Source organism: Nycticebus coucang, chromosome 6 (genome assembly GCF_027406575.1).
Source record: "Nycticebus coucang isolate mNycCou1 chromosome 6, mNycCou1.pri, whole genome shotgun sequence".
Lineage (NCBI taxonomy): Eukaryota > Metazoa > Chordata > Mammalia > Primates > Lorisidae > Nycticebus > Nycticebus coucang.
Genome location: NC_069785.1, coordinates 10,310,903 through 10,382,991, shown reverse-complemented (window position 1 = coordinate 10,382,991; position 72,089 = coordinate 10,310,903).

The window sequence follows — 72,089 nt, the reverse complement described above, 5'->3', positions numbered from 1 at the left end:
CTTCAGACTGGGGAGGCTCCTTCAGCAAAAAGCCAGGGACTTTGAAATGCCACATCCCTTGTTCATTTTTGTTCAAAAATTGACACACTTCTGCAACTTTTGACTGGTTTTGGTTACTTTCTAATTTCTTTATGTAATCATCTTTGTGTACATGGCATATGTGTGCGTTTTTGAGGTTTTAGTAATTGTTTTTTGTAGGAGGGTGAGTTAATGCACGTCATTTGGCTGTCCTCAGAGGCCCAAACTTTCCAGTTCACTTTTGACAATCTAATTCAGTTCTGCCCATGTTTGATTTTAGATTTATCATCTTAATCTACTTTTAATATTGTTTACTTACTCTATTTTTTCTAGAATTCTTTTTGTTTAATACTTTATTGCTTTTTCTTTTCTATTCGCTCATAGTTACAAACTTTATACTTTAAAAAGTTACTCTTTAAACTGCATTCTTGATTTATCAAGATATATAATTAATTATATTATCTTCTGGAAAACCCAATGATGGGGATATGTATATATAAATATATCTTTGTATGTAAATACTTTATATACTATAAACATATGTAAATATATTTATAAGCATACAAATATAAATGTGTGATATATAATTATAGGCTCTATGTAGTAAATAAATTGATATAACATATAAATATATAAATGTATAAATTTGTATTTTTATATATTTAGAAACATAAATATATGAATATGTACACATACATGTACATATATTTTTCCCTACAATCATTGTTAATATGTTTTTATACAGTCAATACTTTCCTATTTTTTCTTACGTATTTTTTTTTTGCATTTCTTTGTGATTTCTTCTGGGAACATTTTCCTTCTGCCTGGAGAAAATCCTGTACATTTTCCTATTTTTTGGTGGGATATTGTTCTGGCAATTCCTTACTGCCTGTTTCTTCTCCCATGCCTTCAGAAAGCAAAGAAATGGTATGTATTTATACATTTTTCCTTATTCACAAATGAGTGGCTTTCTAAAAAAAAGAAAAACTTACATTTTTATTGCCAGTTTATGTTTTTTCAAGATTTTTAAAAATGCATATTCTTCAAAATCATTATTTTTAATAGAAGCACAACATTTAATAATGTGCTTTTATCATAAATTTTTAAAACCAGTTCTTTTTGTCAGATTATTTATAAGTTTAATTGAAACAAAATATAGTGAAAGAAAAATTTTTTTATGAAACTTTATGATAACACTTAAGTTTTCCTTAAATAAATTGTAATAAACTTCTAGCAATATAATTTGGGCTTAAACATTTTTTAGATTTTAAATTGTATTTCAAAAGGCAGAAAGTGACGTGAGCCATAGAAGATGTGTGAGAGGATTTTGATGCATAAAAAGAGACCACGTTTTATTTTACTTTATCTTTTCAATTACAAGTGATTGAGTTTAAGTATTTTAGCCATATGAATTTTTATATTTTTTAAGCATGAATTTCCTCCTCATATATTTGGGCTATTTTCCTACTGAGAACTCATATTTCTTATTGTTTTGGAATGTATTTGTTTCTGTATTCAAGATAACTATTTTTTCAGTTTTAGATGTAGCCAATCTTTTCTTTAGTTTGTTACATTTCTTTTGCTTGTACTTTTTTCTTTTTTTCTTTTATTTATCTATTTTTTTTATTAAATCATAGCTGTGTACATTAGTATGATCATGGGGCACCATACACTTGGTTCATAGACCGTTTGACACATTTTCATCACATTAGTTAACATAGCTTTCCTGGCATTTTCTGAGTTATTTTGCTAAGACCTTTACATTCCACATTTACTAAGATTCACATATACCCTTGTAAGATGCACTGCAGGTGTAATCCCATTAATCCCCCTCCCTCCACCTACCTCCCCCCTCCCTCCCCTCCCTTTCCCCCTTCTCCCTATTCTTAGGTTGTAACTGGGTTATAGCTTTCATGTGAAGGTCCTACATTAGTTTCATAATAAGGGTGAGTACATTTCTAACATTCTTGAGACACTTTACTAAGAAGAATATGTTCCAGCTCTATCCATGTAAACATGAAAGAGGTAAAGTCTCCATCTTTCTTTAAGGCTGCATAATATTCCATATTAAAGATATTTGCAGGTTATGTCTCCGGCAAAGGTTTAATAACCAGAATCCACAGAGAACTCAAACGCATTAGCAAGAAAAGAACAAGGGATCCCATCGCAGGCTGGGCAAGGGACTTGAAGAGAAATGTCTCTGAAGAAGACAGGCTCACGGCCTTCAGACATATGAAAAAATGCTCATCATCTTTAATCGTCAGAGAAATACAAATCAAAACTACTTTGAGATATCATCTAACTCCAGTGAGACTAGCCTATATCACAAAATCCCAAGACCAGAGATGTTGGCGCGCATGTGGAGAAAAGGGAACTACTTTTGCAGTGCTGGTGGGAATGCAAATTAATGCATTCCTTTTGGAAAGAGATATGGAGAACACTTAGAGATCTAAAAATAGATCTGCCATTCAATCCTGTAATTCCTCTACTGGGCATATACCTAGAAGACCAAAAATCACATCATAACAAAGATATTTGTATCAGAATATTTATTGCAGCCCTATTCATAATTGTTAAGTCATGGAAAAAGCCCAAGTGCCCATCGATCCACGAATGGATTAATAAATTGTGGTATATGGGGCGGCGCCTGTGCCTCAGTCGGTAAGGTGCCGGCCCCATATACCGAGGGTGGTGGGTTCAAACCCGGCCCTGGCCAAACTGCAACCAAAAAATAGCCAGACGTTGTGGCGGGCGCCTGTAGTCCCAGCTATTCGGGAGGCTGAGGCAAGAGAATCTCTTAAGCCCAGGAGCTGGAGGTTGCTGTGAGCTGTGTGAGGCCACGGCACTCTACCAAGGGCCATAAAGTGAGACTCTGTCTCTACAAAAAAAAAAAAATAAATTGTGGTATATATACACTATGGAATATTGTACTTTTTTCTGTAGGTAAAATCTCACATTTGAAACAGTAAAGCCTGTCGAATTTTTTATTCACGTGTATTTCCCTTTGCTTTTTTGTGCTTGGAACATAAATATTAGTAAATGTAAATATTCAGATATATTATTCTAAGTTTACATATTTTAATTTTTTAAATCGCTGACTTCTAAATTTGTTTAAACTTAATTTTGTTCCTCTTCCCTGCCATCTTTGCATAACTAAATTTTTCTCATTTGGGAGTCTTAACTCATCAAAGAGATTTCCTTCACCTGTCCCTCTGTTTCTCCAGGCTCTTTCTATCTGCCCTACAAATTCTTTTCTATCTTTAAACACGGAAATGTTCTGTATTATTTGTCTGTTTATTTACATTCTTGGTCTCCTCTCACTAGAATATAAATTCATAAAGGCAAGGATATTTTAGGCTTTACATGCGTTGTATTATTTTGGCTGTGTAATTATCCTGCACACAGCAGAAATGCAAATTTATTTGTTAAATGAATAATTCCTTATGCCAATTTTTACGGCTTTAAAGCTTTTTGGTTAGATGGGACCATCAAATCCTTTTGTTTTTCAAAATTCTTTAATATGAGATTATAATTTGAGACGACTTACATATGATAATCAACCACTGTCAATTTACCAAAATAATGGTAATTTATTCAAATTACCAAATCATCTTTAAAAATTAAATAAAAATACATATTTAAAGTGAGACTTAGAGATACATCTTGAAAAAAAGGGCTTACAGGAATTTTATAGGTACTTACCAGGACAAGAGATGGAAAAAATATTAAGTGTCAACAGTATTCTAAAACAAATGACCACAATGAAATTCTTTAATCTGTTTATTCAATTCCTTTATTATTTCTTGTCCTGCTGGATTTTGGTTGAACACTATGCATTCATAATATCTGCTCCTTGACTTAAAAGAATTCTGAGAATACCGATACATTCCTTGGTAGTGTCACTGTGATCTATCCTACACACCAGTAATAGTCAAGCTGGGAGTCAAATCAAGGATTCAGTATCATTCACAATAGCTACAAAGAAAAATATATCTATGTTCCAGGAACTCTCTGTAAGGTTTTATTATTTTTCAGTGGGATATAAATATTGATATTTCATTATGTTTTAATATACATTTTAAAGTATTGATGAAACTTAGAAATGCTGTTTGTATTAATTCCTTTGCAAACATATATGCCTGGGTTTTATTCACCTATTTTTAGGGTTATTTATGTTTTTCTTGTTGTTTTATATAAGCTACTATATAACAAGAAATTGTCTTTTTGTCTGTCTTAAATATCTCAAAGTTTTTGTTTTATTTTTAAACTTTTGCATAGGTAGGTATATATTAGAATAAATATGTATGGTTTACAAGATAGAAGGGTCTGAAAATTCTTTGAAGTTCCTATTCTTTATAGAATGTTCTTCTTACAGGGGAAAATTTGATCAAAACTTTATTAACTAGAATGTGTTTAATCTCAGTGGAAAATGTTGGCTCTTCTTGATTCTAATGTTTTGGTCACCGTAATCAATTAAATGAGCCATTTATTCTTAACATCACTTGCATGGTTATCTCAAGGTTGTTCTCAAATAAATGTGCAAGAAATCGGGTCTTCAGTAAAAACACACAGCTTCAGAGCCTTGACAGAAAGGCTGACTATATTTAATATTCTTAATTCTTCTGCAGTTAAAAGAATCTTGCATATTAGAGACCTCAGGCAAGCTCATCTCACCATGAGTAGATATCTAAGGCTGTCCTTAATCAAGGAGGTGAAAGATCTCTGAAAAAGAACTATGAAACACTAAGAAAAGAAATTACAGAGGATACAAACAAATGGAAAAACATACGATCCTCATGGATTGGTAGAATCAATATTGTTTAAATGTCCATACTACCCAAAATGATTTACAGATTTAATGTAATACCCATCAAAATACTCTATGTTTTGTTTGTAACCAGAAAAAAGCCTGAATAACCTAGGCAATCTTAAGCAAAAGGATAATAACTGGAGGCATTACATTGCCAGACATCAAACTATACTACAAGGGTATAGGAATCAAAATAGCATGATATTGGCACAAAAATAGAGACCTAGACCAATGGGAAAGAATAGAAAACTCAGATAAAAATCCCAACATAAGCAAAAGCTGCTTCAGAAGAGAAAGAATCAGCTGAAAGATCACTGGGTACATGAAAAATCAAAGTGAAAGGCCACCCCCAAAAGAAACGGATAACTCCATAGCAATGAAAACCAACAAAAACAAGAATATTAAAATAACTGATGAAGAATTTTGAATATGGATTGTGAGGAAGCTTAGTGTCATACAAGAAAAAATGGAAACCCAATACAAAGAAACCACAAAAACAATGAAGGAAATGAATAAAAACATTCAACAAAGAAATTGAATTATTTAATAAAATCAAGCAGAGCTTCTGGAAATGAAAAATTCATATGAGGACATGCGCAGTGGAAAGCCTTAAGAATAGCCTAGATCAGGAAGGAAAAGGAATCTCAGAGCTTGAAGACATCTTTGACTTTGATAAGTCAGTGAAAGAGAAGGAACAGAAAAATGAGAGGAACAAAGTCCACAGACAGAGGACATATATGGCTTTAAGAGGCCGAACCTAAGAATCACGGGCATCCCTGAGGGTGAAGAAGAAAATATGCAAGGGCTCCAAATATACATATTTGGAGGAATATGTGAGGAAAATGTTCCAAGTCTTGCTAGAAATCTGCACATCCAGGTGCTGGAAGCACCATGGACTCCTGGGAGGTTTGTCCATGATATTTTATATATCTGAATATATACATGATAAGATGAAAATTGATGTCTTAAAAGATCTGAGAAGAGGAGAAGCGTAACGAGACTTAACTAGATGGTCATTGCTATAGGGCATGTACATGTGAGAGCAGATTAGACAGAAGCAGAAGGGCAGTGGAGGATGTGCACACGTTGGAGAGACATTCTGGGGAAACAGCACCCTCTGTGGGATGCAGTAAATGGGTGTGTGAGATGAAGCTAAGACCTCAAACTTAGGTGTCTTAGGACACAGGAACCAAGGGAAGCTAGTTCATGGAGCTTATAAAGATGCTAATTAAGAAGTGAATCAGGCCGATTTCTTCAAGTGTTTTCCCTGCATTCTCTTATAGTATTTTTATACTTTCGTGTCTTAAGTTTAAATCTTTTATCTGGTGATAATCAATTTTTGTTATTGGTGAAAGGTCTGGGTCCAGTTTCAGTCTTCTACAAGTTGCTAGCCAGTTCACCCAGCACCATTTGTTAAATAGGGAGTATTTTCCCCACGGAATATTTTTGATAGGCTTGTCAAAGATTAAATGACGATAAGTAGCTGGGTTCATCTTTTGGTTCTCTATTCTATTCCATAAATCTACTGTACTGTTTTTGTGCCAGTACCATGCTGTTTTGATCACTACAGATTCATAGTGTAGCCTGAAGTCTGGTAACATGATAACTCCTGATTTATTTTTATTTCTGAGTGATGTATTAGCTATTCAAGATTTTTTCTGATTCCATACAAAACGAAGCACTATTTTTTCAAGCTCTTTAAAGTATGACAGTGAAGCTTTAATAGGGATTGTATTAAAATTGTATATTTCTTTGGCAGTATGGACATCTTAACAATGTTGAATCTTCCCAGCCAAGAGCATGGTATGTTTTTCCATTTGTTAACATCTTCAGCTATTTCTTTTCTCAGCATTTCATATTTTATGAGGAGGACCACCCTGGGCAATTAAAGCAACACCAAAAATACATTACTGGGATTTGATCAAACTAAAAAGCTTTTGCACAGCCAAGAGCACAGTAAATAAAGCAAACAGACAACCTTCAGAATGGGAGAAGATTTTTGCAGGTTATGCTTCCGACAAAGGTCTGATAACTAGAATCCACCAAGAACTCAAACCAATCAATAAGAAAAGAACAAATAACCCCATTTCTATGTGGTCAAGAGACTTGAACAGAAACTTCTCTGAAGAGAAGGTGAATGGCCTATAAACACATGAAAAAAATGCTCATCATCTTTAATCATCAGAGAAAGCAAATCAAAACCACTTTGAGATATCATCTAACTCCAGTAAGATTAACCCACATCACAAAATCCCCAGACTACAGATGTTGACGTGGATGCCGAGAGAAGAGAACACTTCTACACTGCTGGTGGGAATGCAAGCTAATATGATCTTTTTGGAAAGACGTTTAGAGCATACTCAAGGAACTAAAAGTAGACCTACCGTTCAATCCTGCAATTCCTCCACTAGGTATATACCCAGATGATCAAAAATCATTTTACAACAAAGACATTTGCACCAGAATGTTTATTGCAGCCCAATTCATAATTGCCAAGACATGGAAACAGCTGAGTACCCATCATCCTGTGAATGGATTAACAAATTGTGGTGTATGTACACCATGGAATACTATGCAACCATAAAAAGATGGAGACTTTACATCTTTTATGTTTACCTGGATGGATCCAGAACATATTCTTCTTAGTAAATTATCTCAAGAATGGGAAAAAAAGTATCCAACATACTCAAAACTACTATGAAATCAATATATAATCACCTACGTATTCATACAAATGGTAAAACATAACTATAGTCCAGAAAGTAGAAGGGAGGAGAAGAGAGAGGGGGAGGAAGGAGGTATTTGGGGGGACCTCACCTAATGTGCATGATGCAATGGTATATTTCAAAACTATTAAGAAATGAGTATAGTTGTGATGGGTGTGTTAATCAGTGCAATGTAAGCATTTTGCAATGTATGTCAAATCTGTACACTGAACCTCATAAATGCACTAATGTACACAGTCATGATTTAATAAAAACAAAAAAAATTAAAAATTTTTTAAAAAGAAAAAAGTGAATCAGTTCAATTTGAAGGTAAGTAGCAACAGCCAACAAAATGAACAGAAGGCAAGTGGAAATTTCTTACCCACACTCCAGTTATAGCAGAGCCTAGAGGTAAATTTAGTTAAATTTTTGAAAATAGAGGAGTATAAAGACAAGGTTTGGGGGATGTACACAGTTATCATTGAGGGAGTTCAGTAATTTAGAAAAATTACATTATAGACCGAGTACATGTAGACAGTGTACCAGACACTAGAAATAATTTAATACAAACTAGGAATCATTTTATGACTTTTTATAATTCAGGGTCTCCTTAAAAAGAGGTAGATACACATTCGTGCAATATGATGTGGTCTATTGGACTTCTAGGGCTGCCATAACAAGACACTACAGACTGGTGGCTTCAACAACAGAAATTTATTTTCTCCCCAATTCTCTAGGTCAGGACTCCACGTCAAGCTGTTAGTAGGCTTGGTTTTTCTTGAGGCCTCTCAGCCACTTTCTGACTGTGCCCTCCCATGGCTTTTCCTCGGTAGGTGACCATCCCTGGTAACTCTTCTTCTTATGAAGACGTCAGTGACATTTAACTAGGCTCCACACAGGGTGGGGAGCCTGCGGCCTCGGGGGGCTGCGTGTGGCCTTTTGACTGAATCAAGGCTTTAGTCAAGAGACTGCACTATGGGAATTAGAGAGCCACGTGTGGCCGTGAGGCTGCAGGTTCCCCATCGACTTCAACATATTAATTCGGGGGAACACCATTCAGTTCATAGCACATGGGAGGCATGTGCAAATCACAATGGAATGGAATCCCAGAGACTAAGTTTGTCTGAATAAAATGTGGTAAGGAGTCGCAGGAGAGGTAATATTTAATCTAGTCAGTCTTCAGCAAAATTACGTAAAACACTCTGAAGAACATGAAAGACCATGTGGGTGCAAAATGTCCCAATCTGTTATCTGAGGAAACTAAAGTAGCTCCTGTATCAACTGCCTTCAGCTTTCATTAATTATGATATTTTCACAATTTAAATTAAAAACTGTCATTTCTTGTCTTAAAATGCTTTTTTCTAAGTATTTCCACAGCACCTAGGACAATAATCATTCCCGTCTCCTAAAGCCCTGCATTGATTAGGCTCTCCCTACCTCTCAGAACTCGTTTCTCTCTCTTGTCAGAGCAAACGGACCTCAGTCTCATCATCTGTTTGCCATTTTCCTTTTGGGCTTAGGCGATTCTCTTGCCTCAGCCTCCCAAGTAGCTGGGACCACCGGCGCCCACCACAACGCCCAGCTTCCTGCTTGCTTTTCCCCCTGTTTGCAATGCTTTTCCTTGTCCTGTACCCAGTTAACGTTGACTCATCCTCTGAACTCAGCTCACATTTCCTCTTTGGAGATGGTTTTCCTTCCTTCCTAACTACATCAAAGAAATCCACTCTTAAGGTAAGCTTTGGGTGCTTCTCTTCTGTAGAATAACTATTTGTACAGTGGGGAATTTTCATCAGCTGATTTTTTTTTAATACTTCCTCAGTTAAGTATGTAAGCACCATACTTAGAAACCATGCCAAGTTTTGCTCACAATTGTAACCACAGTGACTAACACAGCATGTAATTAATGCTCTTTTAATATTTGTTAAATTATGATTTGGGGTTCTAAAATGTTGTAAGGAATATTGATCCACAGTGAGCACTGATAATATTTCTCACTGTGCAGTCTAAACAGAATGATTCATATAATGGCATTGTCCTCCTTCAGAAATACATTTATTCTAAGTGACATAGTGTAATAATTGCAAAGAGTTAAAGCCATAAAAATGACCCATAAACTCATTTTAACCACTTAAATAGTCCATACTCTCTTTAAGTATGTCCATTGTCATATATATCTTCCATAGCTCTAATAATGGGGTACATAAACCTTGAATTTCAAGCTTTTCACTTTTTGTGTTGCAAAACGTTTCCTGTATTGAAAAAAGATCATAATCTTTTACATTAGGCTGATGTGCAATAATTACCCCGATGTTTGGGATATGCCACATGCTTGGGACGTTTCTTATTTTTTAATAGACTTTATTTTTAAAGCAATTTTAGGTTCACAGCAAAATTTAATGGAAATTACAGAGTTTTCATGTTCCCCTTGACCCCACACATACACGGTCCCCTCCACTGTCCACATCCTGCACCAGAGCGGTATATTTGCTACAATTAGTGACCTTACTTTGACATGTCATTACTATCCAAATTCTGGAGTTTTCATTAGGTTTCATTTTTGATGTTTTATATTGGATGGATTTGGATAAACATATAATGACAAGTCTCCCCCATTATAATATACAAGGTAGTATTATATATTATTTCCCTCATTATACTATAATACAAGGTAGTATTATATTATATATTATTTCTCTGTCCTAAAACTCCTCTGTGCCCATTTATTCATCCCTCAGCCTCCTTCCCAACCTTGGAAAACACTTTTGTTTTTACTCTTGCCATAGGTTTGTCTTTTGCAAAATGTCCTATAGTTAGAATCATTTGCAGATAGCCTGTTCTTTCACTTAGAATATGTATTAAAGTTTCTTCCGTAAATTTTCATGACTTGATAGTTCACTTCTTTTTAGTTCTGAATAATATGTCATTGTCTGGCCACTTTATCCATTCACCTGCTGACATATATCTTGGCAGGTTGCTGCTAAGTAGGCAATTATGAGTAAAGCTGCTGTCAATATGCACGCACAGGTGTTTGCGTCGATATTGTTTAACTCATTTGGGTAAATACCAATGGGTAGGATTTCTGCACTGCAGAAAGAGCAGGGTAAGAGCATTTAGTTTTGTTAGAAACTGTCAAACTGTTTTCCAAAGTGGCTGCACCCAGCAACTAATGGGAGTTCCTGCTCTAGGAGTTATCTTCGTTTTCACTTGGAGTTATCTCTTTCTGTTTTTTTGTTTTTCCTGTTTATATACAGTAGTATACAACTTTTTTCTTTGTTTGAATTATTTTCTCAGAACAAATTTCTGGGGTAGTTTGAAGAGATGAGACAAAGCAAATCTTTTTACAGTGCCCTTGGTCTACAATACCAAGTAAATGTCAACTTTTTGTCATCTACACCCTGATAGGCAAGTCTGAGACTGATCTTCCACACCCTCTCCATTTACATCTTTCCCTGTCATTTAAAAATAACTACATTAAAGAGGGTCTCAGGTCTTATTTATCTGTACTTCACAATCATACAGATGTCTATAATTGAATCTCTATTCCACAAATTCATATCCTATTACTCATAAAGTTCAGAGTTTTTTTTAACACTGGCTAAAAATTGAAAGAATAAATAGTAGTGTGCATATTTCACTTGGAGTACATTATAAGGTCATATCATTTTTATTAGTAACCAAAAATTAGTTAATCTTCTATTGTGAACCTTCAGGTCAGATAAGTTTTGGAATTAAAAGGTGAATAAAATAGTGAGTTCCTCCCCTAATTCTGTTATTATTGTTCATATTATTTTCATTATTACAAGAAGAGATGGCAGATATTCCTAGTTCTAGATGTGGAGACATCAAATTCTCTTGAATAGTCAACCATTTAACCACTTGAATGGTTCATTCTGGTTATGCATATAAAGTAAATGGATACCAACTAATCGGGGTGAGGTGATAGTGCAGACCGAAATTTCAGCTCTTTAGGCCTATTGAGTTTCATCTCACACCTATGGAAGACCCAAGAAATGGAGTTTAGAGATTGCAATATGCAAATTTGCCTAGAGGCTCAAGGTTTTTGTATTAAGTTAGAGTATTATCAATACCCTTTCCTCTTTGCAATTCAATGTTGTTATAAAATCTGTGTACTGAAGGGGGCCTGACTGTGGGAAAGTAGTGTAATAAAATAATGCTAGAAGTCCTGAAGACCAGGGATAATATAGTGTGTTTATTCTGATGATACAGAATCAGCATAAGGTGTCTTATGAAGAGTTGCTTCTAAACACAGGCTATGGAGTGGTGCTAGGTATCCTTTCTACACAGAGCCACTGGTCTACAACAGCTATACAACACTATTGTAAGGGGAAAGGATTTTAAAGATCTGTGATCTTGGGAGGCAGGCTTATTGTTTCATAAGCTAGCTATAACCTACCTTTATAGTTTGGAATAATATAGAAGATACCCCTATATCTTAAGAAACTATTACATTGTCAGACTGTGCAGTACAGAACTGGGGTCTTTGTCAAATAAACAAGGCTTTTTACCTCTCTATGAGGTAGCATATGGGTTGACCACTGTAGACATAAGCACTCTCACAATTGGATTAGCAAGGAAACGAAGGCCCTTCGTCAAAGGAGATTTGGTGTGGGAAGGAAGGTGAGTTTCCTGTGACTTCATGGATGGATTTTGTGACCTAACTCTAAAACTCAAGCTGCTAAAGAGGACATAGCAATTTTATATTACTATAATCTTTAAAAGTGGTTGCCATAAGGGGACAGAAGCTGGGCATGCTGTCAGCAATGAGGAGTGTAATGGAATATTGTCTACCTAGTTGCTAATACTTCTGATAATGAAGTTTTTAAGACGGAAGGAATTTTACATTTGTTCAATAGGTACAAAGTTTCAGTTCTGAAAGATACGTTCTAGAAATCTGCACCATAACTTTATGATTATAGTAAATGGTGTATCGTACACTTACAAGTTTTCTAAGAGGGTAGATAAGATCTTAGACTAAATGTTCTTACCACAGAATAAAATACAAACTCTGAAGGACTTTCAAATCACTCCCCCACAGCCCCAACTCTGATTTCATATTACCTGTAAGTGTGGACAAATAGTGTGGTATTTTTCTCCTAGTTGGAGCTGATGACTTAATTATACAGCTGCTAAATATTTCTCCAATATGTATTTTTGTAGAATGAATTTTCAACTCAGGCATGTATATGATATAATTACAAGAATTTCAATTAATCCATCATTATGCATTATGTTATAATCATGTACACTCACTGATTTCATTTTTATTACAATATAGTAATTATTTTGTGCAGTGTCAAGATGATTTTGCTTTCTCATGGTGACATATATTTCTTTGTAGAAAAAAATAAAAATTGAAATTTAACTAGAAAATTGCCAGGACACTTTGAGAATAACCAATAACATTTTTCCTCCCACAATTCCCTTCTTTTCAGCACCAGGAGGATAAAAATATGGCTACATTTACATCATTTTTAGCAGCAGCATAAAAAAAGGGTTTTTTTGTCTCTTCTATTTTAATCTTTTAATGATATATATGTTTTCTGTATGATAGTCCATTGTTTCAAAATTTATTATATGTGAAAATGTTTAGCTACTTCCTCAAGTGCTAAAGTGAGTGCTTCACAAATGGTTGTGAATTTGTTATTATATTGCCCTGAATATTTACTTTAGGCTTAGCAAAACAGACAAATTAATTTGTCTCAATTTATTTTCAACCCAGTAACAACTCATTGAGCCTCTGTTCTATCATGGAGGTGGCAGTTGTTGAATACAAAGTCTAGTAAGATAGGACCTTTGTGTGTATGGTGGTCAAGGGTTATTTTAATCTAAGTTTTTAAGGTAAATTCTAAATTCCATAAGATTTAATTAGAAGTTTCATTATTTTTAAAGGGATCCTAAATTGTTTACTCCTGTTTGTATAGCCTTAGGGTGTGAAAACTCTTCTCCCCCAGATGGTTTAACATAGTCCTTAATCACGGTAGGTGATTACTGAGAGGTATTACAGCAGTGCACAGGGGAAATGAAAAAGAAAAAACTCTTTTTAACATCAAGTCCTAAAGAATCAGGAATAAGGGTAGAAGACAGCACTTGCTGGGTATCTCTGTGGTGGGCATTGTTATAGAGACTGTACACAACTTCTCTGTATTCAGGAGAGCCACTGTCCTGTTGAAGTTCTTACTTTCCTATGTTATACTCTCCTTGTGGGCTTAACAGGAAGCTGCCATCACATGGTTAGGTCCTAGTCACCCACCTGTGAGCACCATCAGTAATAACCATTTTTAACCTTATAAATGCTAATCCCATAATTGCATTACCCTTCCATCTAAATGTCCCTTTGAAGGTCTATACAAAGTTCTAATTTTCAAATACGTAATTAGAGATACCTAAATATGTAATTAATTTGCAGTAAATGCCATTTTATGTTACATATGTATGCACCTATTAGAAAAATATTTCATGCCAGTAGTGGAAATATTTGACTACTATTTTTAAGGAAGTAGCACAAATATTCTACTTTGTTCTTTCAAACTTTTGAAAATATTGTTTAGTTTATAGAAAACTTTACTCAAAATTAGATTAATTTGTGATCACTCCTATCTTAATGTGAAGATTAAAAGATGGCTCAATTTATATTTTATTTTAACTAGTATGGAAAAGAAGTCTATAATTGACCTATAATTTATTCCTCTTAAGCCCTCTCAATTCTTATTTTTAATGATTCTGTTGAGATCAAATAACATAGAATTATGTTATTGCTTCATTTCAGTTGACAGTATTTCCAGACAGAAGATATTAAGCTATTTCTTTTACTTCTTGGGCACATAATGTTACCTTTTAAAATAGGTCTTGATACAGATTTTTAAAATGAAGACATCATAAACTATAGAGACAAACAAAAACCCCACCAGGTCAATGGCCTTTATAAGTGGATACATTTTAATTTGCTTCATGGTTAACATTAATCCTTCAGTTCTAAAATGAAGTTATTATAAGTCAACATATATTTCAATATTGTCCTCAGGAAATGTTGCCTTTAGTTGAAATCTTATAACACCATTTCAATGTTCGCTGTAACAGGACAGCCTCTATTTAAGCTACCAGTTTCGTCTCCCGAAACCCTCTCTTCTTTTTCATCTGCTCCGGCCACCTTCTGCATTTGCATTTCATTTCTTGTAAAATTTGATCTCTTATCTCTATGACTTTGAACATAGTTTCATCATTCAAGTACTCTCTTCACTATCTTCTTACCAGGTGAACTCTTATAATTAATTTTTTTTTCCTCTCAGTGAGAACTTTCCAGGTCCCCTAGAACCTAGAACATACCCTAGAATCTCCTGTTTTATGTTCCCATATTTATCTTTCTTAATATTAAAAAATATATTTTGGTTTGCTTAGTATGTAAGTTCCCTTAAGGATTTATTTCCTGTGACAACTCTCTCACAAGGTTGAATACACTTGCACTGAGGATGAATATCCTACACTGTATCCTGCCATTAATTGACATTCTTGTGTAAAGGAAAGTTTTGATTCTTTAGAACAATTCCAAATATTCAATATTTGAAAATTTCCCTCTATAGAGAATGTCTCACTTTATAGTTTCAGTTCCAAGATTCTTCAGTTCCAAGATTCATCTTTTCTTTGAAGATCACTCACTAATTACAATCTTGGAACCACATATTTAATAATCTGCCAAAATGTGTAATAAAATTAAACCCAGATCCATTGATGTTTTCAATAAAAGGTAAAACTCTAATTTTAAAAGGATTGTGGAGAGAGGAATGGTTGGACCTTGTTCATAGCCCACTCATGGAAGAAGAGTTGAATTGTCATTTTTCCCTTCAGGATTTCCCACTAATTACCTTAGTGCTTGAGAGCTGGGGGAACTTTATTTTTTTTACTATACATAGTTGTTTTCCATGACATCTATTTCTGAGAAATGTACCATATTTTCATAAAAATAAATTCACTCTGTATCTGAATTATGTATGCAAGAGATCACTTTTGGAAGTAAGAACTTCTGTAAAAGCATAATATATGAAATAGACTAAGAGAAAATGCACTTATTGAAATGTGTGTGTGGGATTGATGGTGGGTGTGAAGTCCCTGAAGCTCATCTACAGAGCAACTACGTTAATAAACACATCTAGGAGAGAGTTAGCTGACAAGTAGCCAAGAAATGATTCATTTCAGACACGGATGTCATCACTGACCCATCTCGTGACTAAGGCAGATGTTTCTAATATATCATATTTTTACCTTCTGGCCTTTGATTAATTCCACAATAGGTATAATACTTCATGTAGCCACTTCCATTCATGGAGAACTGACCCATAAAGAAAAATCTATTTTCCATCTCTGATTAGTATAAACGCCCACATTTTACATTATGTGAACCAATGCTGAGCTGATGTACTCAAAATCACACATGTTAGGAGGTAGTAGAATTAAAAATCTCTCGGTTGTCCTCAGTTCCCTTATAATGAATTTTGTACACTCCCATGCTCTTGGGAAGTTTTTCTCAAATGTTATTGTTTTAGGGAGATAGTGTTATTTGCTTTGCAAAATGTGATTTTTTGCATCTTTTAAGGTGTTCTTGTGTGTGTACACAAACACACATATATATCTTGAACATTGATGAACTGGTCAGCTTACAGAAAATATAATTTCATACAATAAGATTAGATTTTTTTCTCCAATTTTATAAAGAAAATATATATTAATTTTAGTACATCTTGGTAGCATAATGTCCTTATTTAATTATGGTTAAGAAAATATGTTTAGAAATTATAACCTAATCCTATTTGCACTCATCTGATAAATTTTCATAAGTGAAAAATCCTTTATAAGTGTGTTGTTCTAGGGTGAATTTGTTGAGTTTATTAGAATCTTAATAATAGGGAGAGGTATATGACAGTAGGGTCAGAACTAGGAGGGAATGTGGGCGAAAATGTTTGTTTTTGTGAAGGTCTAAACTTTAAAGTCTTGAAAGCTTTTTATTTTACAACTGATTCTGAGCTGGAACAATACATTTTTCTATTTCATTTTCTTAAAGGCTTTGGCAAAAATTTAAAGACTTATAGTTCTCACTGAACTTTACCTTGATCTTTAATGGAATGCCCTAATGTGAATAATGTTAGGAACATAAATATGTTGACAGCTTAATGCTCTGACATTCTATTTTCATTGTCTGCTTTTATTTTCTTCTTTCTCACTGATGCTTGGGCATAATTATAAGTACTGCCTTAGAAAGGCATTATTCAAAACTCACAAAAGGCTATTTTGTATCAAGGAATTAAAAAGCCATTCACTTTTGAAAATCAGTAACAGACTTGGATTTTAAAATGATTTTCCCAAAGCCACCATCACATTTAAAAGAAGGGTTTCTACAGGGCATGTTTGGGAAATTGTCACATAAAACATCTATAGAATCACCAGGTTTTATCTATTTGCTAATGCATTTGGTAATATAAGAATTTAGTACAGACTTTATTTGAAGGTACACAAGGAATGAAAGATGTAGATGTTGAGCTTTCATAAGGGAATAGTACAACATTAATGATTTGATGGATAGCTTGACTATCAGCTCTTGAAATAATTACATTTTGTAAATGGAATTCATAAAGAACTCATCAGTAATTCTGTAATGTAGCAAAGCATACAGAAAAGCTAATATAGTAAGCTTGGGCATATAAACTTATTTTCTGCAGTGTTATACAAAAATACACTATTCTGCTTGGAAAATTATAATGCATATATTACACAATCAGTTCACCCTCTTTATAAAGACTTTCATAGCAACCATGCATTTTATATCTCCAGTTCCCTGGCTTTATTTGCATTCAAATAAATACTGTAAGATTTTTATGAATTCCCAATTGCATTACTCTCCTTCTAAAGCAGTTTTGTAAAATGACTTTTATTACAGAAGAGCTACGTAATTGAATTATCTTAAGATAGTGGTACAGGAAATATTCCAAAGTTTTCAGGATAATTATTGAGTGGAAGTGCCCAGTGTACTTAAGCCCTTTACATTTTTTAGATCCATGGCCAGGACATTAGGGAACAATTCCAATCTCTCTCTCTCGTTAATGTGCCCAGAGAAATGTTTACCTGAAGGCAGGGTGGAGTAAGAAAGAGAGGACAAATCACCCCTGAAACTGCCACTACTTACTTAAATTTCTTTTGGGGCCAGTTTATAAACTTGATTAAGCCCTACCTCATATTTTTTCAAAATAAAAATAATAGGTTAATAGTAATTAGAAGATGACTTGACATCTAAATAAGATGACTAATTAAACTTTTAATAAATGTGTTTCATGGGGGAGGAGGCAAGATGGCCAACAGGAGCCAGCTTTACACAGAGGCTCCCATCCAGAAGGAGAGTTAAAGGACAGAAGTTTAGTAAGTAAGCTGATGGTTTGGAGCTGAGCCCAGAGAGAAGACTGAAGAGCACACATCACACCTGCTGAGGCAAGCTGCAACTCCAAGGAAACAAACAATAGGGATAAAACCCATCGCCAAGCAGATGGGAGTCCCCTCCCCCATGAGAACAGCTTGCAGTATACTTTCTACAAACAAGTGAGCAGAGTTCAGACGTCTTCCTATTTTGTCTCATGGGATAGACCCTCTAAAAACCGAAACTCCTTCCCCAGAGAGGACTCACTGGAGTGTGCCATGGTACTCTCCCGCCAGGCATAAAACTGAACATATACTCTACCCACAATTCTGAACTCCCAGCACTCCCCTCCACTCTCATCCAATGGTCTGGAAGTCTGTCCCCCATGGAGTCCAGATTCTTGGGCTTTTTCTCGAGAGGTGTGGACAGGGTGTGGGCTGTTGCAAGTCTGTGCTGAATCGGCATCACAGGTATAAAATGGGGACTGTGGAATGAGAGAGCCATACAGAAGAGGGAGAGATGGTGCCCTGCCACATAGCACAGCAGCAGTAGCAGCGGGAAGAATAGGGCTCACACCCCTGGTGATGTTTTGGAGAAACACTTCCCACCTCTCTTAACAAGCAGAGGGAACTGGGCCTCTCATCTGGTGGCAGCCACAGTGGAACAGATCTGGGACAGAAATGCAGGCCCTGTGAGCAAAGGGTATGCCTGAGGCGGTACCTGCCTTGGCAGGGCATGGCAGGGATGGAGAATAGAATCCACGTGCACAGAGGTGGCATACTCCCAGGGTGGGGCTTAGTCAGAATTGCTGCTTTTGTGAGCCTAAGATGCAACCGGCCCCAGGGGAGCATAGCTGGGACAAAAGCAAGCGTGGCAGCAGCATCAGCCCAAGGAAGAGCAGGAACTGAGAGCTGTTTTTGAGCTCTAACCATGCCTGCCTCAACATAGAGTGCAGTGGAGACATAAAAGCTAGCTCTGTGAGAATTGGTGCAGCGGCAACAGCACAATGACTGACTTGTAGTTTCTGTGAACTCAAACAGCTCCTGGCCCATAGTGGAATATAGCTGGGACAGAAAGGAGCAGCAACATCAATTGGGAGCAGAGCTGGAACTGAGTGAAACTCCCCAGCCTCCATTAAGCACCTGAGGTAGTCAGGCTTAAGCTCCCCCTGCTGGAAGGTAGCAGAATGTGGCAGCCTGGATGAGGAGACATATATCTCCCAGTGACTCAGGCAGGTGCAAACCCCTGGTGCATCTGCTCATTAAAGGGAACTGGGTCACAGCCTTGTGGGGCTACTAGTGACTGGGCATGACAGAGTTACAAGGTGGGGAAGGAGACATCAACCTTCCCAGACTAATTAATTTGCTGGGTAGGTCCTTCTGACTCCATGGAGCACCAGAGCGAGTCCAGCTGCTTGCAGACCCCTGCTATCTACTTGCTTGAGACCTTTTGAACTCTCCCACTTGAGACTGGGTGCTGACTGGGACAATTGATTTGGAACTCTTGACCTGAGCCAGTCACCCAAGGACCATCCAAGGTGGTGCCCTGGGTGTGCTGTTGTGGGAAGGTTTGATTTTCCTTTTCCAGTTGTTGCCCATGGAGGGCAGGATGTCTTAGTTACTTGTATTTCTCCACAGCTGAGATTTCAACCATAGTTACTGATTCATTGGAATTGGACAGAGACGAGCTGAAAACGAGAAAGAGCCACTTAGCCCCACAACACCAAGTAGGTCCCCAGTGTCTCAGACTGTAGAACTGTTGCAAAGCTCTAAGGGAAAAGGTACAGACACCAGTCACAACTCTTGGGCAAAGGGCTGGTTAATCTCTACTCCAGGAGCCCCCAATCCAATTTCACCTTATCTGCTCATCTAGCCAAAAGGAGAAAAATATTCATGGGGTGGAATCAGCAGAAAAACTCTGGCAACATGAATTAATCAGAGTTGATCAGCTTCCCCAAGGAACAACAAGGCAGACACACCAGAAGATCCCATTCATAAACAAATGGCTGAGATGTCAGAAATCGAATTCAGAATTTGGATTGCAAATAAAACTGACAGAAGGAGGTAAAGTTGGAATTAGAAATTCAAGGAGCATTTCAAAAATTGTCTCAAGAATTCAATGAATTCAGACAAAATTACCAAAGAGTTTGACATATTGAGACAAGAACTTGCAGCCCTCAAAGATCTGAGAAATACAGTAGAATCCCTCAGTAATAGAATGAACCAGGCAGAAGAAAGGATTTCTGACATTGAAGACAAAGCTTTTGAATGTTCCCAAATGCTCAAAGAGGAAGAGAAGTAGAGAGCAAAAATAGATCATTCTTTCAGAGAGCTCTGGAACAATTCAAAGAAAACTAATATTCACCTTATAGGAATTCCTGAAGGTGACAAGGTTGCTTCAAAAGGCTCAGATGCTCTACTTCAAGAGATAATCATGGACAACTTCTCAAACATGGCAAGAGATTCTGATATTCAGATAGCAGTTTCAGAAGCCCAGCATGGGGGGCGGCGCCTGTGGCTCAGTGAGTAGGGCGCCAGCCCCATATGCCGAGGGTGGCGGGTTCAAACCCAGCCCCGGCCAAACTGCAACCAAAAAATAGCCGGGCGTTGTGGCGGGCGCCTGTAGTCCCAGCTGCTCGAGATGCTGAGGCAAGAGAATCGCGTAAGCCCAAGAGTTAGAGGTTGCTGTGAGCCGTGTGACGCCACTGCACTCTACCCGAGGGCGGTACAGTGAGACTCTGTCTCTACAAAAAAAAAAAAAAAAAAAAAGAAGCCCAGCATGACTCAACCCAAATAAAACATCTCCCAGACACATTATAATTAATTTGGCCAAAGTTAATGTGAAGGAGAAAATTTTGCAAGCAGCCAGACATAAGAAAACCATAACCTACAAGGAGAAGAATATTAGAATGACTACAGATCTCTCAGCTGAACTTTTCAAGCTAGGAGAGTGTGGTCATCGACCTTTAACCTCCTAAAACAAAATAACTTTCAACCCAAGATCCTGTATCCAGCTAAACAGAGTTTCATTTATGATGGAGAAATTACTTTAATGACATTCACATGTTGAAGAAATGTGCCAAAACTAAACCAGCTCTCTAGGATATTCTCAGACCTATCCTCCACAGTGATCAGCACAATCCTCTACCACCAAAGTAAACTCACTCAGAAACTTTTGATCAAATTCCAACTTTCACAATGGCAAAAGGATTAAAAATGTCCACGAGACATTTGAACAACTCGATACTCAAAATTCTACCAGTCTTATCAATATTCTGAATTAATGTGAATGGCTAAATTGTCCTGTAAAGAGGCACAGGTTGGCTGACTGGATACAAAAACTCAGGCCAGATATCTGCTGCATACAAGAATCTCATCTTACCTTAAAAAAGATAAATATAGACTCAGGGTGAAGGGATGGTCATCTATAATTCAGGCAAATGGAAAAAAGAAAAAAACAAGTGTTGAAATTTTATTTGTAGATATAATAGGCTTTAAAGTAACAAAAGTAAAGAAAGATAAGGATGGTCACTTCATATTTGTTAAGGGTAACACTTAACATGTCGAGATTTCAATTATTAAAATTTATGCACCCAAAAAGAATATGCCTCAATTTATAAGAGAGACTCTAACAGCCATGAGCAACTTGATTTCTTCCAGCACCAAATAGTCAGAGATTTTCACACCCGTTTGGCAGTGTTGGATAGATCCTCCAATAAGAAACTAAGCAAAGAAATTTTAGAGTTAAACATTCAACAATAGGATTTAACAGACATCTATAGAACATTCCATCCTAACAAAACTGAATACACATTCTTCTCATCAGCCCATGGAACATACTCCAAAATTGATCTCATCTTAGGTCACAAGTGTAACCTCAGCAAATTTAAAAGAATAGAAATTAGTCGTTCCATCTTCTCATACCATCATAGAACAAATGTTGAACTCAGTAACAATAGGAGTCTGCATACTCGTACAAACCTAGATAACCTTATGCTGAGTGTTACCTTGGTCATAGATGAGATTAAGAAGGAAATTGCCAAATTTTTTGGAACAAAATGATAATGAAGACATGAATATCTGGGATACTGCAAAGGCAGTCCTAAGAGGGAAATTTATAGCATTGCAAGCCTTCCTCAAGAGAACAGAAAGAGAGGAAGTTAACAACTTAATGGGACCTCTCAAGCAACTGGAAAAGGAAAAACATTCCAGTCCCAAACCCAGCAGAAGAAAAGAAATAACCAAAAGTAGAGCAGGATTAAATGAAATTGAAAAAAATAGGGATTATACAACAGATCAATAAATCGAAAAGTTGGTTTTTTGAAAAGGTCAATAAAATAGATAAACCTTTGGCTAACCTAACCTGGAAAAAAAAAAAGAGTAAAGAGTAAAATCTCTAATTTCATCAATCAGAAATGACTAAGATGAAATAACATTAGACTCCTCAGAAATTGAAAAAATCCTTAATGAATATTACAAGAAACTCTATTTTCAGAAATCAAAAAATCTGAAGGAAATAGACCAATAGTTGGAAGCACACCACCTTCCTAGACTTAGCCAGAATGAAGTGGAAATATTGAACAGGTCTATATCAAGCTCTGAAATAGCATCAACTATCCAAAATCTCCCCAAAAGCAAAAGTCTGGGACCAGATGGCTTCACATCAGAATTCTACCAAACCTTGAAAGAGGAACTAGTACCTATATTACTTAACCTTTTCCAAAATATAGAAAAAGAAGGAATATTATGCAACACATTCTATGAAGCAAAAATCACCTTGACCCCCAAACCAGTAATAGACACAACAAAAAAAAATTATAGACCAATATCACTAATGAATATAGATGCAAAAATATTCAATAAGATCCTAGCAAACAGAATCCAGCAACACATTAAACAAATTATACACCATGACCAAGTGGGTTTTATGCCAGGGTCTCAAGGCTGGTACAGTATACATAAATCTATAAATATAATTCAGCACATAAACAAACTAAAAAACAAAGACCATATGATTCTCTCAATAGATGCAGAAAAAGCTTTTGATAATATCCAGCATACTTTCATGATCAGAACACTTAAGAAAATTGGTATAGAAGGGACATTTCTTAAACTGATAGAGGCCATCTACAGCAAACCCACAGCCAATATTGTATTGAATGGAATTAAATTGCAATTATTTTCACTCAAATCAGGAACTAGGCAAGGTTGTCCATAGCCTCCACTGCTTTTTAACATTGTAATAGAAGTCTTAGCCATCACAATCTGGCAAGAGACAGTGATTAAGAATATCCATATAAGGTCAGAAAAGATCAAACTTTCACTCTTCACAGATGATATAATTGTATATCTGGAAAACACCAAGGATTCAACTACAAAACTCCTAGAAATGATCAAGGAATACAGTTGTCTCAGGTTACAGAATCAATACTCACAAATCTGTTGCCTTTATATATACCATTAATAGTTAAGCTAAAAAAACAGTCAAGGATGCTATTCCATTCACAGTAGTGACAAAGAAGATGAACTATTTGGGAGTTTATCTAACAAAGGACATGAAAGATCTCTATAAAGAGAACTATGAAACTCTAAGAAAAGAAATAGCTGAAAATGTTAACAAATGGAAAAACATACCATGCTCATTCCTGGGAAGAATCAACATTGTTGAAATGTCCATACTACCCAAAGCAATATACAATTTTAATGCAATCCCTATTAGAGCTCCACTGTTATACTTTAAAGATCTTGAAAAAATAGTACTTCATTTTCTTTTTTTGCGATCATGGGGCACCATACACTGGTTTTATAGATCGTTTGACACATTTTCATTATGCTGGTTAACATAGCCTTCCTGGCATTTTATTAGTTATTTTGTTAAGACATTTACATTCTACATTTACTGAGTTTCACATATACCCTTGTAAGATGCACCGCAGGTGTAATCCCACCAATCCCCCTCCCTCTGCTCCCCTCTCCCCTCCCTCCCGTTCCTTTCCCTCTTCCCCCTATTCTTAGGTTATAACTGGGTTATAGCTTTCATGTGAAAGCCATACATTAGTTTCATAGTAGGGCTGAGTATATTGGATACTTTTTTTTCCATTCTTGAGATACTTTACTAAGAAGAATATGTTCCAGCTCCATCCATGTAAACATGAAAGAGGTAAAGTCTCCATCTTTTTTGAAGGCTGCATAATATTCCATGATGTACATATACCACAATTTAATACTTCATTTTCTATGGAATCAGAAAAAACTTCGAATAGCCAAAACATTATTCAGAAATGAAAGCAAATCCGGAAGAATCATGCTATAATTATGCTATTGTATAGATTACACTTAAATTGATAGTGATCAAAACAGCATGGTACTGGCTCAAAAACAGAGAGGTAGATGTATGGAACAGAATAGAGAACCAAGAGATGAACCCAGCTACTTACTGTTATTTGATCTTTGACAAGCCAATGAAAAACATTCAGTGGGGAAAAGATTCCCTATTTAACAAATGGTGCTGGACAAACTGGCTGGTGACCTGTAAAAGACTGACACTGGCCCCAGACCTTTCACCATGAACTAAGATAGACTCTCACTGGATTAAAGATTTAAACTTAAGACATGAAACTATAAAAATTCTAGAAGAAAGTGCAGGAAAAACAATTGAAGAAATCAGCTGGGAGAATATTTTATGAGGAAGACCTCGGCAATTGAAGCAACACCAAAAATACATCACTGAGATCTGATCAAACTAAAAAGCTTCTGCACAGCCAAGAACACAGTAAGTAAAGCAAGCAGACAGCCCTCAGAATGGGAGAAGATATTTGCAGGTTATGTCTCCAACAAAGGTTTAATAACCAGAATCCACAGAGAACTCAAAAGTATTAGCAAGAAAAGAACAAGGGATCCCATCTGAGGCTGGGCAAGGGACTTGAAGAGAAACTTCTCTGAAGAAGACAGGCACACATATGGCCTACAGACATATGATAAAATGCTCATCATCTTTTTTTTTTTTTTTTTTTGCCGGGGCTGGTTTGAACCCGCCACCTCTGGCATATGGGACCGGCGCCCTACTCCTTGAGCCACAGGCGCCGCCTTTTTTTTTTTTTTCTTTTTTAAATGCTCATCATCTTTAATCATCAGAGAAATGCAAATCAAAACTACTTTGAGATATCATCTAACTCCAGTAAGATTAGCCCACATCCCCAAATCCCAAGACCAGAGATGTTGGCGTGGATGAAGGGAACACTTCTACACTGCTGGTGGGAATGCAAATTAATACATTCCTTTTGGAAAGATGTTTGGAGAACACTTAGAGATCTAAAAATAGATCTGCCATTCAATCCTATAATTCCTCTACTAGGCACATACCCAGAAGACTAAAAATCACATCATAACAAAGATATTTGTACCAGAATGTTTATTGCAGCCCAATTCATAATTGCTAAGTCATGGAAAAAGCCCAAGTGCCCATCAATCCACAAATGGATTAATAAATTGTGGTATATGTACACCATGGAATGTTATGCAGCCTTAAAGAAAGATGGAGACTTTACCTCTTTCATGTTTACATGGATGGAGCTGGAACATGTTCTTCTTAGTAAAGTATCTCAAGAATGGAAGAAAAAGTATCCAATGTACTCAGCCCTACTATGAAACTAATTTATGGCTTTCACATGAAAGCTATAACCTAGTTATAAGCTAAAATAGGGGGAAGGGTGAAAGGGAGGGGAGGGAGGGGCGAGGTGGGCGGAGGGAGGGTGATTGGTGGGATTACACCTGCAGTGCATCTTACAAGGGTATATGTGAAACTTGGTAAATGTAGAATGTAAATATCTGAACACAATAACTAAGAAAATGCCAGGAAGGCTATGATAACCAGTGTGATGAAAATGTGTCAAACGATCTGTAAAACCAGGGTATGGTGCCCCATGATCACATTAATGTACACAGCTATGATTTAATAATAAAAAAAGAAGACAGGTGCATGGCCTACAGACATATTAAAAAATGCTCATCATCCTTAATCATCATAGAAATGCAAACCAAACTACTTTGAGATATCATGTAACTCCAGTAAGATTAGACCACATCACAAAATCCTAAAACCAGAGACGTTGGCGTGGATGTGGAGAAAAGGGAACACTTCTACAGTGCTGATGGGTATGCAAACTAATATGTTCCTTTTGGAAAGATGTTTGGAGAATGCTTAGAGATCTAAAAATAGACCTGCCATTTGATCCTACGATTCTTCTACTAGGTATATATCCAGAATTCAAAAAATCACTTTATAACAAAGATATTTGTACCAAATTGTTTATTGCAGTGCAATTCGTAATTGCTAAGTCATGGAAGAAGCCCGAGTGCCCATCGACCCATGAATGGATTAATAAATTGTTCTATATGTACACTACAGAATATTATACAGATTTTTAAAAAAGGGAGACTTACCTCTTTCATGTTTACATGGATGGAGCTGGAACACATCCTTCTTAGCAAAGTATTTCAAGAATGAAATAAAAAATATTCCATGTACTCAGCCCTACTATGAAACTAATTTATAAGCATCCACACTTTCAAATGGAAGCTGTAACCCAACTGTAGCCCAAAATGAAGGGGAAAGAGGAGAGGGATGGGAGGGGGGGGGAGGGGGGAGGTTGGGTTGAGGGAGGGTAATTGGTGGGACCACATCTATGGTGCATTTTACAAGGTTACATGTTAAATCTACTAAGGGTAGAATATAAATAACTTAGCATAATAACTAAGAAAGTATGGTGAAGCCTATGTTAACTAGTTTGATGGAAGTATGTCAAATTTTATATAAAACTAGCACATTGTGTGCATAATTGCATTAATGTACACAGCTATGATTTAATAAAGGAAAAGTGTTTCATTGGTAATCTCAGGGGAATTACATTATATTCTCAAATATTTTTATGAATAATATAAAAATATTTATTGAATGGAATATAACTAAGAGCAGACATGGTATTGTAGTAAGAAATATATATACATAGGTTGGTGTTGTATAATATTTATATAAGAGAGGAAAAATTAACTTTAGAATCAAACACATTTCAGTTTGAATTCTAATTATACCAGTTAGTAATTATGAAATTCTGCATAACCTATTTTTTCTCTCTAAATCTGTGTTTTTAACCTCTGTAATTTCCAGGGCAGGGTCCTTTAAGACCTGTGGAACTGGCGGTGATTGACCGGGAGACGGATGAGGAGACAGGATACGCAGAATAGAGTTTTCAAAGGTGGGACTTAGAGGACCACCGCTAGCTTGTGGGGCTTCAGTGAGTGACCTTGAGTGCTTGTTCAACCCAGCTTTTATTGAAGGCTGTTTTCTCATTTAGTGAAATGGGTAAGCTGAGGATGGGAACAAAATGTCAGCAGTTTCTATGAGGAAGCATGTTAGTTCTTATTCTAGCTATAATCATTAACTTTAAGGGTCTGGACAGCCTTGAGAAATCTGGGACCTGAGCCTTGTGGGTGGGGGGAGGGGCAGCCTCCTGTCTGTGGTCATCCTCTAGTTTCTCTGTGGTGCAGTTGTGGTGGCATCATTCTCCTCTGAAGAATCAGTGGAAAAGAGGAATTTCCCCCTTTTCTCCACCTAGAGGCGTTTCCCTCCATGGTTAGGGCACAAGCTCTGCTGCTCATATTTCAAGGTCCTAGCTTTTCCCTGGATCTCTGCCCTGGCTGTTATACAAATCCCCACAATGGGTATTTGCTTTGACTGTTGACTGGACAGGGGTTGGTCTGGTTAATGTTCCTTCCCAGGCCTTGCACGCAGCTTCTGCTATGGCCACTGTTCTTCAGACCCAGCAGGGAGGGGTGTTTGTATCTCTTACAGTCCAGGCTTCCATGAAAACAGAAACTGCCCAGACAAGATTTTAACTGTTAGTTTAAAAGTAAGCTAGCTAAATTGTTTTTATTCTGCCTTGCTCAACTTATTTCTTTGTTTCTCCCCTTTTCTGGGGGTGTTTCCCTTGCTACAAATGGGGTCTTTGGTCCCCATTCTCCCTGCACAAAACCCTTCATAATTTTTAGTGATTAATTAAAACAGAAACATTTTACATGTAAGTGAAAGTAGGATACCCACTAGAAATAGCTAAGAGATAATAGGAAGGCTCACTTCTCTAGTAAAATAGCTTCATTTTATTTTGATTTTTTAGAGAAAAGGTCTCACTCTGTCACCATAGGCTGGAGTACTATGTAACCTTGAATTCCTGGGCTCAAATGACCTCCTGCCTTAGCTTCCTGTGCAGCTGGGACTACAGGCATGCACCATCATGCCCAGCTAAATTTTGTTTTGTTTTGTTTCGAGATATGGGTCTTGTTATATTGTTCAGGTTGGTCTTGAACTTCTAGCTTCAAGTGATCAATTTATTATTTTGTACTAGAACTTAGTTCTTTTAAAAAATTCAATAGGAGACAATATAATTCATTTGAAAAATAAAATAAAAACCCTGGTCCAGTAATGACAAAACTTTGATTCAAAAAGGAAGTTTGACATTCACTAGGTAATTTTCTTGGGCAAGTCAATGAATCTCTCTGAGTCTCCATGTTCTACAACAGAGTGGAATAAACATATAAAACACTGATGATGATAACTCTAAGGATGTTGCTCTAAAGCCCCAATGTATCAACATGAGGGCCGTTATGGAGATGGAGGTGAGAAGGGAGACTTCCTCAACCCTTTTGAAATAGTTTGCATTTTGGAGGGGACTTTCCAAGGTTTCAAAGGTAAAAGATCCACCTCAGAGGAGAAACAAGTTATATAGTCAGTTTCCCTCTTGTTCCAGTTGGATTAAGACAAAGATCTATGATTGTTATGAGGAGGCACTCCCTTTTCCAGAATGAAGAGATTGGGCAGAAACTGAAGGCACCCATAAGTCCATATAGCCTTGTCAGGGATAGTAAATCTACATAAATGATCCCTATGGCTTTGTTTTATGACTCGGAAGCTCTTATGCGTAGCCCATGCAGATATGTCCATACCAAATGAGGGTGACAGACATATGTTTGCTCCTTTTATCTACCTGGATTGTCTCCAAGATTTGTTACTTTGGATGTTGGGGTAGATTTATAGAGTTCAACGGCTGTGCAACCCTTTAGAAATTACCAACACTTGACATCCTTAAAATCTTAGTGCCAATAAAATTTTTCCTCTGCCTCCGACCTGATCAGCTTTCCTGTGTACCAAAAGTAGCCTTTTCTTTACTCAACTCACTATATATTCCCTCTTTTACAAAGTGTTCAGAAAAAATTTCTAAAATTAACATTTATACCACTTGCTATTTTTAAAGAAGTCTTTCAATTTGATGTTATGCCAAATTTAATTTAACAATCCTATTAGTCCTCTTTGTTCTTTGTGCAGCACTTGGCAGATTATCCCTCTCCCTCGACATTTGTTTCTCTTTGCTTCCAACATATTGTGCTTCCTTTATTCTTCAGCCTGGTAGAAACTTCTAGTCTGTCTCTTGTTTACTAAATCTTGGCAGTCCTCATGTTTCCTAGATTTATCTGTGCTGTTTTCTGAGCTTTTATTTACATGTTTCAACTATAACAGCTCTAAAGATGACTTCTAAGTATCTATTTCAAAACACTTTTGAAAAAAAGTACTACTTTCAAGAAAACTTTTCAGTTTTCATAGGGTGAGTGGTTATTAAATAATTAAAATTAAAAAAACTGGTGGCACCTGTGGTTCAGTGAATAGGATGCTGGCCCCGTATACCGAGAGTGGTGCGTTCGAACCCAGCCCCAGCCAAATTGCAACAACAAAATAATAGCTGGGTGTTGTGGCAGGCGCCTGCAGTCCCAGCTACTTGGGAGGCTGAGGCAAAAGAATTGTCTAAGCCCAAGAGCTGGAGATTACTGTGAGCTGTGACTCCACGGCACTCTACCAAGGGTGACAAAGTGAGACTCTGTCTCAAAAAAAAAAAAAAAAAAAAATTAAAGAAACCAATTTCAAAAGTTATTTACAAATTGGCCGGTGAATTCTTGAACATCATAAACTTGTACTGAAAGTATTGACTTTTTACTTTGAAATTTCAGAGCTTTCTCTTTATGACCAGCATTTTTTTTCTTTCTCTAGTATAGAAATGTCTTTACTTACAGTGATATATTAAATTATTTTCTGATTATTAAATAGATGTTTACGGTATGTAAACATGAAAACATGAAGATCAAACTAAGAATAATCATAACATTAGATAATATTGAAAATTTGGCTCTGTGACAGGGATTTTACTAAAAGCTTTGGACGCATTATATAATTTATTTTTCACAACATTATAAAGGAGTTATTAATTTTATTCCAAATTTGCTTTTGATAACTCAAGAAAAGTTACTTGCCTTGGTTCACAAAACTACATGGAAACAGACACAGAAAATAAACATGAGTTTGTCTGATTTCAGAGCTCAACTTCTTGATCAATGCCTTATGCTATTCAGGGATAACAACTATAAAAATTGTAACAAATTTGCATCTTTCTCCAGCCTGTCTTTTATATGCGACGCCATCATCTCTTCCTAATAAAATTATTATCAAGCTATATGAGAAAATAAGAGTTATTGCACAGTCTGGCTCATCCTAATGGCTCATGTATATCCATGTGGTTCCAGCTTCATAAGGGCTGGGCTCTTCTTCATTCTGAGCCCACCAACCATACCGTCTACTGGGCCTGTCCACACAAGGCACAGCAGCCACATTTCTCTTTTTTGCTCTTTTCCTTTAATATTTCACTGAAGGATTGGCAGGCACATAAGGTTTTACTGTGGAATTGGAGATAATTAAAGGAAATATATGACACCTTTGAAACTGGTTACTAAGTGCGACTGTATCTTTACTCTAATGGCAAGACACAGGCAGGTGAAACCCTACTCAGTTCTCTAGTGGACACTGCCAGTTCCTACCCATGCCACTCCACAGGTAGGCCTTCCTCTCAAAGGGGACCTAGAGCCTTCAACCTCTCAGTTTGAGTATCTATGCCTCCCCAGTTTGGGAAACCCTGTCTCAGACCCACGGAAACCTGACCATATTATTTGGCCTCTTTTTCCTGCTGCCTCGGTCATCTGGAAGACTCAGCACACACCCAACAGTACATACCCCAGCTCACTTATCCTGTGTAACTGACAAAATAGGGGACTTGGCTGGAACAGGCCTTTTGTATTCAACCACAATAAAACAGTTCAGTTACAGAGTTTTAGATTTTGGCATACTAATCTCCATTGTGGTCTGAATGTGTACCGCCAACATTCATGTGTTGAAAAGTTAATTCCTAATGCCACAGTGTTGAGAAGGGAGCCCTATAGGAGGGCAGAGCCGTCATGACTATATGAATGCCATCGTTTTACAGGAGTGAGTTTGTTATTGCAGGAGTGGATTCCTGATAGAAGCATCAGTCTGGAGCTCTTTCCACTGCCACCACCTGTCCCCCTCACTCTTACACAGATGCTGTCTTGACCTCCCTTCCACCATGGGCTGATGCAGCAAGAAGCCCCTTGCAGGGTGCTAACCTGTCAATCTTGAACCTCCCTGGCTCCAGACTTATAAGAAATAAATCTTTGTTCCTTATAAATTACCCAGTTTCAGGTGTTCTGTGACAGCATCAGAAAATAGACTAAGATACCCCCAAATGCTTCCCCTGTGTGAGAAACAAACGTATCTGTTCAATTTTGTAGTTCTCAAATGGATAACTATTGAATAAAACATAGACGTGCACATATATCTCCCATGGATAAGCGTTAAATCTTAGAAACAGCATAGCGTAACTTCATTCAGCATTTCCCTTCACTTGTTGTGAAGAATATTTATGTACAAAAAGAGACCAGAATAGAATTCCTGTGAGCAATCACGAAAAGGGAGAATAAAGGTTTGCCACCAGGAGGAATTACTTCCGCTGAAATTTTCTTGTAGCACTTGATATTGGTAACAATAGAAAATCTTCTCCTACCATAAAAATCATCTTCTGCCATTTAATTAGAGAAATAGGAAATAAAGGATAATGATGGTATAGTAATTTCTTTGGGAATAAATTATAATGATTGCTCATACTGACTTTTATTTCAACATATAAGTTTTATTCATATAAAAATATATTTTCAATTCCTAGTTTCATTAACTGCTTTAGAACTAAAATAAATTAAATTCTCATTGACACGGATCTATTTAGAGGGAGGGAATGATTTGATGAGTCAATAGCAACAGAAAGGGAGATGGTGCAAAATAGAGGCGTGGGGGATAGAGTATCATTTTTTTTCAAGGAATAAGCCCTATCACATCATGTTAGCAAGATTCTTAGTTTGTTCATTGTGTCATAAATCTTATGATTATTTGTTTATATGTTTTACTTATTGTTTATTTTATCGTTTTTTTTTTTTTTTTGAGACAGTGTCTCACTATGTCGCTCTGAGTACTATGGTGTCACAGCTCACAGCAACCTCAAACTCTTGGGCTTAAGCGATTCTCTTGCCTCAGCCTCTCAAGTAGCTGGGACTACAGGTGCCCACCACAATGGTGCAGAAATACTGTGCTGTAGCTTCGACATGTCTGGCAAATATTTGGCTCCTTATTAACTTTTTTTCTCAACAGTATATACTGAAGGCACTTAGGACTTTAGAAAAGGTCAAAGGGTTGTTATAGAAAAATAAACTAAAAAAAAACAGGTGAAATTAATTGTTAGATTTTAATAAAATGTATTTCTTATATCCATAATATTATTTCAAGATATACGTAATATAAAGAAAATTGTTGATGATTTTACATTCATTTTCCTATACTGAGTCTTCAGAATCCAGCATGTATTTCACGCATACAGTGCATCTCAATGTGAGTGAGCCAGAGTGAGATGAGGGTTCAGGGACAGTTGGTAGGAGAGGAGGAAGATACTCAGCATCGGTGCTATCTAGCGCTTGGAATGTACTTTGTCCAAATCACTAGCATCTGTTGAGACATAGTCAAATAAATTATATTTTGACATAATATTTTGGGTATAAAAAATATATTTGAAAGTAAATTAATCTTTCTGTTCCTTTTAGCTTATTTTAATATGGTACTAGAAGATATTAAAATTACAGATTTAAAATTACTTGTGCATCTTGCATTTGTGGCTATGTGTATTTCTGTTGAACAATGCTGCTTTTTATTTTGTTTTTGTAGAATTTTCCTTACATTAAAAAATCTCTTACCTTGAAGAACAACTTGTATATTTATACACACAAACACATAGGAAATGTGTATCTCACAATAACAATTTTTTTCCCCTGGTCAATTTACTCTTAACCTTCTAACCCAGATCACACAGAAATGATTATTTTTTAGTTTATAAGCCAGAAGTAGCCACCAACTATTCTTGGAAGTATCAATAGCAAGGGAAGTAATAGTTAATTGGATCAGAAAAACTCCCCAATTTATGTGATTATAAAATAATTTTCAAAACATACATTATTTAACAAAGACATCTGTACCAGAATGTTTATTGCAGCCCAATTCATAATTGCTAAGTCATGGAAGAAGCCCAAGTGCCCATCAACCCACGAATGGATTAGCAAATTGTGGTACATGTATACCATGGAATATCATGCAGCCTTAAAGAAAGATGGAGACTTTGCCTCTTTCATGTTTACATGGATGGAGCTGGAACATATTCTTCTTAGCAAAGTATCTCAGGAATGGAAGAAAAAGTATCCAATGTACTCAGCCCTACTATGAAGCTAAATTATAGCTTTCACATGAAGACTATAACCCAACTATAGCACAAGACTATGGGGGAAAGGGCCAAGGAAGGGGAAGGGAGGGGGGAGGTTTTGGTGGAGGGAGGGTAATGGGTGGGGCCACATCTATGGTGCATCTTAGAATGGGTACAGGCGATTGCACTAATGTACACAGCTATGATTTAACAATAAAAAAAAAGAAAAAAATAAAATAAAAAAAGAAAGAAAAAGTGTTTTCAAGCCTTCATACTAACATATAAAAAAATGTGATACATTATTCCCTGAAAATGCTTTTTTCAAATAGTTTTAAAAATGTATTTATTTTTTAGAAGACAGACTGTTGGAGTTTTATTCACACTGAAGACATGTTGAAGTCACTGCCATAAACTTAAGAACTTATTTTTTTGTTTATAGGGTAGTGCAAAGAAAACTATTTTTGATTAGCTAGCTGAAATGAATTGTATAAAAATGCCTGCCAATATTCACTTTCGTTATGCCATTTGAATTATTTTTTACGTGTTACAGAGTCATTCCTTCTCTGTTTCTCAAGATATGCCTTTCGTAACCTGTTTTGGCTATGACTAAGAACAATTGACCCATTAGTTTGAGTGTTGGGTTTCTGATTTTATTTGACAAGGATAAATGGGCTGCATGACTTCTGAGTGCTAAGTCACTAATTTGCTAAATACTATAGGCTTTATTCATTTTCTTCTAATTAAGGTCCATTTTTCATAAATACAATCAGATAATAATTGAGATACATCAATAAGTAGAAACTTTATAGTAAAACATCAGTATGTTTCCTCTTTTGAATACTTGTAGCCACAGAGACCTTCCACTTGTTTTTAGAGTTTTTATTCCTATCGTGATATTTTTCAACTAGGGAGCTATTGGCATTCAGGGCACAACAATTTATCATTTTGTGGTGCTCTCTTGCATATTATGGGACCTCTAGCCTTTCCTGTCCCAATGTATGAAATGACAGTAGCCAGTACTCCATCTCCCCACTTCCCATCAGTAGGACAACCCCAAGCCCCCATCACCACACACCTCCAAACACCAGCTGGGCTGTGCCATTTCAGTAAACGACCTCTTGTCAGTTGTTTTGTTGTTACTCCTCTCATGGTCTTTAATCAATAGCATCCCATATATTCCAAATCATCGTAAAATACTATGTTTTACTATGAAATGCCATGAAAAAGTGTGTCTTTCAATTTACCTGTCATTTTTTGCACACTATTGTTCCAGGCACTATTCTAAGTGCTTTACTCGCAGTAACTTATTTCCTCTGAACAAAGCTACAGATTCCATTCTACCATTACCGAGACTTTACAGTTAAGGAAGCTGGGGGTGAGATAGGTCAAGTAACTTGTCCAGTGTGAGAGCTAAAGGGTGGTGGGGTCCTGGTTGAATCAGGAAGTCTGAATCTACAGCTTGAACTTTTGAACATTCTGTTTTACTTATAAATTCTTAAAATCAAAAGTATTAAGAAAGAAAAGCCTGATAACCTTTACCTTTCTGTTCTGCAAGTTTCTATTAGAAGTTTTAGTTGTATCTACTCTTTCAGATGGGGCCTATAGGATGCAGTAAAGCTAAACACATAATTGTCAGACACAGCTCATTACTAAAACTTGGAATCCAGTTCTTATTTTATTATCCCCACCTCCTTACTCCAGGGGTCCTCAAACTTTTTTTTTTTTTTGGAGAGACAGAGTCTCACCTTATCGCCCTCGGTAGAGTGCCGTGGTGTCACACAACTCACAGCAACCTCCAAATCCTTGGGCTTAGGCAATTCTCTTGACTCAGCCTCCCAAGTAGCTGGGACTACAGGCGCCTGCCACAACGCCTGGCTATTTTTTTGTTGCAGTTTGGCCGGGGCCGGGTTTGAACCATCCACCCTCGGCATATGGGGCCAGCGCCCTACCCGCTGAGCCACAGGCGCCGCCCGGGTCCTCAAACTTTTTAAACAGGGGGCCAGTTCACTGTCCCTCAGACCGTTGGAGGGCTGGACTATAGTTCAAAAAAAAAAAAAACTATGAACAAATTCCTATACACACTCCACATATCTTATTTTGAAGTAAAAAAACAAAATGAGAACAAATACAGTCACACCGCCTCATGTGGCCCGTGCCTGCCTGTGCCAAATTAGGGATAGAGGAAACAGGTTACAAGTAACATGTTAATAAATATACCACATTTCTTTCCAAATATGTGGGAGAAAAAAATTTACTTTTGTAAATTGCTATATGTGAAATGATGTCATTTTCACATGTATTTCTTTTATCTTTTCACCGTTTTTATTGTATATGACAACATTTCCAAGCACTCAGCCATCTCTAAAGTATGGTTGATTTTGAAAGACCTGGAACAGAACCTAATGTATGATTGTACTTGAAATAAAACTACAGTTGGTGTTTTATAAGGGAAATTTACAAAGCTTGCTTTTAAATGTAATTTATTGACCTATGCTGGGAAATGAAGCTCATTTGAATTTTTAACATGTAGAGAACAATAGCTCTTTGGAGGTGTACATGTATTTAAAACCACTGTCTATATTCATGGAATCAAAATTACGATGCTGTTACCCAAGCAAGTACGTTAATTCTTCACAAAGTGACATTTGTAAGAATTTGTCTTTAAATAAAAGACAAATTTCCTTCATCCCTGAAGGAACATAATTAGGAAATTATTGGTTTTTGTGTAATCTATATAGCTGCTAATTATTTCATTAGTTATATTTATTACATCTTTTCTATATGAATTATCGTGTGAAACTTTATTTAGTAATTTGTGCCTGGAAGAATTTTCTTCCTCCTGAGATGGTAGTATAACTCCTCCTATTTATTTATTAATAAAAGCTATGTAATCTGACTTCTCCTTTTGCCCAGGCTCCTATGAAGCCCTGGGCAAAAACCACAAAAACTCAAATTTATCCGAAGTGACCATGTTTATCTTAACTACATATTCCTTCATTGTGATACGCTACTTTTATTTTACTATTTTATATGTACTTCATATGTTTTATATGTACTTCAAAAAATTTTTGGAAAATAGCTCAAATAAATCCAATATTTCTTTATAGGAAGCCAGTGGGATTTCTTAAGAAAAAAAAGAGGAAAGGAAGGAAAGAAGTAGTGTCAAATCTGTTTGTAAAAATTTTAACTCACTCAGACTTGTTGAGAAACGTCTTAGGAACAAAATCTAACATGGTAACTATGTTTATTCCACCAGCGTGTTTGAGTGATAAATCTTTCCTTTCCTCACCCTTTAACAGGGTGGCTCTTATAAAAATACATATCCTGTATTAATGAAGAAAAACAGCTGACCTGCTCTTACCTGCAGGGAAAGCAATTATCATTTAGTCCAATGAATCGGAGTATGTTACTGCCCGCCTCCACCACTGTCAGCAGCTAATAAAAATGTACTGCCTGGTGAAGGCATCAGCAACAAATTTGCTTTTGAATTGCACATTGTTGTATCAAGTTCACTTTTTAATAACATCTTCCTGTGAAATGACAGGCTGAACTACTTCCTCTGGAATGAGGTGTAAGAAGGATTAGGTCCCTGTTGTAAAATCTCCCCACTGTTTAAATCACTGTCAACATTGAACTAACAGAAAAGCAGATGGTAACACTACTTAAAAAATAAGTAAATGCGTGGGACAAAAATAAAAAATAAAAAAACCTTAAAATATTTTCTATATTTAAAATAGTTGCATTGTTTTTCTTTTTATTTTTCCAATTGTTTGGGAGGGTGGTTAGAATATATGCCTCACAAATATTATGTTCACAGCAAGAACAATAAGAGGTTTTGTGGCCCATTAAAATACATGATCATATTAAAACAAATTTTCAGTTTGTGACATTGCAGTAAAAACTCTTAACGCTCATTTAACCAGAAAATCCAATTAACCACACATCTTATTTTTACAGCATCCTGTTTTTTTCTAGCTCTTAATATTACTTTTAAATTTCATTATCTCCATTCCAGGAATTGCAGATAACTATAATGGGTTTCTTTCAGTTAAAAAAAATAATTTTCTAAAGATTTAATTACTCTGATTCATGCTAATACAGATTCATAAGAAATTAAGGTGTTTTATACAATTTTGGTTTTAAATTTTCAAATAAATTTATAAGGTGATGTTCTTTGCCCATTCATTCTCTTCTAAAAACCTCACAATAGACTGGATAACCTTATTATATACTCTAACAAAACCAGTTACCATTCTTCATCCTTAAATTTGTTCTCTGTTAGCTATCTCATCCATAAACTCTCAGCTCTTTGGGGAGAGAAATATATCTTGCAATTTACCTATCAAATCTTTAACCCTATTACAGTACAGGGTACAGAGTGGCTCTGAAGAAAGTTTTTTTGAATAAATAATTGTGTTTCATGCATGAATTAATACATTTTTACAAACAGTGACTTTAGAACGTTAGTAATAAAGATGTGTATAATTGGGGTGGATTTCTTACAGAGGAACATCTTAAACAACTGGAAAATTCTCTCACCTTGTAGAGAAGACAACCCAGTAAAATACAATGTGGAAATGAATCATATATATATATATTTTCTGTTGTTTTTTGGCTGGGGCTGGGTTTGAACCTGCCACCTCCGGCATATGGGGCCGACGCCCTACTCCTTTGAGCCACAGGCACCACACAGAAATTAACCATATTTGAAAAATCTATGCATAATTTGCCACCAAAGTTTAAGTAAATGAGATTTTTAATAATAGAATAAGTTTTTAGCAATATATTTACCTACGTACTGTCTCCACCAACTCCGCCTACGTCCTTTGAAACTGCTATTTTTGATTTTATAATAACAGTGTCATAGGATTTCAAGATGTCTTGTTTCCAGGAATTCCAGTATTCCCAAGAGAGATTTTAATTCCTATGCATGTAGATATTTGTGAATCTTCTGAAGCATATGTTTGTATTGCAGATGAGTTACAAATCACCTAGTAATTAGAACAAAACAATGTGATTTTGTGTGGTGTACTTCCTCTTAGCTCCCTCTGCCCTTGGCCTACATATTCCTTCCGGCCCTTGCCCTTTTCCGTGACCATGGGACTTGTCTCCTGGCTCTGATTCCCTCAAACTGTTGCAATTTAGTTTCTGCCCTCCTTGACTTCAGTGATATTTCTTTCATTAATTAAGCTCCTAATTCCATGTTATTAAATATAATAGATACTTTAATCCTTTATTGCATTTGAACTTTTTACAGCATTTGCAACTAATAGCTTAGAAATAGACTCTTATTTGGGGGGACACAACTTACTGTCCTGGTGTTCCACCTGTGTTCTATGGCCTCACCTTATCAATGTTCTTTGTTCCATCCTTTTCTCCTTTCTCTCCTGAACAGTTGGCAGCCTCTGAGATTCTATCCTAGGAGTTGCTTTTCTTATCTTTGAATACCCTGTTTGAGTTATCTTGCCTACTCGTAAAGCTTCCAATATTACATGTATGTTAATGACTCTCATGTGGTTACTTCTAACTCAGTTTTCTTATTATAGCTTAGACTCCATCTGCCTACTGGATATTTCCCTTGAAGATCAAGTTTTGTCTATAACGCACATGTGCCTCACCATAGTCATCTGCTCCATTCAGACATGCAGATCCCTTGGGTCCATACCCTGACATACCACATACTATGCACTCTGGTGTTTGAGCCCCAAACCTGGGTGTTACCTCTGACTTCTCTCTGCACAATCCAAGTAATCACCAAATTCTATAGCTTCTGCCTCCATATACAGCTCCAATATTTTTCACTTCTCTCCTTCTAATATAGGACTGGAGTTAGTGGTACGGAGAACATTCCGGTACCATTCCAGTGGTATAGTAACTGAATGTACCCCGTACCACTAACTCCAGTCCTATATTACACCTCTTGCTGGATGATGCAACTTTTTTAGCCAGTGTCCTTTCTTCCACTTCATGCCCTCCAGTCTAGCCTCTACATTTTAGTAGTCTTTCCAAGTGCAGATTTAGTCAACAGCATTTCTGTGCTTATATCATTCAAACGATTTTATATTATACTCAAGGTAAAGCTCAGACTTCTTTCAAGTCCTTGCAAATGACTCAATTTCTTGACACCTCTTTACTATTCTTCTAAAATCCAACTATATTAACGCAAAACACCTATGCTCATAGACTGTGGTTCAGTTTATGTTACTATAAGAGTACACCATAGATGAAGTCATTTATAACGAATAGACATTTATTTGGAGGCTGGGAAGTCCAAGATCAAGTGGCTACATCTGGTGAAGGCCTTTTTGCTTTGTTGTAACATAGTGGAAAGTATCACATAGAAAGAGATTGGGTGTGAGAAAGAGGGGACCAAACTTGCTTTTATAACAAACCCACTCTTGCCATTAAGACACCTACTCCCATGATAACAACATGAACCCATTCACAAGAGTAGAGGCTTCATGATTTAAACACCTCCCGTGCAGGCCCTGTCTCTCAACACGGTAGCACTGGGAATTAAGTTTCCATCACATGTATTTTAGAGGCCACATTCGAATCATACCATACTTGTTTAGTTTTATTAACATGTCAATTATAACTGTCAAGGCTGCTTCCCACGTTTACCTGTCATTTATTAGCATGTAGTAGGTACTTCCTGAATACGTATTAAATAAACATTGGGTAGTATACTGCATGTAAAAATATATCGTTCCTTTGGGCAAATGAAATCCAATAAAATAGTATTATTCTTTCCTTAAAGAAAATTTAAAGCGAGTTAAGAAATGGTCTAGTTTTAATAAATACTAAGAAGTTTTTATTGAGGGATATAAACTCAAATCAAGCGCGAACCTCTTTCAATAAGTACGTAAGATTTAAAACTATTCATCTCATGTAAGATTGCCTTTAATAAAAGTCAAAGTATTCTTATGTTGCTTATATGAGAAATAACTTGTCATTCCTGGGTTATATTTTTAGGGAATAAGTCAGAAAGTCTAAGAAAATGTCCATGGTGGAACCACTGAACTGTACTTTCCATGAGTACACACGGAATCGGGAAATTTAAAAAGCATTTATTTGCATACATGGGTGTAATATGAATGTTCCCCAAGAGACCAAGGTTGCTCACCTGTTCGAGCCCTCTGCCAGTGAACTGATCTGACTCTAGTGAAGACTTTTAGTAGTGAGGACGTATTTGTGACTAAACCAGTTCAGTATTCAATTTAAACTCTATTAATCCCTAAGCATATCCACTTAAATTGATCTTTGCTACTAGTGACTATTGGAATTGGATGATACCATTTTCACACATGTCTATTTGAATTCATTAATTGATGAACTTTTTTCCATTTATTGGAATGGAACAGTCCTGAACTATTTAGTTACCAAGCAGAAAACAAAAAGACCTGGAGAGGAAGCTCACTAAATCCATGAGTTTTTCTTTCTTTCTTTCTTTCTTTTTTTTTTTTTTGTAGAATAATTTATTTTAACATTATTCCTGGAGGCGGAGCAAGATGGCGGCCGAGTAAGAGCTTCCTGGCATCTGGGCACCATGAGTCTGGGGAGATAGGAATCCAGGCATCTCTGGCTGGTGGGATCTGCCTATCATCACCCCTGTGAGGATACAGGGAGTCAGCGAGAGACTTCTGGACCACAAGAAAACAGTGGAAAAACGGCAAGTGGTCTCGTGTGTTCAATCCGTCTAAACCCGCCCACGACTTCCACAGTCACGAGAACTTAAAGAGCAAGAGGAAGTGAAAGGAAAATTAGGGCAAGGAAACAGATAAAAGAAATCACTCATGAGGAAGAATCAGCAGAAAACTCCAGGCAACATGAAGAACCAGTCCAGAACAACCCCGCCAAGGGACCATGAGGTAGCTACTGCAGAGGATTCCACCTATACAGAAATGTTAGGCATGACAGAAAGGGAATTTAGAATACACATGTTGAAAACAATGAAAGAAATGATGGAAACAATGAAGGAAACTGCTAATAAGGTGGAAATAACCAAAAGGAAATCCAAAAACAGAATCAAATCAGAGATGAATGATATGAAGAATATAAAAAGGATATAGCAGAGCTGAAGGAAATAAAACAGTCAATCAGGGAACTTAAAGATGCAATGGAAAGTATCAGCAACAGGTTAGACTATGCAGAAGAAAGAATTTCAGAGGTAGAAGACAAAGTTCTTGAGATAACTCAGATAGTAAAAGAGGCAGAAAAGAAGAGAGAGAAAGCAGAACGTTCACTGTCAGAATTATGGGACTTTATGAAGCGTTCCAACAACATACGAGTTATAGGAATTCCAGAAGGGGAAGAAGAATGCCCCAGAGGAATGGAAGCCATACTAGAGAATATTATAAAAGAAAATTTCCCAAATATCACCAAAGATTCTGACACACTGCTTTCAGAGGGCTATCGGACTCCAGGTCGCCTCAACTCTAACCGAGCTTCTCCAAGACACATTGTGATGACCCTGTCCAAAGTCAAGACAAAAGAAAAGATTCTGCAAGCTGCCAGGAGTAAGCGCCAGTTGACCTACAGGGGCAAATCCATCAGATTGACCACAGACTTCTCTAATGAAACTTTTCAAGCAAGAAGACAATGGTCATCTACCTTTAATCTACTTAAACAGAACAATTTCCAGCCCAGAATTCTGTACCCTGCTAAGCTAAGCGTCAAAATTGACGGAGAAATCAAATCATTTACAGATATACAAATATTGAGGAAATTCGCCACAACAAGACCAGCTCTACAGGAAATACTTCAACCTGTTCTGCACACTGACCACCACAATGGATCAGCAGCAAAGTAAGAACTCAGAAATTAAAGGACAGAACCTAACCTCCACACTGATGCAAAAGATAAAACTAAGCAATGGACTCTCACAAAATAAGATGGATAGACTACTACCAAACTTGTCAATTATCTCAATAAATGTTAATGGCTTGAATTCCCCACTGAAGAGACATAGATTGGCTGACTGGATTAAAAACCACAAGCCATCCATTTGCTGTCTGCAAGAAACACACCTGGCTTCAAAAGACAAATTAAAGCTCTGAGTCAAGGGTTGGAAGACAATTTTTCAGGCAAATGGAATTCAGAAGAAAAGAGGAGTTGCAATCTTATTTTCAGATACATGTGGACTTAAAGCAACTAAAGTCAAAAAAGACAAAGAAGGTCACTGTATATTGGTCAAGGGAAAAATACAACAAGAAGACATTTCAATTCTAAATATTTATGCACCCAATTTAAATGCTCCCAGATTCTTGAAACAGACCTTACTCAGTCTGAACAATTTGATATCTGATAATACCATCATAACAGGGGACTTTAACACTCTTCTTACAGAGCTGGACAGATCCTCTAAACAGAAATTAAACAAAGATATAAGAGATTTAAATGAGACCCTAGAACAACTGTGCTTGATAGACGCATATAGAACACTCCACTCCAAAGATAAAGAATATACATTCTTCTCATCACCCCATGGAACATTCTCCAAAATTGATCATATCCTGGGACACAAAACAAATATCAACAGAATCAAAAGAATTGAAATTTTACCTTGTATCTTCTCAGACCATAAGGCATTAAAGGTGGAACTCAACTCTAACAAAAATGCTCCACCCCTCCCAAAGGCATTGAAACTAAACAATCTTCTGTTGAATAACAGATGGGTGAAGGAAGAAATAAAACAGGAAATCATTAACTTCATTGAGCATAACAACAATGAAGACACAAGCTACCACAACCTGTGGGATACTGCAAAAGCAGTTTTGAGAGGAAAATTCATTGCTTTAGATGCCTACATTCGAAAAACAGAAAGAGAGCACATCGCCAATCTCACAAGAGATCTTACAGAATTGGAAAAAGAAGAACAATCTAAGCCTAAACTCAGTAGAAGAAAAGAAATCTCCAAAATCAAATCAGAGATCAATGAAATTGAAAACAAAAGAATCATTCAATCATTCAGAAAATTAATGAAACAAGGAGTTGGTTTTTTGAAAAAATAAATAAAATAGTTAAACCATTGGCCAGACTAACGAGGAATAGAAAAGTAAAATCTCTAGTAACCTCAATCAGAAATGATAAAGGGGAAATAACAACTGATACCACAGAGATACAAGAGATCATCTCTGAATACTACCAGAAACTCTATGCCCAGAAATTTGACAATGTGAAGGAAATGGATAAATATTTGGAATCACACCCTCTCCCTAGACTCAGCCAGGAAGAAATAGAGCTCCTGAACAGACCAATTTCAAGCACTGAGATCAAAGAAACAATAAAAAATCTTCCAACCAAAAAATGCCCTGGTCCAGATGGCTTCACTCCAGAATTCTATCAAACCTTCAAGGAAGAGCTTATTCCTGTACTGCAGAAATTATTCCAAAAAATTGAGGAAGAAGGAATCTTCCCCAACACATTCTATGAAGCAAACATCGCCCTGATACCAAAACCAGGAAAAGATCGAAACAAAAAGGAGAATTTCAGACCAATCTCACTCATGAATATAGATGCAAAAACTCTCAACAAAATCCTAGCCAATAGATTACAGCTTATCATAAAAAAGTCATTCATCATGATCAAGTAGGCTTCATCCCAGGGATGCAAGGCTGGTTTAACATACGCAAGTCTATAAACGTTATCCACCATATTAACAGAGGCAAAAATAAAGATCACATGACCCTCTCAATAGATGCAGAAAAAGCATTTGATAAAATCCAGCGTCCTTTTCTAATTAGAACACTGAAGAGTTTAGGCATAGGTGGCACGTTTCTAAAACTGATTGGGCTATCTATGACAAACCCACAGCCAATATTTTACTGAATGGGGTAAAACTGAAAGCTTTTCCTCTTAGAACTGGAACCACACAAGGTTGTCCTCTGTCACCTTTACTATTCAACGTAGTGCTGGAAGTTCTAGCCAATACAATTAGACAAGACAAGGAAATAAAGGGAATCCAAATGGGAGCAGAGGAGGTCAAACTCTCCCTCTTTGCTGATGACATGATCTTATACTTAGAGAACCCCAAAGACTCAACCACAAGACTCCTAAAAGTCATCAAAAAATACAGTAATGTTTCAGGATATAAAATCAATGTCCACAAGTCAGTATCCTTTGTATACACCAATAACAGTCAAGATGAGAAGCTAATTAAGGACACAACTCCCTTCACCATAGTTTCAAAGAAAATGAAATACCTAGGAATGTACCTAACGAAGGAGGTGAAGGACCTCTATAAAGAAAACTATGAAATCCTCAGAAAGGAAATAGCAGAGGATATTAACAAATGGAAGAACATACCATGCTCATGGATGGGAAGAATCAACATTGTTAAAATGTCTATACTTCCCAAAGCAATCTACCTATTCAATGCCATTCCTATCAAAATACCAACATCGTACTTTCAAGATTTGGAAAAAATGATTCTGCATTTTGTATGGAACTGGAAAAATCCCCGTATAGCTAAGGCAGTTCTTAGTAATAAAAATAAAGCTGGGGACATCGGCATACCAAATTTTAGTCTGTACTACAAAGCCATAGTGGTCAAGACAGCATGGTACTGGCACAAAAACAGAGACATAGACACTTGGAATCGAATTGAAAACCAAGAAATGAAACTAACATCTTACAACCACCTAATCTTTGATAAACCAAACAAGAACATACCTTGGGGGAAAGACTCCCTATTCAATAAATGGTGTTGGGAGAACTGGTTGTCTACATGTAAAAGACTGAAACTGGACCCACACCTTTTCCCACTCACAAAAATTGATTCAAGATGGATAAAGGACTTAAATTTAAGGCATGAAACAATAAAAATCCTCCAAGAAAGCATAGGAAAAACACTGGAAGATATTGGCCTGGGGAAGACTTCATGAAGAAGACTGCCATGGCAATTGCAACAACAACAAAAATAAACAAATGGGACTTCATTAAACTGAAAAGCTTCTGTACAGCTAAGGAGACAATAACCAAAGCAAAGAGACAACCTACACAATGGGAAAGGATATTTGCATATTTTCAATCAGACAAAAGCTTTATAACTAGGATCTATAGAGAACTCAAATTAATCCACATGAAAAAAGCCAACAATCCCTTATATCAATGGGCAAGAGACATGAACAGAACTTTCTCTAAAGATGACAGACGAATGGCTAACAAACACATGAAAAAATGTTCATCATCTCTATATATTAGAGAAATGCAAATCAAAACAACCCTGAGATATCATCTAACCCCAGTGAGAATGGCCCACATCACAAAATCTTAAAACTGCAGATGCTGGCGTGGATGTGGAGAGAAGGGAACACTTTTACACTGCTGCTGGAACTGCAAACTAGTACAACCTTTCTGGAAGGAAGTATGGGGAAACCGCAAAGCACTCAACCTAGACCTCCCATTTGATCCTGCAGTCCCATTACTGGGCATCTATCTACCCAGAAGGAAAAAAATCCTTTTATCATAAGGACACTTGTACTAGACTATTTATTGCAGCTCAATTTACAATCGCCAAAATGTGGAAACAGCCTAAATGCCCACCAACCCAGGAATAGATTAACAAGCTGTGGTATATGTATACCATAGAATACTATTCAGCCATTAAAAAAAATGGAGAGTTTACATCCTTCGTAGTAACCTGGATGGACGTGGAAGACATTATTCTTAGTAAAGCATCACAAGAATGGAGAAGCATGAATCCTATGTACTCAATTTTGATATGAGGACAATTAATGACAAGGTTATGGGGGGGAAGCAGAAAGGGGGACAGAGGGAGGTGGGTGGGGCCTTGGTGTGTGTCACACTTTATGCGGGCAAGACATGATTGCAAGAGGGACTTTACCTAACAATTGCAATCAGTGTAACCTGGCTTATCGTACCCTCAATGGATCCCCAACAATAAAAGAAAAAGAATAAAAATGTCAGTCACAAGAAAAACCCAAAACATTATTCCTAGAATTTTCTATTCTTGATAGCTTATTATTGCATTACCATGACTATGACCCTGAATATTTTGAATCTGGGTAACTAGCGCAGTCAGATGAGTGAAGATGTTCTCTCTGGCATGTCACCCAGGTCCAGGATGGTGCTTCTATCCAATCCATGCCGAGTCCAAAGAATATGTGTATTACATAGTATAATTCTTATCTCTTATCTCTTGTTAATAAATAGAAAATATTTGATAGAATATTTTAATATGTTTATGCAACTTTTAATACTATATTTATCAACTTACTAGGAACATAAGTAGGACACAAATTTTTCAGTTATATTTTACCATATTTTTATAGGAAAACTTTGGGCTAAAGCAAGAGGCAGAAGTTTACAGATTAATAAATATTTCAGGAAGGATACTCCTGATACCACTTCTCTGAATATCAACAACTTACTACTTGCTATCCACTTTCACTTTTTCTAAGGATAATTTTTTTCTCTGTTTTTGAACACCAAAGAAAGATGAAAATGTTCATCCAAGCCTTGAATTTCCCAGGCTCCCACAAGAAATAAATTCTGATGTACGTAATTCTTTATATTTCTGAGAACACAGGATTAAGCAGACGTCAATCACTCCTCAAGAAATATGGGAATGGTGATTTCCCTAAAACGGGAGATTGGGTCCTCGATCCCATTCTTCACTCTCTGTAGAAGAATTACGTATTCACACTTGCCATGTCACTCTGCAGTTCTATCAAAGTCTCACTAGAATAGGACAGGTATATTTTCTCTGCACCACTGGCTTTGGCCTTCACCATGCAGCTTCCCTGGGTGGATGGAATATTAGCGATGTAACAGGCACAGGGAATACGTGTGCCTCATGCTTTGCCCCTATGCACTTCTGTTGCCCATGAGAAGGTGGTGTCTGTAAGAGGCATGGTCCAAGTAGAATGAAAAGGTGTATGGGACACACAGGCCACGGCCTGGAGTCAAGCTCAGAGGCCCTTGCAGAGCCTGAGGATATGTATAGTCTAGTAAGTGAGAAATACAAGCATACTGTTTTATGCCACTGGGGTTTAGGCAGCTGAATTTGATTGACAGTAGTATTGCAGGAAAATCTCATCTGATGCACCCAGATCTTTCCTTGGTATTTACTGTCGTATATCTCTTAATAACTCCTCTCTGATGCTCAAACACATTATAGAGTATTTGTAGGAAAATAATTTTCTGGGCATTATTTCACATTTTATATAAAACATATTACAAAATGCCAAGATGTTTTTAAAAGTTTGAAATGAATTGAGCTGCATCACAGCTGGGGTGGGGCGCGGCTGTTCTGAGCTCCTGCCTTCCAGCAGATGGTGAAGAAAAACCGTGGAGCAGGGGAGTGCTGAGAGCAGAAAGGCCCCCTCCAGCTTTCCAGACTGTAAATCTCACACAGCCCTGACCCCACCATAATCTCAAAGATGTGGAAACGACCCCAGTGCCCTTCAACACATGAACGGATTAATGAACTGTGGTATATGTACACCATGGAATACTATTCAGCCATAAAAAGAATGGGATTTTGTATCTTTTGTTAGGTGTATGTTTTCAACTGTGGGATTTAATACAAACACTTCAGTTTTGGCAAGAAAGTAAAAGTACTTTGGATATTATATAAGATGGTAAGCATCACAAATAAAGGTGTGGATGGCTGAAGACACAGCAGAACATGATGTTTCACTGGCTGCAGGCTGAAAAGACAAACTGGGAAAAGCCATCAGATGGGTGAAAATAAGTAGTGTCAATTCGCTTATAGGATGTGTTTGGGTTAACAAAAGGCTTTTTTATAGGTTTCTCCATAATGACGCAAAAACAGCTAATCCCAAACATATATTGAGCAAATGTTCCTCTATGAAAAATCTGATAAGCTGATAAGCACCGAAATTAAACCTGTTTACAGTCCACAGACTAATAAGAGTATTTTAAGACACCAGAATAGAAAGCAAGCTTGAACATGGGGCCATGACGCATGACTGGGAACAGCTGCTGTGAATATTAATAATACTGGCTAATGATTTTTGTTTTCCCGTGGCATGTTCAGAAATTGCTTTAAATTAATTTTTAAAATGACTTTTCCTCGTTGCCTTTCAGCAGTTTTTTCACAGCATGAAGTCAGTTTATCCCAATGGTCTCATGCCTTTATGAATGCAAATATATTACCATTCACAGGAAGACCTAATTTAGCAGTGTACCTGCTTTTGGATTGTGCTTTAACAATTAAAATTGGGAACTTAATAATGAGGAATTTGTTTACTTTTCAAATTACAAGCACTGATGCCAAATTTTTGCTCCAAATATTAAATGATTTACTTTTTAGAAATATTTTCACTGTGCTGCTCTTTTAGTCTTCAGTACCTTCAAGATGAACTAAACATTGGTGTGTTTTCACATTTTATAACCCTAGATCATGCCAAAATGAAAATGAAAAAGCTTTGGGGGAAAGTGGCTTCTTTTCTAAACCAATCAGTATTTTTCAAACGGATCTATTTCCTATTTGATAGGTCTAATTTCCCATGTATACCATTTGTTTTTAACATGCCCTTAGGATTTTGTCAGCTACATAAAATTTTGATCATAATTTATCTGGCTTTCTTTACTTTTTTATTGACTGTGTACACAATAAAAAAGAGTTTCTTCAGAATATTACTAGCTGTCTTTAAAATGATAATTTTATGATTCTTTTTATACTCCCTATAGAGCATAAACTGTCATTATTTATTTTGGAGTTATAGATACTGTGTACAAAAGGTAAAAAGTTAAGTTTTAAAGTTTTTAAATAACAGGTTCAAATACAAATTAGTAAAAACTAAATACTAATCATTGTCTTTCAGCCTAAAAATAAACCTGTCTTTTGTTTTAGGAAGTCAAATAGCTGAAAATAAGTTTAACGTATGTTTTAAAATATAGACTTATTTTTAGAGATAATTTTTATACTAAAAGGCTTAATAATTCTAAATGTGAGCATTTACTAGTTGCCAGCATCATCCTAGACATTTTTCCATTTAACTCTTGTAACTGACTTGTCACATTATGCAAGTGAAACAAAGGCTCAGGACGTTGGGAGACTGTTCTTCATGGGGTTTGACTGTGTCTAATATCTGCTCTTTTACCAGAGTATCTTTCAAAGAGTAGTTGTTCAACAAATAACATTAGAAGATTGAGAAAGTATCTTTCACTGAGGTAGAGGGCAGATTTTTTTTTTTTTTCCTGATCAGTATAATGAAGATAATATCTTCCTCTGTTTGGAAGTATTGTTAAACCATAGGATACGGTAGTTTTCTAAGGTTGTGTTTCCTCAGTTGTCATGAAAACCCATGGTGTGGCTAGCATCTGCACAGGCCTGTCTCTGCCTCACTCCCTTGTAAGTTGGGGGGCAAAAAGAAGTAGAGCAAGCATGATGCTTGAGGGAACGTATCACCCCCAGACCTGTCTGATAAAAAAGTGCTAAAGAAAGGTCTTCAGTCTGAAAGAAAAGGTGCTGGTCTGCAATAAGAAAGCCTCACAAAGCATAAAAATCTCTCGTAAATGTAAGTACACAGACAAGTGCAGAATACTCTGCAAATTCAGAGGCAAATTCATCTTTAGTAGGCAAATTCATCTTTAGTATAAAAACTAAAGTCTTTGTACTTTAGTAGGCAAATTCGTCTTTAGTATAAAGACTAAAAAGCAAATGTATCAAAAATTATAAGTACAAAAATTTATGAAGAGACAGGCAATATAAGATATGTCAATGGAGAGAACCAAAAATCAAAAGCAGGGAGAAAGATTTTAAAGTGCAGGGTTTTAAAGTTTTTGTTTCTTCGTTTTATTTTATAGTCTCAGCTAAGTTTGTTTCTATTTAAAATAATTTGTTGTAACTATAAAGTGTTGCTTTTTTTTTTATCATGGCAGTCACAAAAAGCAAGCCTCTAATAGTTACACTAAAAATAAAAAGAAAGAATTAAAACATAAAAAATGTCATAAAAAAATATCGCTTAACCAAAAAGAAAGACAGAAATGCAGAGGAAAGATAGGACTTCAAAAAACAAGCAGAAAGAAAGTAACCAAATGGCAGTAGTAAGTCATTACTGCAGTAGAATTGAATGTAAATGAACTCAGTTCTCCAATTAAAATTTATATATTGGCTAAATAATTTTTTTTAAAAAAAGGAAAACAAGACCTAACTATATGCTATATACAAGAAATTCACTTCATCTATAAAAACCAAAAATGAAGGGATGAAAAAAGATATTTCATCCAAATGGAAATAAAAAAGAGCAGGACTGTTTAAACTCAGATAAAATATATTACAAGTCTAAGACACTAGAAAGAGAAAAAGAAGGTCAATATATAATGATATGTGGTAAAGGGGATAGAGGATATAATAATTGTAAAGAGATACGCAATCAACATTAGAACACCCAAACATATAAAGCAAATATTAATAGCTCTAACAGGAAAGATAGACTGTAAAACAATAATGGCAGGGACTTAATAATCCTAATAACTCAGGTAGATGATAAAGAAACATGAGAATTCAAGTACACTCTAGAAATGAAATGGACCTGGCATTTACCAAACATTTCATACAGAATTCACATTCTTATCATCAGCTTATGGAACTTTCACCAAAATAAACCATATGTTAGGCCATAAAATAAGTCTAAACAAGTTTTGAAAATTGGAATTATGAGAATTTTCTCTTTTTTTACCCTGTAAGAAGGAAATTTAAAAAAATTGAAACACATTAAAATGGAAGAACAACATGTAAAAACCCATGAGATTCAGTCAAGAAAGTGCTAAGAAGGAAGTTTATAGCAATAACTGCTTACATCATGGGGCCTTGGTGTGTGTCACACTTTATGGGGGCAAGACATGATTGCAAGAGGGTCTTTACCTAACAATTGCAATCAGTGTAACCTGGCTTATTGTACCCTCAATGAATCCCCAACAATAAAAAAAAAATAAAAAAAAATAACTGCTTACATCAAAAAAGAAGAAAGACTTGAAATAAACAACCCAATGATGAAGGACCTTAAAGACCTGGAAGAGCAAAAACAAATGACATGACATAGTAATGTCCTTTGAAATTATGTGGGGACTTCCAAAAGTTTGGGAAATGTGTATTATGAAAAAAATCTGTACAAGAATTTCAAAGATGTTTATACCACAATAAACTTTGACTAAATAGTTACAACATGTTTGTAGTAGATCTAGTTTGGGGTACTCAGAAGGATAAGACATCAGTTTGGAAATAGCCCCTGTCAAAGCAACAGAATTCTGCTAAAATTGAATCAAGAGGAAACATCAAATTTATGGAGAAACTTGGCTGGAAGAATGATGATATCACTGGTACTTCATGATGATTTTATGGGGACAATGTTCCAAAGAAATCAGCTGTTTACAAATGAATAACTTGTTCTTAGAAGGGACAAGGTGGTGTTGAAGAGGAAGCCCACAGCAGCAGATTGTCCACACTAATTCATAGAGAAAAGACTAATTTTGTCTGTGCTCTAATTGAAAAAAACAAAAGTGGAAACAATACCCAACACCTTAGACATCTTTGCTCAGCTTGTACCATTCTGACTGAAAAATTAAATTTGAGCGAACTTTCCCCTTGACGGGTAGCAAAATGATTGCACCAAGATCAGCTGCAGGCAGGAGTACAGCTTTCAAGGGACATTTTCAACAAGTGGGATCCAGATCCCAGCGCATTTCTTCAAGCAATTGTAACAGGCAGTGAAATGCAGCTTCACTTGGAATATCCTGAAGACAAAGCTCAATCAGAGCAATGGCTACGGAGATGAAAGTGGTTCAGTCAAAAAGAAAGTTGACTGGGTTAAAACAAAAGTCATGGCAACAGTTTTTTTTGGATGTTCCAGGAGTTTTGTTGGTTGACTTTCTGGAACGCTAATGAGGAATAATGTTTGCTTATTACGAGTGTTTCGAGAAAGTTAGCCAAAGCTTTAACAACACATGGGAAATCTTCACCGGAGAGTTCCCTGCCATGGCAATGCTCCTGCTCACTCTTCTCATTAAACAAAGACAATTTTGTGAGAGTTCCTGTGGGACATCATTAGGCATCTACCTTACAGTTCTGATTAGACTTTTTCTGAAATCTTTTTTTTTTTTTTTGAAAAAACTGTAAAGGGCCTCCTTTTCTTCTTTAGTTAATAATGTAAAAAAAACTGTGTTGACATGGTTAAAGAACCAGAGTCATAGTTCTTTAAGGATGGTCTAAATGGCTGGTGTCATCACTTACACAAGTGCCTTAAACTTGATGGAGCTTACACTGAAAAATAAAGTTTATACTTTATATGTTTTTTTTATTTTTTATATTTTATATTGTTAAATCATAGCTGTGTACATTAGTGCAATGAAGTGGTACAATGTGCTGGTTTCATATACAATCTGAAATATTCTCATCAAACTGTTCAACGTAGCCTTCATGGCATTTTCTTAGTTATTGTATGTAGACATTTGTATTCTGCCTTTAGTAAGTTTCGCCTGTACCCATTCTAAGATGCACCTTAGGTGTGGCCCCACTCATTACCCTCCCTCCACCCAAAACTCTCCCCCTCCCTTCCCCTTCCATGGCCCTTTCCTCATAGTCTTGTAATATAGTTGGGTTATATAGCCTTCATGTGAAAGCTATAATTTAGCTTCATAGTAGGGCAGGGTACATTGGATACTTTTTCTTCCATTCCTGAGATACTTCGCTAAGAAGAATATGTTCCAGCTCCATCCATGTAAACATGAAAAAGGCAAAGTCTCCATCTTTCATTAAGGCTGCATAATATTCCATGGTATACATGTACCACAATTTGCTAATCCATTTGTGGGTCGATGGGCACTTGGGCTTCTTCCATAACTTAGCAATTATGAATTGGGCTGCAATAAACATTCTGGTACAGATGTCTTTGTTATATTGTGATTTATGGTCTTCTGGGCATAAACCTAGTAAAGGAATTATAGGATCGAATGGCAGGTCTATTTTTAGGTCTCCAAGTATTCTCCAAACATCCTTCCAGAAGGAATGTATTAGTGTGCATTCTCACCAGCAGTGTAGAAGTGTGCCCTTTTCTCCACGTCCACGCCAACATCTTTGGTTTTGGGATTTTGTTATGTGGGCTACTCTTACTGGGGTTAGGTGATATCTCAAAGTAGTTTTGATTTGCATTTCTCTGATGATTAAGGATGATGAGTTTTTTTTCATGTAGATTGTAGATTGTGCATCTGTCTTCTTTAGAGAATTTTGTCTTCAAGTCCCTTGCCCACCCTGAGATGGGATCATGTGTTCTTTCCTTGCTAATACATTTGAGTTCTCTGAGGATTGTGGTAATTAGACCTTTATCAGAGGTATAACCTGCAAATATTTTCTCCCATTCTGAGGGCTGTCTGCTTGCTTTACTTACTATGTTCTTGGCTATGCAGAAGCTTTTTAGTTTGATCAGGTCCCAGTAGTGTATTTTTGCTACTGCTTCAATTGCCTGGGGAGTCCTCCTCATAAAATATTCACCCAGGCCAATTCCTTTGAAGTGCAGTTTTCCCTGCACTTTCTTCAAGTATTTTTATAGTTTCATGTCTTAAGTTTAAATCTTTTATCCAGTGAGAGTCTATCTTAGTTAATGGTGAACGGTGTCAGTCCAGTTTCAATCTTCTACAGGTTGCCAGCCAGTTCACCCAGCATCATTTGTTAAATAGGCAATCTTTTCCCCACTGAATGTTTTTAATTAGCTTGTCAAAGATCAAATAACGGTAAGTAGCTGGATCCATCTCTTGGTTCTCTATTCTGTTCCAGATATCTACTTCTCTGTTTTTGTGCCAATACCATGCTGTTTTGATCATTATTGATTTAAAGTACAGTCTCAGGTCTGGTAGCGTGATTCCTCCTGCTGTGTTTTTATTGCTGAGTAATGTTTTGGTTATTTGATGTTTTTTCTGGTTCCATATAAAACGAAGTATTAATTTTTCAAGATCTTTAAAATATAACAATGGAGCTTTAATAGGAATTGCATTAAAATTATATATTGCTTTGGGTAGTATAGACATTTTAACAATGTGGATTCTTCCCAGCCATGAGCATGGTATGTTTTTCCATTTGATAACATCTTCAGCTATTTCTTTTTTTAAAGTTTCATAGTTCTCTTTGTAGAGATCCTTCACGTCCTTTGTTAGGTATACTCCCAAATATTTCATCTTCTTTGGCACTACTGTGAAAGGAATAGAGTTCTTGACTGTTTTTTTGGCTTGGTTATTGTTGGTAAATATAAAGGCTACAGATTTATTGGTGTTGATTTTATAGCGTGAGACATTGCTGTATTCCTTGGTAACTTCTAAAAGTTTTGTAGTAGAATCCCTAGTGTTTTCCAGATAGACGATCATATCATCTGCAAAGAGTGAAAGTTTGATCTCTTCTGACCCTATGTGGATACCCTTAATCGCCTTTTCTTCCCTAATTGCAGTGGCTAAAACTTCCATTACAATGTTAAAGAGCAATGGAGACAATGGGCAACTTTGCCTGGTTCCTGATCTAAGTGGAAATTATTTCAATTTAATTCCATTCAATATGATATTGGCTGTGGGTTTGCTGTAGATGGCCTGTATCAGTTTAAGAAATGTCCCTTCTAGACCAATTTTCTCAAGTGTTCTGATCATGAAGGGATGTTGGATATTATCAAAAACCTTTTCTGCATCAATTGAAGGAATCATATGGTCCTTATTTTTTAGTTTGTTTATGTGCTGAATTACATTTATAGATTTATGTATATTGAACCAGCCTCGAGACCCTGGGATAAATCCCACTTGGTCATGGTATATAATTTTTTGGATGTGTTGTTGGGTTCTGTTTGTTAGGATCTTATTGAGTATTTTAGCGTCAATATTCATTAGTGATATTGGTCTATAATTTTCTTTTCTTGTTGGGTCTTTCCCTGTTTGGGAGATCAAGGTGATCTTTGTTTCGTAGAATGTGTTGAGTAATATTCCTTCTTTTTCTATATTTTGGAAGAGGTTTAGTAATATAGATACTAGTTCTTCTGTAAAAGTTTAGTAGAATTCTGATGTAAAGCCATCTGGTCCTGGGCTTTTCTTTTTAGGGAGATTTTTTATAGTTGATGCTATTTCAGAGCTTGATATAGGCCTGTTCAACATTTCCACTTCATTCTGGCTAAGTCTTGGTAGGTGGCGTACTTCCAAGTATTGGTTGATTTCTTTCAGATTTTCATATTTCTGAGAGTAGAGTTTCTTTTATTATTCATTAAGGATTTTTTGAATTTCTGAGTGGTCTGTAGTTATTTCATCTTTACCATTTCTGATTGATGAAATTAGAGATTTTTTTTTTCTTGGTTAGGTTGGCCAAAGGTTTATCTGTTTTATTGATCTTTTCAAAAAACCAACTTTTGGATTTATTGATCAGTTGTATAATTCTTTTATTTTCAATTTAATTTAATTCTGCTCTGATTTTGGTTATTTCTTTTCTTCTGCTGGGTGTGGGGTTGGAGTGTTCTTCCTTGTCCAGTTGCTTGAGATGTCGCATTAAGTTATTAACTTTCTCTCTTTCCGTTTTCTTGAGGAAGGCTTGCAGTGCTATGAATTTTCCTCTTAGGACTGCCTTTGCAGTATCCCAGAGGGTCTGGTAATTCGTGTCTTGATTGTTGTTTTGTTCCAAAAATTTGGTGATTTCCTTCTTAATCTCGTCTATAACCATCTATCCTTCAGCATAAGGCTGTTTAGCTTCCATGTTTTTGTTTGGGTATGCAGGTTTCTGTTGTTACTGAGTTCAACTTTTATTCCATAATGGAATTTTTTCTATTTTTAAAATTTGCTGAGGTTAGATATGTGGCCTAGGATGTGGTCAATTTTGGAGTATGTTCCGTGGGCTGATGAGAAGAATGTGTATTCAGTTTTGTTGGGATGAAATGTTCTGTAGATGTCTGTTAAGTCCAGATGTTGAATGGTTAATTTTAAATCTAATATTTATTTGCTTAGCTTCTTTTTGGAGGATCTATCCAGGACTGCTAAAGGGGTGTTAAAATCTCCAACTACTATGGAACTGGAGGAAATCAAGTTGCTCATGTCTATTAGAGTTCTCTTATAAATTGAGGTGTGTTCTGGTTGGGTGCATAAATATTAATAATTGAAATCTCATCGTATTGAGTATTACCTTTAACAGATATGAATTGTCCATCCTTATTCTTCCTTATTTTGGTTGGTTTAAAGCCTATTGAGCCTGCGAATAGGATTGCAATGCCTGCTTTTTTCTGCTTTCCATTTGCCTGGAGTATAGATGACCATCCCTTCACCTTGAGTCTATATTTTGTCTTTTAATGTATGATGAAATTCTTGTATGCAGCAGATATCTGGCTTGAGTTTTTATATCCAGTCAGCCAATCTGTACCTCTTTAGAGGATAATTTAAACCATTCACATTTATTGAGAATATTGATAAGCCTTTCGAGTGTCCAGTGGACATTTTTAATCCTTTTGTGACTGTGGAACGTGGAATTTGATCAAAGTTTTCTGGGTGGGTTTACTTTTGTGGTGGAGGATTATGCTGGTCTTTATGGAGGATAGGTCTGAGAATATCCTGGAGAGCTGGTTTAGTTATGGCAAATTTCTTCAACATGTGAATGTCATTGAAGTACTTAATTTCTCCATCATAAATGAAACTCAGTTTAGCTAGGTACAGGATCCTGGGTTGAAAGTTATTTTGTTTTAGGAGATTAAAAGTCGATGACCATCCTCTTCTAGTTTGAAAGGTTTCAGCAGAGAGATCTGCAGTTGTTCTAATATTCTTAGGTGATGGTTTTCTTTCGTCTGGGTGCTTTCAGAATTTTCTCCTTCATATTAACTTTAGTGAAATAGATTTTGATGTGTCTGGGGGATGTCTTTTTTGGGTTGAGTCATGCTGGAGTTCTGAAACTGTCTGCTCTCTGAATTTCAGAATCTCTTGGCACATCTAGAAAGTGCTCCTTCATAATCTAATGGAGAAGAGACTCTGTGCCTTTCGAAGCCACTTCATTGCTTTCGGGGATCCCTATAAGATGAATATTGGTTTTCTTCTAATTATCCCTGAGCTCTCTGAGAGAGTGATCTGTTTTTGCCCTCCATTTGTCTTCCTCTTTGAGAGTTTGGGAGTGTTTGAAAGCTTTGTCTTCAATGTCAGAAATCCTTTCTTCTGCTTACTCCATTCTGTTACTGAGGGATTCTACCGTGTTTCTCAGATCTATGAGGGCTGCAACTTCTTGTCTCAATGTGTCAAAATCTTTGGTCATTTGGTCTTTGAATTCGTTGAATTCTTGAGATATCTTTTGGGTTACTGCTTGGAATTCTAATTTGATCTTATTTGCTATCCAGATTCTGAATTCGATTTCTGACATCTCATCTATTTGTTTGTGCATGGGATCTTGTGCTGTGTCTGCCCCACTGATCTTTGGGGGAGTTGATCTAGTCTGATTATTCATATTGCCAGAGTTTTTCTGTTTATTTCACCTCATGATTGTTTTTCACCATTGCCTCTGGCCATCCTCAGAGTTGGGTAGGTGTCTCTCCAAGATTAGACCCCGGCGGGATCACTCTGTTGTCCCTAGATCTTTGTAGGGAATGACCCTGTGTAGTTCCTCTGGGGCTGCCCCAGCCAGGGAGCTCTGGATGTGCAAGCAACTATGGAGTGTGACACACCCGGATCCAGCAACAGGGCATAATGTGGTGCACATGGTTCTGGGAGTGCCTGGGTCACCCAGTGACTTTGGCACAGAGAGCCCAAGGCTCCAGCATTCTCTGGCTAGGAGAAGGGCTCCACGCAGGGGCAGGAAGGGCTCCGGAGGTCACGCAGCTACCAGAGTCCCTGGCCAGATGAGTGGGCCAGTGTGGAGGTAGGGAGGGTACAGAAGGGAGGACACAGGGTTGCATGGCTTCCGCAGTTCCTGGTCAGGGCATGCGGAGGCCCAGCGGGCGCGGGTCACGGGTCGGGGGCGCAGCTCTTATGGAGGTCTGGGTGGCTCCAAGCCCAAGAGTTTGAGGTTGCTATGAGCTGTGATGCCACAGCACTCTACCCAGGGCAATAGCCAGAGGCTCCAGTGTGCCTAAATTGATCTCACTCTGCCCTGAGGGTTAAGGCTGGAAGGCAGCTCAGTCCCCACCTTTAGGCTGCTCAGTCACTAGGTTACTAGCTCCTGCCCGATCCTTGCTCTGCAACCCTGAGGGCAGAGCTTGCCAGGGCGGTTCTCCCACAATGGCTCCCTGCGGCCCCCAGCCAAACACTATTAGCTCCATCTGGCTCAGCGGCTCAGTCTGGGGCCCTAGAGAATGCCCAAAGTTCTCCACACTCCTGCTGAAGCTCTCCCCAAGGCAGTTCAACTGAGTGCCAAGTCCAAAAACACCAAAACTGTTCACAGGTAAGGCCTTTCCAGTTTGCAGTCTCACTGCTGCTTGTACTTATGGCTGCCAACGGGATTAGGTCGATCGAACAAACATAACCACTTGCCAGTTTTCCACTGTTTTTGTCCCCCTCTTGGGGTCCATAAGTTCCTTGCTGACTCCCTGTATCATCTAAAGGGACTATTATAGGCAGAGCCAACCAGCCAGAGATGCCTGGAGTCTTATTTCCCCAGACTCACCATGCCCAGTTGCAAGGAAGCTGTTACTCGGCCACCATCTTCTATTTTATGTGTTTTAATTCCATTTTTCATGAACATTTTTCAAGTCCCCTTATACTATCATTTATAGACAAGTTGCTTTTTATTGCCTTTTTTTCTTTTAGGTGAAAATTGTGATCTGTTTAACTTTGAAAATTATTATGAGGTATAACTATAAGTTTGTGGTTGATTTTAATAGTCTTTAAGATTAAAAATATTTGTTATTTAAAAAAATTAATTAAACAACGTAGAATATGTCAAGAAATATAAATGTGGATTAGAGTATTTATAAAGAACATTGAATGATTTACATGAATGGAATCTTTTTCTTGTTTTTCCTGAATTCATTTCTTTAATTATCAAAATAAATTTGTGTAACTGAATAGAATTAATCATACTTTGTCCTGGTAATAGCCTTCGCTGTTTTGTCTCTTTCCTTTTTTAGGGGGTTACTTTGGTCTTTTCTGCAACTTTTTGGTTCTAATAAGAATCAGTCTCTTATAATTCACTTTCTTCTTGCTCAAAATGATGGGCTTATAGGTAAAATGTCTGATAAAATGAGGGTCAACCAGAGTTTCTCATTTCTTTTTCCATCAAGTGCTAAAGAACACATCCTTTCCTTTTGTTAAATAGTTATGAGGGTATCTCAATCTGTTCTGGCTGCTACAACAAAAATACCATGACAGGGTAATTTAGACATGGTAGAAATTAACTTCCCATAGTACTAGAGGGTAAGAAGTCTGAGATGAAGATGCTGGCATGTTTTCAGCAGGTAAGGACTCACTCTCTACTTCTAAGTATGAAGCCTTGGTGCTTTATCTCCAGAAGAGACAAATGCTGTATCCTCTTACAGTAGAAGGATTTAAAAAGGGTCAGCAGCTCTCTGAAACCTCTTCTATAAGGGCATTAATTTTATTTATGGGGGCAGAACCTCAATAACAACATAACAGGGATTGAGATTCAACATGAAATTCTAGAGGGACTCAAACATTCAAACCACAGCACAGGGTGTTAGCTAAGAAGTTACTATTACTTATGTGCATATCAAGAAAGCCAATCTGTTGTGGAAGAAAAAGAAACTGATTGTCGGTAAGAAGCAGGGGATAGAGAAAGAAAATATACTGACTGTATCCCCATTGCAAGTTTAATCTTTCGGCAGCCAGCATTATACGTTTTACTTCACTTTGATTATATGAGTCAAAATATTCATTTCTACTTGACTACTCTAGTTCAGTTTGGGTTTGTGTAATCAAGTGTTTATAATCCCTCCCTCAGTCGACTCTTCATCCCTTACATTCAGTTAGTGGCGTCTCTTCCCAGTTGCTTCTCCTATATCAAGTCCTTCACCCCAATATAGTCACTTTATTTTCAGAACTCTTGCAGAGTCAGGTACAGCTTCTCTTGAGATTGCATCACTAATGCAGCAACTTCTCCTTCTGCCTGGTTCTGCTGTCTTCTCTTCCCTTCCACAGATTTCTGTCTCAAGAGCACTCCCCAAACATCTGCTGAGGGTAAACGTGGAAGCAGGGATGCCTTTGCATAATTGTCATCCTCTTCAACCTTCACTGATCATTTGATGCAACTGGTAACAGCAGACTTTTTAAAATCTCATTGTCTTATAGACAGTGTGACTCACGGTCTTTAAATTCCTTATTTGCTGTGTCTCCAGTCTACTAATAATTCAAAACTTTCCCCCTAACCCTTTAAAATATAGGCATTCCATGATATCTGTCCACTGCTATCTCATGTTACTCAGTTTTTCACCCATCTCCTCGTCATCTCAGCCCTTTATCCATATAAGGAATCAATAATAACTTCCAGTGGTTCTTATTGGGAAGGGAATCCTGTTGTAAAACAGGTTTACAAGAGAAATTCAGACACGTTTATTAACATTTCTATTTTATAGATACGCTGGGACACCCAGAAGGGAATGAATAGTTCTCAAAGAGGTGGCTGTGAATTCTAGCTTATAACATTTTTCACAAAGACCAATACATTTTTAGAAAAGTGAGAAGAGAAGGGAAAAAGACTTTGAGTCTATGTATAGGCAGCAACTTAGGGGAAAGTTGGCAGATAAAAGTTAGTTAATAAAGCTTGTTAATGTAAATTTCTCTGGCACCATCAGCAGGCAGATGGGGATCTATAGCACTATTCAGTGGTTAACCTTTGTTCTACGTAGAGGAGGAGAGAGAAGACCTTTTATCTTTGCAAATTTCCACAGAGGAAGGACAATGAAATTTTCTGTATCTGCTTCTTAATTCCCTTCAACTCAACAATTATTCACATTTTGTATTCTTCACATACAAACTGTATTCTGGTCTCGTGTAGTATCCCCATGAACCTTTGTTTTCAGAATGTTACACATGCTCAAGTAGGATTGGTAGGTACGGAGAGATTTGGGTGAGATGTTTTGAGATGAAAGTCTGGCCAAGAAAGAAATACATAGATTGAAATAAGCAAAGAAGAATAAACTTGAGTATGTTGTCCCATGTCACACAGAATCAGTCTCTTCATACTGAAAGTGGTTTAGTTCAGTTAAACAGGTCTCATTTTAGGAGGTGGCATTGTAGGTGGACTTCCATTAAAGTTAGGGCTTTATTTAGTGTGAGCAAACTGGTATTCAGCAAGTATTTCTGTGAAATCATAAGAAAAGCAAGGATTAACGTTTGTAACAACTAAGAATCAGTTTGAATCTGGAGAGCTGCCAGTCAAGACTTATATCTTGGGCTTGAAGCCTCTTTGGCAGTCTGAATGTCTCCATTGATGTTTGAGCAGCCCGCAGAAACCACACACAAAGGCTGTGCCCTTGTGAGCTACTACACGGATTTCTCTGAAGTTTATACCAACTCATTCAGCTTCAGATAGCAGGGCTTGGGGAAAAGGCAGTTTTTAGTGATTCCAAGTCAGAAAGGTGGGAGAAATTGAAAATGTTAATTTGGAGAGTTGCAGTCAGATATTTGAAGAAACTACAAGAATATTTAGGATTCATTCCAGGTTGCGGGTAGATGACAAACCCTCAAAACCCAAAAGCTGGAGTCTAATGACAGGTGCACTACAGTTTTCTTTTACAATGTAATTTATCTCTCCACAGTCATCCCTACCAAAGATAATTAAAGTAAGAGTAATTTGTTTGCAAAACAGAGCTTGTCTGATGGAACTTGGCCTAATTATTTATGTAAAAGCAGCAAGAATAGCAATTGACTATATAGGTTCTTTGAAAGTCTGAGTTGCTGGGACTTTTCCTAAGAAATCTCAGGTTGGACTTTTAAAAGCCTCTCAATTCTAGGAAACCAATCCAAGAACTTGCCAACAGACTTGGTCTATAGTAACTACAGATTCCTCTCATTCTGAGGTCCTCAAAGTATGCTGAGGTTCCTGGGCCCACCAGGAAGAGACATTCCTCATCATCCTCAATGCTAAGAATCCTTTAAAGCCAGGTCAGTTTTTCCAGGAAGTTTTGTTGGCTGTAGACAATTACCTTCAGTTCCTTAAAGTTACCGAGTTCTATTTGAAAACAAGACATACCCATCAAAGCCTTGGTAATATAACCAGTGTCTCCAATTGTGTCCTGTTAAAAAGAAAGCAGGTTCTTATTGAATTCCTGCAAATAACTATATTGCTATAAAATTAGAACACTGATAATTCCAAGTTCTGAAGGGATAGGGAGAAAAAGTCAGTGTTTCATTCTGTTTATAAAAGTGTAATTTTCCAAATTACTTAAGCTATAGAAAATGTGGTAAAGAGTTTCTTTAAGTCTAAAAAAGAAAATATTAGGGGGTGGAGACAAGATGGCTGACTGAAGCCAGCTTTCCACAGAGGCTCCTGTCCAGAAGGAGAGTTAAAGGACAGAAATTTAGCAAGTAACCTGGAGCAAGTAACTAGAGCTGCATCAAGAGAGAAGGTTGAAGAACGCACATCAACCCCAGTGAGGCAAGCTGTGACCCCAAGGATACAAACAAAAGGTACAAAATCCATCACCAAGCAGACGGGAGTCCCCTCCCCCATTAGAACAGCTCAGAGTGCCCCACAAACAAAGGAGCAGAGTTCAAAGGTCCTCCCACTACACTCCATGGGAGAGACCCTCTAAAAACTGGACCTACCTCTCTGCTAGGGTGCCATGGTGTTCTCCTGCCAGGCATAAAACTGTATATATTCTCTACCTGCAGCTATGAGCTCCCAGCACTCCCCTCCACTCTCACTGTGAGGTCTGGAGGCCTGTCCCCCAGGAGTCCAGATTCTTGGGTGATTTCTCAAGATGTGTGGACAGGGCCTAAATGGCAGCTGGTCAGTACTGACTCTATGGCATGGTAGTGAGGAGAGGACAGTCGGCTGAGAGGGAACCACACCTGAGCTGTGGTGCCCTGAGGCACACACCAGCAGCCGGCTTTTGGCAACAATAGGGCTCACTCACAGATATTCCGAACCCACACCCCCTGTCTCCCTGGGAAACCAGAGGAGGCTGGGCATCTACTTAGGTGGCAACCACCACAGAACAATCTGGGATGGAAACGCAGGCCCTGTGAGTAAAGGGTTTGCCTGAAGCACTACCAGCCTGGGTGGAGGGAGGGGACTAGAAATGCCTGTGCAGAGCCGGGAAGTTCCCAGGGCGGAGCTGACCCAGAGGACCACTTTACTGAGCCTCAGACGCACCAGGCCCTCAGGGGATTGTTAGCTGATAGACAAAGGAAGATAAGTGGCTAGAACTGACAGCTAAACAAATACAAACCTTCAGGAGCAAAGACAGGGCCTGAGGTGCAAGCTCTGGAAACTCAAAACAGCTTCTCTTCCACAGGGGAATTTAGCAGGGACAGAAACAAATTCTGCAAAGTTGTTCTGTTCTGTTCTGTCAGTAACATCAATCAGAAGTAGGGCTGGAACTGAGTGAAAACCACCCAGCCTCCCTCAAGTGCCTGAGGTTGTCAGGCCTCACCTTCCCCTGCTAGATAGAGGCAGAGTGCAGCAGCCTGGCTGAGCAGAATTAGATTTCCTTGTGATCCAGGCAGGTATCTGGAGTATCTGTTCACTACAGGGAACAGAGTCACAGCCCTGCAGGGCTATCAGTGACTAGGTGTGATAGAGGTGCAAGGTGGGGAAGGAGGCATCAACTTTCCCAGAATGATCTATTTGCTGGGTGGGTCCTCCTGACTCCACAGAGCGCCAGAGCAAGCTGTATCTGAGTAGTCACCAGACCCCCGCGATCCAGTTGCCAGAGACGTTTTAAACTCTCTCACCTGAGACAGCTGCTGACTGAGACAATTGATTTGGACTTTTTGAACTGAGCCAACCACCTGAGGACTATTCAGGTGGTGCCCTGGGTGTGTGGTTGTAGGAAGGTTTGATTTTCTTTTTCCAATTGTTGCCTGTGGGGGGCAGGGTGACTTAATTGCTGGTATTTCTCCACAGCTGAAACTTCAACCCAGAGTAACTGTTTCACTAAGGTTGAACAGAGACCAGCTGAAAACAAGACAGAACCACTTAGCCCCACCACACCAAACAGGTCCCCAGTTTCTCAGGCCATAGCACTGTATGGGTCTTCAACAAAGCTCCAGGGGAATAATCAAATGGTGTAAAACAATCATGGGGTGGAATCAGCGGAAAAACTCTGGTAACATGAATAACCAAAATAGATCAACACCCCCAAGGAAAGATATGGCAAATGTATCTGAAGATCCCATTCATAAACAGCTGGCCGAGATGTCAGAAATCAAATTCAGAATTTGGATTGCAAACAAGATTAATAGAATGGAAGAAAATTTGGAATTAGAAATTCGATGAGCAATTCAAAAGTCGTAATTAGAAATTCAAGGAGAAATTCAAAAGTTGTCTCAAGAATTTAACAAATTTAAAGACAAAAGCACCAAAGATTTTGACACACTGAAGCAAGATTTTGCAGTCCTCAGAGATCTGAAAAATACTATAGAAGCCCTCAGTAACAGAGTGGAGCAAACAGAAGAAAGGATTTCTGACATTGAAGACAAAGTGTTTGAACGCTCCCAAACTCTCAAAGAGGAAGAGAAATGGAGAGCAAAAGTAGATCACTCTCTCAGAGAGCTCTGGGATAATTTGAAGAAGGCTAATATCCACCTCATTGGAATCTCTGAACGTGATGAAGTGGCCTCGCAAGGCACAGAGGCCCTTCTCCATGAAATTATGAAATAGAATTTTACAGACCTGCCTAGAGATTCTGAAATTCAGATAGCAGACAGTTTCAGAACCCCAGCATGACTCAATCCCAATAAGACATCCCCCAGGCATATCATAATTAACTTCACTAAAGTTAATATGAAGGAGAAAATTCTGAAAGCAGCCAGACGTAAGAAATCCATTACCTACAAAGGGAAGAATAATATTAGAATGACTGCAGATCTCTCTGCTGAAACGTTTCAAGCCACAAGATAGTGGTCATCGACTTTTAATCTCCTAAAGCAAAATAACTTTCAATGCTGGATCCTATATCCAGCTAAACTGAGTTTCATTTATGATGGAGAAATTAAATACTTTAATAACATTCATATGTTGAAGAAATTGCCATAACCAAACCAGCTCTTCAGGATGTTCTCAGACCTATCCTCCATAATGAAAAGCCCAATCCTGTACCACAAAAGTAAACTCACTCACAAACTTTTGATCAAACTCCAACTTCTACAGTGACAAAAGGATTAAAAATGTGCACTGGTCTTTAGAAAAACTCGATACCCAAAATTTTACCAGACTTATCAATATTCTCCATAATGTGAACGGCTTAAACTGTCCTCTAAAGAGGCACAGGTTAGCTGACTGGATACAAAACTCAGGCCAGATATCTGCTGCATATAAGATTCACATCTTACCTTAAAAGATAAATATAGATTCAGGGTGAAAGGATGATTGTCCATATTTCAGGCATATGGTAATCAGAAAAAAGCAGGTGTTGCAATTTTATTTGCAGATACAATAGGCTTTAAACCAACAAAAGTAAGGACGGATAAGAATGGTAATTTCATATTTGTTAAAGGTAGTACTAATATGATGAGATTTTAATTATTAATATCTATGCACCCAACCAGAATGCACCTCAATTTATAAGAGAAACTCTAACAGACATAAGCAACTTGATTTCCTCCAGCTCCATAATAGTCGGAGATTTCAACATTCCTTTGGCAGTGTTGGATTGATCCTCCTATAAGAAGCTGAGCAAAAAAATTTTAGATTTAAACCTAACCATCCAACCTTTGGGTTTAGCAGACATCTACATAACATTTCATCACAACAAAACTGAATAAACATACTTCTCATTGACCCACAGAACATACTCCAAAATCAATCACATCTTAGGTCACAAGACTAACCTCAGTAAATTTAAAGGAATAGAAATTATTCCTTGCATCTTCTTGGACCACCATGAAATAAAAGTTGAACTCAATAACAATAAGAATCTGCATACTCATACAAAAACATGGAAGTTAAATAACCTTATGCTGAATGATAGCTGGGTCAGAGATGAGTTTATAAAGGAAATTGCCAAATTTTGGGAACAAAACGACAATGAAGACACGAATTATCAGAACCTCTGGGATACTGCAAAGGCAGTCCTAAGAGGTAAATTTATAGCACTGCAAGCCTTCCTCAAGAAAACAGAAAGAGAGGAAGTTAACAACTCAATGGGACATCTCAAGCAACTGGAAAAGGAAGAACATTCCAACCACAAACCAAGTAGAAGAAAAGAAATAACCAAAATTAGAGCAGAATTAAATGAAATTGAAAACAAAAGAATTATACAACAAATCAATAAATCAAAAAGTTGTTTTTTTGAAAAAGTCATTAACATAGATAAACCTTTGGCTACCTTAACCAGGTAAAAAAGAGTAAAATCTCTAATCTCATCAATCAGAAATGACAAAGATGAAATAACAACAGACTCCTCATAAATTCAAAAAATCCTTAATGAATATTACAAGAAACTTTATTCTCAGAAATATGAATATCTGAAGGAAATTGACCAATACTTGGAAGCACGTCACCTTCCAAGACTTAGCCAGAATCAAGTGGAAATGTTGAACAGGCCCATATCAAGTTCTGAAATAGCATCAACCATACAAAATCTCTCTAAAAAGAAAAGCCTGGGACCAGTTGTCTTTACATCAGAATTCTACCAAACTTTTAAGGAGGAACTAGTACCTATATTACTCAACCTGTTCCAAAATGTAGAAAAAGAAGGAAGACTACCCAACACGTTCTATGAAGCAAACATCACCCTGATCCCCAAACCAGGAATAGACCCAACAAGAAAAGAAAATTATAGACCAATATCACTAATGAATATACATGCAAAAATATTCAACAAGATCCTAACAAACAGAATCCAGCAACACATCAAACAAATTATACATTATGACCAAGTCGGTTTTATGCCAGGGTCTCAAGGCTGGTTCAATATACGTAAATCTATAAGTATAATTCAGCACATAAACACATTAAAAACAAAAGACCATATGATTCTCTCAATTGATGCAGAAAAAACTTTTGATAATATCCAGAATCCCTTCTTGATTAGAACACTTAAGAAAATTGGTCTAGAAGGGACATTTCTTAAACTGATACAGGCCATCTACAGCAAACCCACAGCCAATATCATAATGAATGGAGTTAAATTGAAATCATTTCCACTCAGATCAGGAACCAGACAAGGCTGCCCATTGTCTCCACTGCTCTTTAACATTGTAATGGAAGTTTTAGCCACCACAATTAGGGAAGAAAAGGTGATCAAGGGTATCCATATAGGGTCAGAAGAGATCAAACTTTCGCTCTTTGCAGATGATATGATTGTATATTAGGAAAACACCAGGGATTCTACTACAAAACTCTTAGAAGTGATCAAGGAATACAGCAGTGTCTCAGGTTACAAAATCAATATTCATAAGTCGGTAGTCTTTATATATACCAACAATAGTCAAGCTGGAAAAACAATTAAGGATTCTATTCCATTCAGAGTAGTGCCAAAGAAGATGAAATATTTGGGAGTTTATCTAACAAGGGACGTGAAAGATCTCTATAAAGAGAACTATGAAACTCTAATAGCTGAAAATGTTAACAAATTGAAAAACATACCATGCTCATGGCTGGGAAGAATCAACATTGTTAAAATGTCTATACTACCCAAAGCAATATACAATTTTAATGCAATCCCTATTAAAGCTCCGCTGTCATACTTTAAAGAACTTGAAAAAATAATACTTCGTTTTATATGGAATCAGAGAAAACCTCGAATAGCCAAGACATTACTCAGAAATAAAAACAAAGCAGGAGGAATCACACCTCCAGACCTCAGACTATACTACAAATCGATAGTGATCAAAACAGCATGGTACTGGCACAAAAACAGAGAAGTAGATGTCTGGAACAGAATTGAGAGCCAAGAGAATCCAGCTACTTACCATTATTTGATCTTTGACAAGCCAATTAAAAACATTCAGTGGGGAAAAGATTCCCTATTTAACAAATGGTGCTGGGTGAACTGACTGGCAACCTGTAGAATACTGAAACTGGACCCATACCTTTCACCATTAACTAAGATAGACTCTCACTGGATTAAAGATTTAAACTTAAGACATGAAACTGTAAAAATACTAGAAGAGAGTGCAGGGAAAGCCCTTGAAGAAATCGCTCTGGGCGAGTATTTTATGAGGAAGACCCCCCGGGCAATTGAAGCAGCTTCATAAATACACTACTGGAATCTGATCAAACTAAAAGCTTCTGCGCAGCCAAGAACACAGTAAGTAAAGCAAGCAGACAGCCCTCAGAATGGGAGAGGATATTTGCAGGTTATGTCTCCGACAAAGGTTTAATAAACAGAATCCTCAGAGAACTCAAACGTATAAGCAAGAAAAGAATAAGTGATCCCATCACAGGCTGGGCAAGGGACTTGAAGAGAAACTTCTCTGAAGAAGACAGGCACATGGCCTACAGACATATGAAAAAATGCTCATCATCTTTAATCATCAGAGAAATGCAAATCAAAACTACTTTGAGATATCATCTAACTCCAGTAAGATTAGCCCACATCCCCAAATCCCAAGACCAGAGATGTTGGTGTGGATGTGGAGAAAAGGGAACACTTCTACACTGCTGGTGGGAATGCAAATTAATACATTCCTTTTGGAAAGATGTTTGGAGAACACTTAGAGATCTAAAAATAGATCTGCCATTCAATCCTATAATTCCTCTACTAGGCATATACCCAGAAGACCGAAAATCACATTATAACAAAGATATTTGTACCAGAATGTTTATTGCAGCCCAATTCATAATTGCTAAGTCATGGAAAAAGCCCAAGTGCCCATCAATCCACAAATAGATTAACAAATTGTGGTATATGTACACCATGCAACATTATACAGCCTTAAATATAGATGGAGACTTTACCTCTTTCATGTTTACATGGATGGAGCTGGAACATATTCTTCTTAGCGAAGTATCTGAAAAGTGGAAGAGAAAGTGTCCAGTGTGCTCAGCCCTACTATGAAACTAATTTATGGCTTTCACATGAAAGCTATGACCCAGTTATAACCTAAGAATAGGGTGAAGGGAGAAAGGAAGGGGAGGGAAGTGGGAGGTGGGCGGAGGGAGGGGGATTGCTGGGATTACACCTGCGGTGCATCTTACAAGAGTATGTGTGAAACTTAGTAAATGCAGAATGTAAATGTCTTACCACAATAACTAAGAAAATGCCAGGAAGGCTATGTTAACCAGTGTGATGAAAATGTGTCAAACAGTCTATAAAACCAGTGTATGGTGCCCCATGATCACATTAATGTACACAGCTGTGATTTAATAATAATAATAAAAAGAGTATTAAAAACCACAAAAATTTTGAATAAGAATTATGGAAATGTTTTCCTCATCAGTTCATTTAGTTTCATCTAATTCTTGGTCTGCTTGGTCCTGGGATCGAAGTATCATCAACCCATCAATTGTTTTAAATTAGAGTTTGGAAATTGTCTTCAAGTCCCATGACATGATCCTGGCAGGAAGCTGCATTCCAAAGGACTTGTCAGAGACCTTTCTGTGAATTTCCTTAAAGATAGAAACATTTTAGGATTGTAGTTGCTTGTAAAAGCTTTCAGAAAAAAAATCAAAATAAAACAATTAATTCTTTGTGGATGACAGGACTAACAATGTTCACGATTAAAAATCTGATGAGCGTTCATTGTGTTGAACAGAATGATGCAGTTGACCAGAAAATCTTATGTCTGTCATGCAACATTTTAACACAATAATATAAAATACGACTCTTAACATATCCCATTTTAAGAAGTCAATATAATTTTTTGAACACTTATATCAAGAACATAAATATAAAGAAGGTTTGACAATGCTTTTCAGATAACTTTATCAAATAAACCTAATTAGTTTAATATCTCTATTTTATAAGGAGAGAAACACATCCTTTGGGATAATCTGTGGCCCCCTGGAATGTCATAACCTTAGTTTAAGGTCAATATTATTTTTGGATGTTTGTCAAAAATAACAGAAAGTATAAAACACTGGATGAAACAGAATCAAAGGTCACTATATCTTTTATTTAATCAGAGAAATAATTAAAGAATTCAGTGGCAAATATAGTTATGCAGTTATAGAAAAAAAACCTCTCCTTTTGAAATAGAGAGTCCTTAGTTTTCTTTTTTAGGTAATCAAAGACCTTATAAAAGACCATATGATGCACAGAAAATTATTTTGATAAGACACAAATCTTAGTTTCACTTAAAATGCGAAGAAAAATCTTTCATGACACCACACCAATACCCCACAAAATCTTATCATTTTAAAAGAAATGACCAAATTCTAGTGATGTTTTTGCCTTAGTGTATTTTTTATACTATGGCTTATTTTAAAAACTCATATTCACTTTTAGCGAGTTTAGGCACATAAGATATTCTCTCTCTCATTCTCTCTTCTTAACTTTCTATTTTGAGAAGCCGTATCCTGGTCTCCCTTGTTCTGGTGTGTGTTTCCCACTCACACTGAGCTCTCTGGGAGAAGACTGCAGGATGAAGATCAGGTTGCAGGGACTTGTGCACTTAGAGAGTGCTGTTGGGATCAAAACCTTCAGAAGGGGAGAGAAGGAAGTGGGACATAACTGGAGAATCTGATGGAGGTGTGAAGTGGTCTCAAGAGAAGCCTCTGCTGGCCCTGTGGGAGAGATGAGTTGGGATGACAGAAAGGGGTGAGAAGGGTGGGCATTTGTGCTTCTGTCTGGATCTCTCAATGAATGGGAGTGTCTAAGGGGGTAAGACTTCGAGATCTGGAGAAACAGTTTTTAGCTAAGCCAGTGCCTAAGGGATTGATAGCTATGGTGTCCTCCAGAGCAGGGCTCATAGTTCTTCACATCTCAGGGGGCATGTGCCGGCCCGTCACTGCATGTTAGAAATATCCTTTGATATATCTGGCTGGTGAAGCAAACAGCACCGTGACCTGTTTGGAAGCCACTGCCTTTCTTCCAGTGATGGAGGCCTCTAGTCATGGGAGTCTGCCTTCCTTTCTAGCTCCCTAAATCCAGGCACCTTTCAAATCCTGCTGCTTTTAGTCCCACACTGTCAGTTTTCTGCTCTTCTCTCTACTCTTCCCATTATCACCTCCCACTTCTCACTTAGGTTGTTTCAATACTTTAATAATCGTTCGTGTTTCATTACTAAGAATAAGCACGGCAGGGCTCCATCCTTCTTTCTGTGGAAAGGCTATTAGTTGGTAAAGCTGTGGGCCGCAGATAGTGTATTTACGTAAGTCTTTTAAAGGTCATTAATGGCATTCCTAAGAACAAAATCGGGAAATGAACCAGAAGCGAGTGTAATTATGTAAATTTGTCCTCGGATGCC